This window comes from Rhinichthys klamathensis, unplaced genomic scaffold, assembly GCF_029890125.1.
Source record: "Rhinichthys klamathensis goyatoka isolate OS25496 unplaced genomic scaffold, OSU_Roscu_1.1 h1tg000242l_1, whole genome shotgun sequence".
NCBI classification, from domain to species: Eukaryota; Metazoa; Chordata; class Actinopteri; order Cypriniformes; family Leuciscidae; genus Rhinichthys; species Rhinichthys klamathensis.
Window position 1 is genome coordinate 3,781,326 of NW_026606764.1, and position 72,089 is coordinate 3,853,414.

The 72,089-nt window shown below is 42.7% G+C and overlaps 1 protein-coding gene across 1 annotated transcript; it reads left to right on the forward strand.

The window, feature by feature from the left end:
- The first annotated feature begins 5,263 nt into the window (after positions 1–5,263).
- LOC130100466 (extracellular calcium-sensing receptor) lies at positions 5,264–59,479 on the forward strand. Its single transcript, XM_056265942.1, has 11 exons — positions 5,264–5,505; positions 6,140–6,339; positions 6,989–7,159; positions 7,629–8,101; positions 8,306–8,822; positions 52,427–52,619; positions 53,724–54,000; positions 54,126–54,956; positions 55,597–55,806; positions 58,357–58,480; positions 58,578–59,479. The coding sequence occupies exons 1-11, from the start codon at positions 5,264–5,266 to the stop codon at positions 59,477–59,479; spliced, it is 4,140 nt and encodes a 1,379-aa protein (XP_056121917.1).
- Positions 59,480–72,089: the final 12,610 nt, after the last annotated feature.

Below are 72,089 nucleotides of genomic sequence, written 5' to 3' on the forward strand. Positions count from 1 at the left end.
AAAATAGTCACAGAGTGGATGAGGATGGAGACTCATATATTAGGCCTACCTGTTGTCTCCATACATTCAGAAAATCATAAAAATAAAAGTCCTAATTTCCACAGACCAATTCCACCTCAGATGGAGAGGACACCTTCTCAAGGTGTCCCCTGCAATGTTTCAGGACATTCTGATGTTGTTTTACAAAATAAGAGCCCCCAAAACTCATATATTAGGCCTACCTGTTGTCTCCATACATTCAGAAAATCATAAAAATAAAAGTCCTAATTTCCACAGACCAATTCCACCTCAGATGGAGAGGACACCTTCTCAAGGTGTCCCCTGCAAAGTTTCAGGACATTCTGATGTTGTTTTACAAAATAAGAGCCCCCCAAACTCATATATTAGGCCTACCTGTTGTCTCCATACATTCAGAAAATCATAAAAATAAAAGTCCTAATTTCCACAGACCAATTCCACCTCAGATGGAGAGGACACCTTCTCAACGTGTCCCCTGCAAAGTTTCAGGACATTCTGATGTTGTTTTACAAAATAAGAGCCCCCCAAACTCATATATTAGGCCTACCTGTTGTCTCCATACATTCAGAAAATCATAAAAATAAAAGTCCTAATTTCCACAGACCAATTCCACCTCAGATGGAGAGGACACCTTCTCAACGTGTCCCCTGCAAAGTTTCAGGACATTCTGATGTTGTTTTACAAAATAAGAGCCCCCAAAACTCATATATTAGGCCTACCTATTGTCTCCATACTTTCAGAAAATCATAAAAATAAAAGTCCTAATTTCCACAGACCAATTCCACCTCAGATGGAGAGGACACCTTCTCAACGTGTCCCCTGCAAAGTTTCAGGACATTCTGATGTTGTTTTACAAAATAAGAGCCCCCAAAACTCATATATCACCTGTTGTATGCATACATTCAGAAAATCATAAAAATAAAAGTCCTAATTTCCACAGACCAATTCCACCTCAGATGGAGAGGACACCTTCTCAACGTGTCCCCTGCAAAGTTTCAGGACATTCTGATGTTGTTTAAAAAAATAAGAGCCCCCAAAACTCATATATTAGGCCTACCTGTTGTCTCCATACATTCAGAAAATCATAAAAATAAAAGTCCTAATTTGCACAGACCAATTCCACCTCAGATGGAGAGGACACCTTCTCACCGTGCCCCCTGCAAAGTTTCAGGACATTCTGATGTTGTTTTACAAAATAAGAGCCCCCAAAACTCATATATCACCTGTTGTCTGCATACATTCAGAAAATCATAAAAATAAAAGTCCTAATTTGCACAGACCAATTCCACCTCAGATGGAGAGGACACCTTCTCACCGTGCCCCCTGCAAAGTTTCAGGACATTCTGATGTTGTTTTACAAAATAAGAGCCCCCAAAACTCATATATCACCTGTTGTCTGCATACATTCAGAAAATCATAAAAATAAAAGTCCTAATTTGCACAGACCAATTCCACCTCAGATGGAGAGGACACCTTCTCACCGTGCCCCCTGCAAAGTTTCAGGACATTCTGATGTTGTTTTACAAAATAAGAGCCCCCAAAACTCATATGTTAGGCCTACCTGTTGTCTGCATACATTCAGAAAATCATAAAAATAAAAGTCCTAATTTCCACAGACCAATTCCACCTCAGATGGAGAGGACACCTTCTCAAGGTGTCCCCTGCAAAGTTTCAGGACATTCTGATGTTGTTTTACAAAATAAGAGCCCCCAAAAATCATATATTAGGCCTACCTGTTGTCTCCATACATTCAGAAAATCATAAAAATAAAAGTCCTAATTTCCACAGACCAATTCCACCTCAGATGGAGAGGACACCTTCTCAAGGTGTCCCCTGCAAAGTTTCAGGACATTCTGATGTTGTTTTACAAAATAAGAGCCCCCCAAACTCATATATTAGGCCTACCTGTTGTCTCCATACATTCAGAAAATCATAAAAATAAAAGTCCTAATTTCCACAGACCAATTCCACCTCAGATGGAGAGGACACCTTCTCAACGTGTCCCCTGCAAAGTTTCAGGACATTCTGATGTTGTTTAACAAAATAAGAGCCCCCAAAACTCATATATTAGGCCTACCTGTTGTCTCCATACATTCAGAAAATCATAAAAATAAAAGTCGTAATTTCCACAGACCAATTCCACCTCAGATGGAGAGGACACCTTCTCAACGTGTCCCCTGCAAAGTTTCAGGACATTCTGATGTTGTTTTACAAAATAAGAGCCCCCAAAACTCATATATCACCTGTTGTCTCCATACATTCAGAAAATCATAAAAATAAAAGTCCTAATTTCCACAGACCAATTCCACCTCAGATGGAGAGGACACCTTCTCAAGGTGTCCCCTGCAATGTTTCAGGACATTCTGATGTTGTTTTACAAAATAAGAGCCCCCCAAACTCATATATTAGGCCTACCTGTTGTCTCCATACATTCAGAAAATCATAAAAATAAAAGTCCTAATTTCCACAGACCAATTCCACCTCAGATGGAGAGGACACCTTCTCAACGTGTCCCCTGCAAAGTTTCAGGACATTCTGATGTTTTTTTACAAAATAAGAGCCCCCAAAACTCATATATTAGGCCTACCTATTGTCTCCATACATTCAGAAAATCATAAAAATAAAAGTCCTAATTTCCACAGACCAATTCCACCTCAGATGGAGAGGACACCTTCTCAACGTGTCCCCTGCAAAGTTTCAGGACATTCTGATGTTGTTTTACAAAATAAGAGCCCCCAAAACTCATATATTAGGCCTACCTGTTGTCTCCATACATTCAGAAAATCATAAAAATAAAAGTCCTAATTTCCACAGACCAATTCCACCTCAGATGGAGAGGACACCTTCTCAAGGTGTCCCCTGCAATGTTTCAGGACATTCTGATGTTGTTTTACAAAATAAGAGCCCCACAAAACTCATATATTACCTGTTTTGTCCATACATTCAGAAAATCATAAAAATAAAAGTCCTAGCTTCCACAGACAAGTTTCACCTCTGCTGGAAAATACACCTTCTCAAGGTGTCAACTTTAGTGTTTCAGGACATTCTGATGTTGTTTTACAAAATAAGAGCCCCCCAAAACTCATATATTACCTGTTTTGTCCATACATTCAGAAAATTATAAAAATAAAAGTCCTAGCTTCCACAGACCAATTCCACCTCATCTGGAGAGTACACCTTCTCAAGGTGTCAACTACAATGTTTCAGGACATTCTGATGTTGTTTTCCATAATAAGAGCCCCACAAAACTCTTATTTACACTGTTTTGTCCATACATTCAGAAAATCATAAAAATAAAAGTCCTAGCTTCCACAGACCAATTCCACCTCAGCTGGAGAGTACACCTTCTCAAGGTGTCAACTACAATGTTTCAGGACATTCTGATGTTGTTTTACAAAATAAGAGCCCATCAAAACTCAAATGTATGCTGTTTTGTCCATACATTCAGAAAATCATAAAAATAAAAGTCCTAGCTTACACAGACCAATTTCATCTCAGATGGAGAGGACACCTTCTCACAGTGTCAACTACAATGTTTCAGGACATTCTGATGTTGTTTTACAAAATAAGAGCCCCCCCAAAACACATATATGTGCTGTTTTGTCAACACATTCAGAAAATCCTAAAAATAAAAGTCCTAGCTTACACAGACCAATTTCACCTCAGATGGAGAGGACTCCTTCTCACGGTGTCAACTAAAATGTTTCAGGACATTCTCATGTTGTTTTACAAAATAAATGGCCTTTAAAAACTTCTGTTTTCTTACGAGAGGTTCTCTCGTATTGCGTAAGTTGCTTACACTACGGGTAAAGTAATCTTTTCTCGAGATCTGAAGCCAAAAATTATCCTTAATTTTCTATTTATTGTCAACGCAATGCGGCAGACAGCAGAACATAGCAGGCTGTATAAGCGTGCTCATTGGCTGTCCTGGGGCAACTGCAGCAGCCTACCGGTGAGCCCTACGCGCCCTCCATGCGTCACAGCCTGCCAGAATGGGTGTGGCTAGCGTATATAAAAGAAGGGCTCAACAGGCTGAACTCTGATTTTCATCTCTTCAGCGAAGCTGCCGCCGTCTAAACAAGCGACCAGCAATCCTAGGAAAGCGTCTGAGGAAGCCGGCCGTCTTCGCCGCCTTCAGCCATCCATGCCTGCTGCGCTATGCGGCGATTATATCCTTTTCTGCTGTATGTGTGTCCACACAATTTTCTCTTGTAAAAGAGCGCGAGGCGTTTTTCTCAAAATCCGCCATCTCATCTGTGATCTCTGTCTGGGCCGTGAGCACGCCGTCGCCGTGCTCTCTTCGGGCGGCTGCCCTGAGTGCGAGGAGCTTTCAATGTCGACCCTGCGGGCTCGACTTGAAGCTTTCAAAGACGAAGCTGTCACTCTGCCTGTCTCTGCTGGGCCGCGCAGAAAGAAGCGCCGCTCCCTATAGGCCACCGGAGACCGATGTGGTGCCTAAAAGCTCGCCGGAAGCCTTACCTCAAGCTTTTTTATCTCCTTCTCCACGCCGGCTCCCGCCCGCGCCTCCTCAGGGGATGAAGCGGTCGAAGTGGATGAGGACGCCGCCGCTGACAGCTGCTCTATCCTGGCTTCTGACAGCGAGGGATGGTCCGGTTCACACCACTCTGCCTCCTCATCAGTCCAGGAGTCCGGTCTTACTCGGGCCGGCGTGGATGAGCAACTCCTGCGCCTCCTCACCAAGGCCGTTGACCAACTTGGCCTCGAGTGGTCAGCGCCTGATGAGCCCGCGCTGAACAGACTCGATGGCTGTTTCCTTCATCGCCGCCGCCAAGCACCCGCATCCAGGACTGCACCCTTCCTGCCAGAGCTCCACGCTGAGCTTTCCAAATCGTGGAATGCTCCGTTCTCCACGAGAGTCCACTCTCATGTCTCCTCGGCGCTCTCACAGGTTGACGGCGACACCAAGAAAGGGTATAGCTCCATCCCCCCAGTGGAAGAAGCGGTTGCAGCGCACCTTTGCCTGCCTTCTGGATGGCGTTCAAAGACTTCCCTCCCATCCAAGACCTACAGGACTACATCAGCCCTTGTCGGCCGCGCTTTCGCCGCCACCAGACAGGCTGCCTCAGCCTTGCACTCCATGGCAGTCCTACAAATCCTCCAAGCCGATCTCCTCCGTTAGCTGGATGAGAAAGGCCCGGATCCTGCCTCCATCACGGATTTGCGCAGCGCGACGGACCTCTCCCTTCGCGCTACTAAATCCGCTGCCCAGGCTCTTGGAAGGTGCATGTCCTCGCTGACCGTCACAGAGCGGCACCTCTGGTTGACGCTCGCCGACATAAGGGAGTCCGAGTGGGCTGTTTTCCTCAACGCCCCGTTCTCCGCCACCGGCCTCTTTGGCCCATCGGTTAGCGGGATCGTAGGCCGCTTCTCGGAGGTACAAAAGACCACGCAGGCTATGAACCTTTTTCCGCTCGAGCTCACCCGCACGCCGCCCTCGGGACCAGCCTGCTCGAAGCCTCACTCAGCGTCCGGCTCAACCTCCGTTTTCGCAGCGTCGACAGGGCGGGGACTCCAGCCTAAGATCGCGCTGAAACCTGAGCCTGCGAAGTCCTCCTAGCAGCTTGAAGGAGGAAAAGACGGTTAAGCCCCGCCGCGGCCGGTCCACCGTCAAAGTTTTCCGCTCTGCCAGTCTGCCGTAGTTAAGGCTACTGCAGATGTGTTTTACGCAGCCAACGAGCCGGTGACACAACCCACTCGCCTGTATACAACCGCCGTTGTCACGGCGACCCAAAGAAATGTCAAAAAGAGCATAATGTCTGGTTGTCCGGCTCACGCCGCATGTGTTTTAAGTGTAGAAAATAATAATAATAATAATAATTCATTACATTTATATAGCGCTTTTCTAGGCACTCAAAGCGCTTTACATGGAAGGGGGAATCTCCTCAACCACCACCAATGTGCAGCATCCACTTGGAAAATGTGCCCACGTCTCAATGTTCACCCCTACACACAAGCCCTGTGTCTCTCACAGAGCCCACTCTCATAAAGCTGGCAAAAGCCGCTCGAGTGTTAGATGTAGGACATGTGCCTGCGACCCCGTGCCCACACCTACTCACTACCCATTCTGTTTCACGGCCACTCCCTGCCTGTCACATTACAGATGTAAGTCCTGTGCCTGCTCACGAGCGCTCACACTTACTGACAAGCATCTTACCCCCGGTGCGCCCCGTTCCTCGCACAATATGCTCCCCATCCAAAGCCACCGGGACATCGTGTATAAAACGGCCAGCCATCGCTGTCTGCGAGCCGCCATATTCGAGTACCGAGAGCGTGCGCACTGCACCCACACCTCCGAATCAGGTACTCGAGCCCGCAGAATGCGGCAATCGGAACCCGGAGACCTAGCCCTGCATGCAAAAGCATGGGAAGCTATTCCAGGCGCGTCAGAATGGGTGCTGAGCACAGTAAAGCAGGGCTATTCATTGCAGTTTGCTCGCCGTCCCCCGCGCTTTCGAGCGCGAACCGAGACGAGAGTGAATGGGGAAGTAGCACACCTACTTCATGCAGAAATAGTGAAACTACTGTGCAAGGGAGTCATAGAACCGGTACCTCCTTCTCTGAGCGAGTCAGGCTTTTACAGCCGTTACTTCCCCGTGCCCAAGAAGGACGGAGCTCTCAGACCGATATTAGATATTAGATATTTGATCAGAGCTTTTATGAGACGACCGTTCAAAATGCTCTCAACCAGACAGATCCTCGCACAAATTCGCCCGGGGGACAGGTTTATTTCCCTCCATCTGAAAGACGCTTACTTTCAGATTCAGATAGTACCTCGTCACAGACCATTCTTGAGATTCGCCTTCGACGGCAGGTACATCAATACACTGTCCTGCCGTTCGGCCTATCTTTAGCAACCCGTACTTTCACGAAGTGCATGGACACGGCCTCGCTCCCCTGAGAAGTCAGGGCATGCGGATTTTGAACTATTTGGACGATTGGCTGATTCTAGCACAGTCAGAGAAAGAACTTATTTCTCACAGAACGGTGCTTCTCAGTCACCTGGAAAGCCTGGGTCCCACGGTCAACTGGACCAAGAGCTCATTACTGTCCAGTCAGTCAGCCTCTTTTCTGGGTATAGACCTGGACTCTGTGGCAATGACGGCCCGGCTGTCAACACAGCGTGCGTCGTGTTCAACGCCTGGCCGCATCTTTCCAGAAAGACAGAGTTGCACCTCTAAAAACATTTCAGAGGATGCTGGGTTGTATGGCATCAGCTGCAGCAGTGCTTCAGCTGGGTCTACTGCGTATGCGCCTGCTGCAACTCTGGTTGAACGCTCGAGTGCCTCACCGAGCCTGGGCGTCCGGCGGCATACGAATCAGGGTGACTCAGAGCTGCGTTTTAGCACTGAGACCCTGGTTAGCGGCCGACTGGTACTAGCGGGGAGTGACAATGGGAGCTGTCTCACACCGGAAGGTTATCTCGATAGACGCCTCCAACTTAGGTTGGGGTGCTCTTTTCGAGGGCAGAACGGTCTTTGGCATGTGGTCAGACCAAGAGAGATGCCTTCATATAAACTGTCTGGAGATGGTAGCGGTCGAGAACGCGCTGAAGCGCTTCCTCCCACACATACGGGGCCACCATGTTCTAGTCCGCTCAGACAACTTGTCTGTGGTGTCCTACGTGAACCACCAAGGCGGTGTCAGATCCAGGAATCTCTGCAAACTGATGGAACGCCTTCTCGTGTGGGCCCATCACTCGTTGCGCCTGCTGAGAGCCGCGCATGTACCGGGCCTCGAGAATGTCAGCCCAGACAGACTGTCCAGGGACAACATTCCCCCGGGAGAATGGTCCCTACACCCTCAGACAGTCCAGTCACTATGGCGCCTTTTCGGCAAAGCGGAAGTCGACCTTTTTGCGTTAAAAGACAACGCTCATTGCCTGAGATTCTTCTCGAAGAGCGAGGATGCGCTGGCCCAAACCTGGCCCAGCTGCCCGCTGTACGCTTTTCCTCCGATCTTGCTGTTACCACAGGAAATCAAGAGGATCAGGGAAACGCGCCGCTCAGTGCTCCTCATAGCCCCGCGATGGGAGAACCAAACTTGGGTTCAACTTCCGATCCCGGTGAGGAAAGATCTCTCTCAAGCCGGTGGATCAATTTGGCATCCCCACCCAAGAGCGCTGGTCTCTGCATGCGTGGATGATCAACGGATACCCGTTGCTTTGCCAGAAGGGGTCGTGAACATGATCACACAGTCTAGAGCTCCTTCTACGAGAAAGCTCTATGCGCCCTAATGGTCGGTGTTCTCCGAATGGTGCGTTACAAAGAGCCTGGACCCACGCACATGTGGGGTTTCGTGGGTGCTTTCCTTCCTTCAAGAGCTGTTGGAAATAGCCAGGTCCCCTTCCACGCTTAAAGTGTACGTTGCGGCCATTGCAGCGTTCACGGAGTTGGCGCGCGGCAAAGCGATAGGAAGGAACGAGCTCATCATCCGCTTCCTCAAAGGAGCAAGGAGGATGAATCCCCCGCAGCTCCCTTCGGTTCCTATTTGGGATCTTTCTTTGGTTTTAGAGGCCCTGAAAGTGTTTCCCTTTGAACCGTTAGAATCCGTGGACCTAAAATACCTCTCGCTCAAGACCGTTTTTCTGATAGCTCTGTCATCAGTAAAACGTGTGGGGGATCTACACGCGCTATCTGTTAGCCCCGCGTGTCTCGAGTTCGGACCAAACGACTCTAAAGTTATCCTCAAACCGAGACATGGTTATGTCCCCAAGGCGATTGGCACGCCTTTTAGAGCACAGGTCATCTCCCTATCGGCTCTGCCAGCATCCGATAGCGAAGACAGTGATAACCTCCTATGCCCCGTCAGGGCGCTGAGAGTTTCATCACGCGCTCCGCCACCTTCAGGCGTTCTGAGCAGCTATTTGTTTTGTTTGGAGGGCGCACCAAGGGTCTCGCTGCCTCGAAACATAGCCTGTCCAGATGGATAGTGGACACTATCGCAGCAGCTTATGCGTCCAAACACCTGCAGTGCCCTATGGGCATCAGGGCCCATTCCACTAGAGGCATGGCTTCGTCGTGGGCTTGGTCCAGCGGGATTTCTATTCACGATATTCTTTTTTATTTTTTATTTTTTATTTAACAGTCAAACATACAAACCAACATAGTGCAGCAGTGAGCAATCTTGTAAATCCATAATTCCAGAAGTGACATAAAAGTGATTTAAGTGTTTGATCTAAGTGTGTATGTGAGCGGGTGTGAGTGTGGGTATGTGTATGTGTATGTGTGTGTATGCGTAAACAAAGTAACCATTTATTATCTATTACCATTGTCATTACAATCACCACCCTACTCCTCACTACCACCACACTGCCAATATTGTGTTGGTCGATTTTTATTTCCATCCTACCTCCTATGTAACAATTGCCATTGTCAATCCTGCACAAAATAAAAGATGATATAAGATATAAGATAACCTTCCCCCACATCTCATCAGTCCCTATCTTTTCCTAATTTTTTTTTATTTTTTTTTATTATTTTTTTATGTGCAATGTCTAAGGTGCATTAAAAGAGGGAGTACAGTGCGAGAGTGTCTCAAATTGGGACAGAGATGCTGTCCCGTTGAAACCACTTCTCGCCTGTCTTGCCTGCCTTGGTGTTTGTTAGGTTTTCCATACATATTCCTTTTTTTTTTCTTTTTTTTTTTTCTATGTTGTGTTGCATTAAAAGCCCATGAAGAGATAAGGGGGGAGTTATTGCAGTAGTGATGACAATGACACTTAATTCCAATACAGCATTGACAATGGCAAGATTAATGATAATAATTATGATAATAATAATATTAATAATAAATGACAATGATGATGGCAGTGGCGACCGCAATGGTATTCACGATATTTGTATGGCGGCAGGCTGGGCCTACCCCTCTACATTTGTAAGGTTTTATAACCTGGAAGTTCCCGCCTTGCAGGCTAATCTTTTATCAGTCTAGCGATGTGTATGTTCTGCCCAGCGGTGCATGTGCCGGTTACTCTCATGTCACTACTCTCATGTCTTCTGGTTGAGCTGCACAAAAGGGTGAGACTCTCTATACATCGACCGGCGGAGCGGCTCTATGTTTTTCCTATTATGTGCTTATGTACTGGTGTTGGCCCGCGTTGCCGGCCGCCTTTACTCCATGCGTTTATACGTAGACCGGCGGAGCCGCTCTGTATTCCTATCAAGTGCTTATTACATGTGCTGGCCCGCGTTGCTGCCGCCTGTTCCCCCATGTTATGCTCCCCGGGTTTCCCCCGGTACTCATGCAGTGAATGCTCGGCGCGCATGGCGTTGACAAGGGGTTCCCGTGGCGTAAGCAACTTACGCAATACGAGAGAACCTCTCATTAGAGAACATACTCGGTTACCTAACTAAACCTTGGTTCTCTCTAGAAGAGGGAATGTGTATTGTGTAACCTGCCGTGATCGCGCCACGAGCTTATTCGCTTCAGTCTATGAAAACCAGAGTTCAGCCTGTTGAGCCCTTCTTTTATATATGCTAGCCACACCCATTCTGGCGGGCTGTGACGCGTGGAGGGCGCGTAGGGCTCACCGGAAGGCTGCTGCAGTTTAAGCAGGACAGCTAATGAGCACGCTTACACAGCCTTTTATGTTCTGCTGTCTGCCGCACTGCGTTGACAATAAATTCAAAATTAAGGATAATTTTTGGCTTCAGATCTCAAGAAAAGATTACTTTACCCGTAGCGTAAGCAACTTACGCAATACGAGAGAACCTCTCGTAGGAGAATAGAAGTCTTTAAAGGCCATTTATTTTGGAAAAAAACATCAGAATGTCCTGAAACATTGTAGTTGACACCGTGAGAAGGTGTCCTCTCCAGATGAGGTGGAATTGGTCTGTGGAAGCTAGGACTTTTAGTTTAATGATTTTCTGAATGTATGGACAAAACAGGTAATATATGAGTTTTGATGGGCTCTTATTTTGTAAAACAACATCAGAATGTCCTGAAACACTGCAGTTGACACCTTGAGAAGGTGTACTCTCCCGCTGAGGTGGAATTGGTCTGTGGAAGCTAGGACTTTTATTTTTTATAATTTTCTGAATGTATGGACAAAACAGCGTATATATGAGTTTTGGGGGGCTCTTATTTTGTAAAACAACATCAGAATGTCCTGAAACACTGCATTTGACACCTTGAGAAGGTGTACTCTCCAGCAGAGGTGGAATTTGTCTGTGGAAGCTAGGACTTTTATTTTTATGATTTTCTGAATGTATGGACAAAACAGGTAATATATGAGTTTTGTGGGGCTCTTATTTTGTACAACAACATCAGAATGTCCTGAAACATTGTAGTTGACACCTTGAGAAGGTGTACTCTCCAGATGAGGTGGAATTGGTCTGTGGAAGCTAGGACTTTTATTTTTATGATTTTCTGAATGTATGGACAAAACAGCATACATATGAGTTTTGATGGGCTCTTATTTTGTAAAACAACATCAGAATGTCCTGAAACATTGCAGGGGACACCTTGAGAAGGTGTCCTCTCCATCTGAGGTGGAATTGGTCTGTGGAAATTAGGACTTTTATTTTTATGATTTTCTGAATGTATGGAGACAACAGGTAGGCCTAATATATGAGTTTTGATGGGCTCTTATTTTGTAAAACAACATCAGAATGTCCTGAAACTTTGCAGGGGACACGGTGAGAAGGTGTCCTCTCCATCTGAGGTGGAATTGGTCTGTGGAAATTAGGACTTTTATTTTTATGATTTTCTGAATGTATGGAGACCATAGGTAGGCCTAATATATGAGTTTGGGGGGCTCTTATTTTGTAAAACAACATCAGAATGTCCTGAAACATTGCAGGGGACACCTTGAGAAGGTGTCCTCTCCATCTGAGGTGGAATTGGTCTGTGGAAATTAGGACTTTTATTTTTATGATTTTCTGAATGTATGGAGACAACAGGTAGGCCTAATATATGAGTTTTGGGGGCTCTTATTTTGTAAAACAACATCAGAATGTCCTGAAACATTGCAGGGGACACCTTGAGAAGGTGTCCTCTCCATCTGAGGTGGAATTGGTCTGTGGAAATTAGGACTTTTATTTTTAAGATTTTCTGAAAGTATGGAGACAACAGGTAGGCCTAATATATGAGTTTGGGGGGCTCTTAATTTGTAAAACAACATCAGAATGTCCTGAAACTTTGCAGGGGACACGTTGAGAAGGTGTCCTCTCCATCTGAGGTGGAATTGGTCTGTGGAAATTAGGACTTTTATTTTTATGATTTTCTGAATGTATGGAGACAACAGGTAGGCCTAATATATGAGTTTGGGGGGCTCTTATTTTGTAAAACAACATCAGAATGTCCTGAAACTTTGCAGGGGACACGGTGAGAAGGTGTCCTCTCCATCTGAGGTGGAATTGGTCTGTGGAAATTAGGACTTTTATTTTTATGATTTTCTGAATGTATGGAGACAACAGGTAGGCCTAATATATGAGTTTGGGGGGCTCTTAATTTGTAAAACAACATCAGAATGTCCTGAAACTTTGCAGGGGACACGTTGAGAAGGTGTCCTCTCCATCTGAGGTGGAATTGGTCTGTGGAAATTAGGACTTTTATTTTTATGATTTTCTGAATGTATGGAGACAACAGGTAGGCCTAATATATGAGTTTGGGGGGCTCTTATTTTGTAAAACAACATCAGAATGTCCTGAAACTTTGCAGGGGACACCTCTCCATCTGAGCTGGAATTGGTCTGTGGAAATTAGGACTTTTATTTTTATGATTTTCTGAAAGTATGGAGACAACAGGTAGGCCTAATATATGAGTTTGGGGGGCTCTTAATTTGTAAAACAACATCAGAATGTCCTGAAACATTGCAGGGGACACCTTGAGAAGGTGTCCTCTCCATCTGAGGTGGAATTGGTCTGTGGAAATTAGGACTTTTATTTTTATGATTTTCTGAAAGTATGGAGACAACAGGTAGGCCTAATATATGAGTTTGGGGGGCTCTTAATTTGTAAAACAACATCAGAATGTCCTGAAACTTTGCAGGGGACACGTTGAGAAGGTGTCCTCTCCATCTGAGGTGGAATTGGTCTGTGGAAATTAGGACTTTTATTTTTATGATTTTCTGAATGTATGGAGACAACAGGTAGGCCTAATATATGAGTTTGGGGGGCTCTTATTCTGTAAAACAACATCAGAATGTCCTGAAACTTTGAAGGGGACACGGTGAGAAGGTGTCCTCTCCATCTGAGGTGGAATTGGTCTGTGGAAATTAGGACTTTTATTTTTATGATTTTCTGAATGTATGGAGACAACAGGTAGGCCTAATATATGAGTTTGGGGGGCTCTTATTTTGTAAAACAACATCAGAATGTCCTGAAACTTTGCAGGGGACACCTTGAGAAGGTGTCCTCTCCATCTGAGGTGGAATTGGTCTGTGGAAATTAGGACTTTTATTTTTATGATTTTCTGAATGTATGGAGACAACAGGTAGGCCTAATATATGAGTTTGGGGGGCTCTTATTTTGTTAAACAACATCATAATGTCCTGAAACTTTGCAGGGGACACGTTGAGAAGGTGTCCTCTCCATCTGAGGTGGAATTGGTCTGTGGAAATTAAGACTTTTATTTTTATGATTTTCTGAATGTATGCAGACAACAGGTAATATATGAGTTTTGGGGGCTCTTATTCTGTAAAACAACATCAGAATGTCCTGAAACTTTGCAGGGGACACGTTGAGAAGGTGTCCTCTCCATCTGAGGTGGAATTGGTCTGTGGAAATTAGGACTTTTATTTTTATGATTTTCTGAATGTATGCAGACAACAGGTGATATATGAGTTTTGGGGGCTCTTATTTTGTAAAACAACATCAGAATGTCCTGAAACTTTGCAGGGGACACGTTGAGAAGGTGTCCTCTCCATCTGAGGTGGAATTGGTCTGTGGAAATTAGGACTTTTATTTTTATGATTTTCTGAATGTATGGAGACAACAGGTAGGCCTAATATGAGTTTTGGGGGCTCTTATTTTGTAAAACAACACCAGAATGTCCTGAAACTTTGCAGGGGACACCTTGAGAAGGTGTCCTCTCCATCTGAGGTGGAATTGGTCTGTGGAAATTAGGACTTTTATTTTTATGATTTTCTGAATGTATGGAGACAACAGGTAGGCCTAATATATGAGTTTTGGGGGCTCTTATTTTGTAGAACAACATCAGAATGTCCTGAAACTTTGCAGGGGACACGGTGAGAAGGTGTCCTCTCCATCTGAGGTGGAATTGGTCTGTGGAAATTAGGACTTTTATTTTTATGATTTTCTGAATGTATGGAGACAACAGGTAGGCCTAATATATGAGTTTTGGGGGCTCTTATTTTGTAAAAACAACATCAGAATGTCCTGAAACTTTGCAGGGGACACGGTGAGAAGGTGTCCTCTCCATCTGAGGTGGAATTGGTCTGTGGAAATTAGGACTTTTATTTTTATGATTTTCTGAATGTATGGAGACAACAGGTAGGCCTAATATATGAGTTTGGGGGGCTCTTATTTTGTAAAACAACATCAGAATGTCCTGAAACTTTGCAGGGGACACGTTGAGAAGGTGTCCTCTCCATCTGAGGTGGAATTGGTCTGTGGAAATTAAGACTTTTATTTTTATGATTTTCTGAATGTATGGACAAAACAGAGTATATGTGAGTTTTGGGGGCTCTTATTTTGTAAAACAACATCAGATAGATAGATAGATAGATAGATAGATAGATAGATAGATAGATAGATAGATAGATAGATAGATAGATAGATAGATAGATAGATAGATAGATAGATAGATAGATAGATAGATAGATAGATAGATAGATAGATAGATAGATAGATAGATAGATAGATAGATAGATAGATAGATAGATAGATGGATGGATGGACGGACGGACGGACTAACTGAAATAGCCTTCGCTGGAAGAATGGTTGACGGTCTTACCGTAATACCTAGTGTATAAGCGCATAGAGAAATATAGGGGCGGCTAGTTTGACCGCTCATTTCGAGGTGGAGGCTGGCTTGACTGCAGTGAATATTGGGAGGTGCGTAAACGGCGTTTACGTGCGTTTAGCCTCCACTACATCCCTGCTGTTGACAGATCCTGTGATAAGCATTTTCAATTTATTTTACGCAAGAGCTCAAGAGAGAGCCATCTGACCGGTGCGATCAGGGGATCTCTGGATAATCCGTAATTCGTTTGTAATTACAAAACGAAAATACCGTTTTTCTGTTTTTTGTTTCAAAACGAAAAACCAAATAACCGTTTTTGGTGTCAGAATCAAAAAATGAAAAACCAATTAAAAACGGCCCGTTTTTCGTTTTTTGGCGATCATTTTATCGTTATTCCTTTTTGAACAAAGAATGAAGAGAGTCTTTAAACTTCAGTCAATTCGTTTTTCGTTTATAAACCAAAAACGGAAGTCACGTGGTCTATTCCTTATTTGGAAACGAAAGTAACCGGAAACACTTTCAAAATAAAAGTTGGCTAACTATAGTTAGCGAGGTGATTGTAGACTAAAACTAAACTAATATAACGTTTTTTAGTACAACTAAAGTAGCACTGGGTGTGCAAAAAAAAACACTTTAGTTTACTGAAATAAAAATTAAAAATAATAAAATAATAACTCTGGCTGTTAGGGAGAATTAAACATTTGTAAGACCATTCGTGACCTGTAACTTCAGATTAAGACAAGTGAACTCATTTTATATGTATCTTAGGATAGCAGGTAGCCTATTTATTTATAAGTTTCTATAATTTAATTCACATTTTAGTTTTGTAACATATTTATAGCCCTTCTTGCTATGTGGAAGCTCAACCAGCAGAGGTCCCTCTCCCCCTTCTCTACCCCCCTTCAAGCACCGCTACCAACAGAAGCTAATCACTGAGTTTGAAGGGTGTGCAGAACTTCACCTGCCTTCCAGCTCCTCTTTCTATGGCACTATATCTGCTAAACACTCTCAGCTTCCACCATCTACTGTTACCCCTTCTGTGTCAAAACAAAACTCTTCCAAAACAAATCTATAAAGTTGTATACTTTTTATTTTCCTTTGCATTTTTCTCCAGTGTAATTTAGCCTACTTATTATGTTAGTTAAGTAGATGATTTTTTTTTTATGCAGCTTGTATTTCTCATTAGTTATGTAGACCTACTTGTGTGTGAAACCTAGCATTACTCAGTCAAAAAATGATCTCTAGCTCTGGGACTTTCAGATCTTTTATTGCTTTTTTTGGGTTTAATTCTGTTTGATGAACCACCAGGGAAGGCAGTGCTCTGTACTCTTGGTACTTGTGTAAAGTAAAATAAAAGTGAAGTTAAATCATTTAGTTTTTCTCCCTGGTACTCATCTCAGGACCTTCCAGATTTTACCCAATACCTAGAGGCTGTGAGCCTGTGCACTGTGTGCAGGGTTTAAGGACTGAAGATAGTAGCAAGACTGGCCCCAGTCACCTACCATCACTCTCTCTTCAAATAAATGCTGGACTGGCAGGACAAAGCAGCACACCACTCCTTCCTCCGGCACCATAAAAGGGCCTTGTTGTCCCTTTCAGATATTTACATCATGGTTTATGGTAAGCCACATCTTTGAATTGTGGCACTACTTTTGTGGAATTGGATATTGAAATAAGTGTGTACTGTGTACTAAGACTAATTGTGACTTTGGTGCTAAAAGTGCGGCACCCAGTGTCACTAGTAATGCTTCTGTTGGAAATAGTGGGACACAAGTGCCACTAAATGGAGTGTAATGGAAACTGTTAAAAAGAGTGACCAGGGTACAAATAGTGGTTGATTTTCCTTTATCACCAGCCCAACAAACAATACTACTATTATGTTTATGGTTAAAATTGAACATTCACCCAAACAAATTTAGTTTTTTTTTGTTGTTGTCACAGGTAGAACTATTCTTTATGCTTTTCATTAAGTTGTTTATTTAAATGTATTGTTGTTATTCTAGTTCTCATGGCTGTGCTGTGTTTATTTAATTATTTAATTTGCTTGACTGTTTCTTCTTTTGATTCTCCCTCAGTTGTTTTCTTACGTTAGCTGTTTATTGCTGTTATTTGGCTGGTTGTCTCTTGGTTTTGTGGGTTTTTTTGTGTCTTTTCTCTGCCTCATCCCCATTTTCTTACTGGTGTTGTCCTTTTTCTGTGGTGTCTGTTGTGTGGTTTTTGTGGCCCCCATCCCCAAATCAATTTATAATTAAATAAATAATAAAACAAAGGAGTATAGTAGGCCTAATACTCTTGTTAAATGTAAAATGTGTCTGGCGCAACATGGTATCCAGCTCCTCAGGCTGTGGTGCAGCACTAACCATATGGCTGATGGACAGAGAAGGTAATTTTGTACCATGGTTTTGACTCGTAAGGGTTTATTATGTTCAAGACTAGTGAGATCAAATGTTCAATTATTTAAGGTTATGTCCAAATTTGTAGAGGAAACAGATGTCAGATAGATCCCTAACAGCCAGAGTTATTATTTTATTAGTTTTACTTTTTATTTCAGATAACAAGTCTTTTTTCACACCCAGTGCTACTTTAGTTGTACTAAAAAAACGTTATATTAGTTTAGTTTTAGTCTACAATCACCTAACTGTAGTTATTTTTATTTTGAATGTGTTACCGGTTACTCTCGCTTCCAAATAAGGAATAGACCACGTGACTTCCGTTTTTCGTTTATAAACGAAAAACGAATTGACTGAAATTCAAAGACTCTCTTCATTCTTTGTTCAAAAAGGAATAACGATAAAATTATCGCCAAAAACGAAAAACGGGCCGGTTTTAATTGGTTTTTCGTTTTTTGATTCTGACACCAAAAACGGTTATTTAGAAAAATAACATTAACAAATTAGACAACTTACAAAAAGATCCAAATACAAATGAGCAAATAAAATATAACAAATACAATATAAAAGATAAAAAAATATGGAAAACAACAACTTAAGATAATAAAAATATAAAATAATTAAATAAAAGTAAAATAAAATACCCTTTTATTATATAAAACAAAAATTAATTGTTGTCTTTATTCCCATAACCCCCCCCCCCCCCCCCCCCCCCCCCCCCCGCTCTTCCTGGTGCTTGTTTAAAATGCCGGGAAATTGCATTTCTTATTTCAAATTCTGTTGCCGCTGGAAAATTGGTCATCACGACATCTGCCAAATGAGAGAAATAAAAAAATAATTGCACAAGAAAAGCATTGTTGACAATAATTTTTAACTAATTACAGTAATTGTTAGTCATTCTCTTTTGCCTGGATGCACACTAGAGCTGGGCAATATAGAGTTAAGATACATGTATCTCGTTTCCAAAGGAAAATAAATTGACTATATAATTGATATCAACAATATAGACAATAATTGATTTCAATATTAATTATTATATTAATAATTGACCATTTTTACCTGCATAATGGTGACGCACTCATTTATATATATATATATATATATATATATATATATATATATATATATATATATATATATATATATATATATATATATATCAATATTATGTAGCCAAAAAACTGAGATAAGCTCTCTGGTCAATGTGTACCCTCATGCACACAGACACACATACCTCTAATGATTGAGAACAATGCAGTGTTTTCAAAAGCCTCCTTCTGCAGTGGACCACCTCCCTTCATGTTGAATTTTGACATGAGGGAATTTTTGAATACACTAAAACATAATACAAATTAAGGTGATTAACAATTGCAATTAAAGACTGACATTTCAAAATGAACATTAAAAAAAGTATTTTTTTAAATCTCTGATTTGCGTTGTGGCCACATGAAAGACTTATTCAGTATTGGCACCAGAATGTTGGATTAATCATGTTGCACATTTTGTAGGCTTTACCTGTCCAGCATTCTTCTGGCACTGTCTTTGAGGTTTTTTCCTCCTATTTTGCACAATTTTGCCACCTGAACAACACATGCCAATGTCAGTACTTGGCAGGTAGCATTACAGTATATGCTTCAGTTTACAAGTATTTACCAACCTTAAAGGTTGATGCCCATTGACCTGCACGTTTTCCATCACTAACCCTATAAAACTCTCTATTTCAGCAGATTAAATTAATTATTTTAATACTGACAGTTACTTTTTATAATTGTTCATTTAAAATTTTTTTTTTTTTTATTGCCATTTTAAATCTTGTTTTTTTAACGTTTTATTACAAAAAAAATTTTTTTTTGGAATGTTTCAAACTCAATCTTAATGCACTTAATGTACAATGACAAAGATATATTATATATCAATATTATAGTTCAAATATATTATAAACTTGTCAAAGATGAGCGTTTTAGTGAGGAGAAGTTGCTTTGGAGGGTTTTTTGTTTTGTTTTTTTACCATAGCTGCCCGGGTATTCTCACTTTCCAACTGCCTTTCTAGGATTTGGAACTCCTCCTCAGTGGCCAAGGTAGACAGGTGGAACACAGTGTCTGGTTCCACATTTTTACCAATTCTTCTCAGTTCTTCTTTTATCTCTATAAGCTGCGTCAACAATTTTCTTTGGAATCCTACATGCAACAAAGGCATTGTGTTAATTTCAAATACCATACAAAATAACATCCCAATACTGAGGTATGACGACTCCAATACATCCATAACAAAACATTTGCATGAGAATTTGAACAAATCTCTGCCTCCTCATATATATGGGAAAAACAAGGAGAAGAACTGTGGCCAGCTATCAACCAAGGTAAAGGATAAAGTAGAGAATCTTTATTTACGATTAAGGAAAATTTAGCAAAATATTCTAGTAACAATCAATTGATACTTACTTTTGTCTGTCATTGGGAACTTGTCTTGCTTGTCTGTAAAAAAAGGAAGCAAACACATGTAATCGATATGCAATAAAAAAAAAAAAATCATGATTCTCCTAATTAAATGGTAGAAAGTAGTCACGCTACCCTCTACATTTTCAAACATCGACACATTAAAAGTAATATGTTAATTACGTTATTTTAACTGATGCTCCTTGTCTGAGCTTGACGGACATAAAGTCAGCTAATAAGTATGTCCATACTAACCTTGGGTATTTCTGCCTTGAGGAGTCTTGGGAGTCCTGGCTGATTGGCGCTCAGTCCTGGTAACTGTAATAAAGTATCCATATATTATTATTTGGAATATTCACAACAGTATTTGACAACTTTGGCAAAACATGTCCATACTCACCTTGGGTATTTCTGCCTTGAGGAGTCCTTGGAGTCCTGGCTGATTGGCGCTCAGTCCTGGTAACTGTAATAAAGTATCCATATATTATTATTTGGAATATTCACAACAGTATTTGACAACTTTGGCAAAACATGTCCATACTAACCTTGGGTATTTCTGCCTTGAGGAGTCTTGGGAGTCCTGGCTGATTGGCGCTCAGTCCTGGTAACTGTAATAAAGTATCCATATATTATTATTTGGAATATTCACAACAGTATTTGACAACTTTGGCAAAACATGTCCATACTAACCTTGGGTATTTCTGCCTTGAGGAGTCCTTGGAGTCCTGGCTGATTGGCGCTCAGTCCTGGTAACTGTAATAAAGTATCCATATATTATTATTTGGAATATTCCCAACAGTATTTGACACCTTTGGCAAAACATGTCCATACTAACCTTGGGTATTTCTGCCTTGAGGAGTCCTTGGAGTCCTGGCTGATTGGCGCTCAGTCCTGGTAACTGTAATAAAGTATCCATATATTATTATTTGGAATATTCCCAACAGTATTTGACAACTTTGGCAAAACATGTCCATACTAACCTTGGGTATTTCTGCCTTGAGGAGTCTTGGGAGTCCTGGCTGATTGGCGCTCAGTCCTGGAAGCTGTAATGACATTAAAAAAATATTACTACTGTACTATTTCACCATCCAAAAAACAAAAATCTCTGTCATGCTTTATCCTGACTCATCTGTTTTGTTTTTTTCCATTACCTGGGGTTGAGGTGCATTTAGGTAATTCTAAAAAACGACCCCTGAATGCCTGCTTTGTCCCTGATGAAAGCATAGTTGGATTAGAAATGCATAAAGATCAGTAACGTCTGTTATCTTATTGCATTCACCTAAGAAAAAATAAATCACCTATGTTTTTGTGAATTAAAGAGTAGAGAAGTCATTAATTCAAAAATACAGAGATCTATTTTTTTTAAGAAATGAATTCTTATTAATTTCTCAAGTAAATGCAATTTTTCTCTGCAGGATTTTTAGAGTCAACAAATAACAATAATCAAATCACATCTTACTTTTGGGCGTATCAATTCTTGTGGAGTCCAGAGACCATGGAGTGCCTTTATAGTCATGGAAAGCAACGTATTAAAATTAAAAACAGCAATGAATGAAATATAAGTATGCAACTTAGGGCTATTCTGAAGGTGTCTGATGTCTTGAACTGGTATTCAGTTATCTTGTTTGTACACTACAATCATAACTACTTATACTTCCTTGAAATGATTGAAGTATCATTATTAAATTGGAATATTGTTTTTACTTTGTTCAAGAATTGGAGATAGGAGTTGTGGTGTTTGAGAACCTAAAAAAAAATAAAAAAAATAAAAGAAAAGTTATTCAAATAAATGGCTTCATTGAATTGTTTTACTCCTAACGGAGAACATTTGACTTCATATACAGTGCTCTGTCACCTTCTATTAATTTCTCCATTCATCCAATCGAGTGTAAATTATCTCCACGGTTAATTTAAAAACGGTATTGCTAATACATTTTTTTCAGAACATGTATGTCTTGGGTTTATTGTAAGAAACAGAGTCAGAAGTTATTGGTGAGTGGTCAATGCTTGTTTTGAAATATAATTAAGACTTCATATTTGATTATTTAAGAAATTTGTAGAAGGCAGCTGAATGCAGCATACAAAGTTAAATGTGCACTGATAATACAGCACAACATCATATAATAAACTGAATTTACAGTTAGGTCTACAATACATATCCTACTTGTTTGTGTAGACATTTCGGGGTCATCCAATGGACTTATCTGATTACCTAGTGAAAGATTTCAATAAATAATTGTTTTCACTACTACACTATGTACACAAGGTTACACTTTGAATAATATGCAAGCAAGTGAAAATGTGAAAACATTATGTATTTATATTTGCAACAAGTATACTTACAAGGCATTGCGGTAGGTGGTGTTGCAAAAAGGTCCTCAGAAAAGTTTTCTACCGGAACTAGCAAAATAAATAAGAAAATCATCATAAAAGTTTTTAAAGCAAAGTGCTTTACACAGAATGCCTGTCATTCACCCACTCGCTATAAGAGGAGTTACGTTTTTGGTTTGTATTGCTCAAGGACACACACATTTTACCATTAGAAGGCAAGTGTTTGAAGCAGCAATGCGGTGTGCTTTTATTATTGCAAAAACAAATTAATGAAATGGCCAATATACATAACGACTTCGATTACAATTATGATTAATGACCTCACCCATTTTTGAATGGACCCTCTTCATCAGCTTGCTCCCATTGTTATTTTTTTTTTCTAAAAAGAATAGTATTGGCATCAATAATTATTTTTAACTTTCAAAAGTATATAACCAATTTTGAAAAACAAGTTAATTAAAAATAACTAATGTGGACATGGCCAAAATAATTATTATACTATAATGTTGTGTTGCGTACCTGAGGCAGTGTCAGCTTTGGAGGCCGTACCATATTTTTTGGGTGGCACAGGGAAAGTACAAACTATAACATTAAAGGAATATATTAAAATAATGTAAATGTGATGTAAACACTGATGTTATTATCCAAAATACAGCATTTCCTAAAGCAATCATATACTAAGCAAAAGCATTCAATGTAAGAGCCACAGCAGTCTGACTGACAGCACAGAACATGGACTGTTACTGCTCCTGAAATGTTCACATGCCACCCGATGATCTTTAATATAACAAATGAGGTGATTGAAATAGCATATAAAGGCATACTATGTTGTTATACATTACATATTTAATCATCTGAAAAGTATTTAAAAAAAATAATAATTAAAACCACAACTACCTCTGCGGTTCTGTGGTGGTGATGATGGCATCAAGGACTCCGATAAGCTAATTTCTAAACAAAATTTCAACATGACCATGGTATTATCAAATCAATTCTGAGATTTTGACCTGCATCAACAAAGTTGTAGTAGAAACTGAAAGGTGAAAATGGCACTTACCTTGGATGTAGTCTGTATAACTTTTTTTTTTGGTGCACGCCTCAGTCCTTGAGACATAATGGCCTGTGAATTGAAAAAATGTAAAGATTTGTTACTAACCTTAATCAAATACAAGAATGATGAAACTAGATATTTTAGATTAATCGGGCATACGAGTCGGTATATTAATTGACGGCGGCCATATTTTCACCCAGAAAAGTTAACTGACAAGACGGTTCAGTTCATCTTAAAGACATGCAGGAGAGGGAATATGGCAAATCCCTGTGCATGTGGTAAACACACGGCCTTCTTATGCAGATCCTTTGCCTCCAAAAGCTTCCTCTTTGCTCTGCTAAGGTCATTGTCCATCACATATATGATGTTAATCAGCTTTGACTCACAAGGTAGATCAAACAGCTGCTTTGTGACCTTTGGGTCGATAACATCCACAAATTGAGCGTCAGCGTCAGTTCTGGCAGGCCAGGTAGTCAAGCCGCTGCTTATGCTATTTGCTATCAACACTGTCCCGTCAGCTGATCTGCTCCAGCTGAGCTGCATTAGCTGGTTAACTCCCCTCGCTGCTCAATGGCCAAAGCTCAAACAAGGCGCCCTATTTAAAGCTCATTCACCTTGCTCATACATGCTCGCTGCTCGCTTCTGCTGGCTCGCTGCAATATTGACACAGGACTCGACGTGATTCATTCTCCATTCATCTCTGAAAATCTTCACGAAGCTAAGTTCCTTTTTAATATTCATTGCTAAAAGCTATCAGTGTGTTGGCAACATGCTTCTTGTTAATGCTATCCGTGTGTGGCATTTGGGCTTATCTAACTAGTCGCTTTCATAAAAATGCTTATGCGATCATATTGGCTACGTGCATTATCAGTTGTCATTGGCAACTGATCGCGTTGCTCACGCTGGCTTTTACCACTATAACAGCTTGCTGTGATAGGAATTAACTTCTGCGGACTGCCTCCGGACCGTATACAGCTCATTCTTACGCATGGTGCAACAACTACGGCGGCGACACTCGCTCCGGTTTAACCCTTTAAGCTATGGGGCGGTGGTTTCTGCTGCTTACGAACGATACCTCCGTCCCGATGTTCGGGATATTCTTGACGACCAGAAGCCATGAGCTCAAGTCTCTGATTTGTTTCGTTAATAAAACACATTTGATCATTATTTTGCTCGCGCTCTGCTCAGTTAACGCCCCTGAATGCGCTATCAGCTGTTAATTTATTCATCTAGCTCGTTCTCAGAGGTGGATTAGTCATCTATCCATAGAGCTTACACTGTAGACTGTCAAACAGTTTAAATACAGATAATCTAGGTAACAGCATGTTTTAGCTATTGCGGTCTTGATTAGTCATTTCAGTAATTAATTAATATTTTTACTATTATAAATCGCTAAATTAGGGCGGCTCAGTCGACACCGTTCGAGACACTCAATTTTGTTTTGGGGGGAATAGCTCATGTGGTCAAATAAATCATCCTCTGTATCACAGAGGATTGCCAGGTGTGGTTTTGTTTGGGGGGATATTTTAGCTCTCACAGTCTAAAACTGTGTGAGCGTTCCCTAATGCTGCTGCTGCTGTCCTCTGACTCTCTGCTATTTCATGGTGCTCATGAAAGGTCAGAGGACTCCCTGAACAGAGCCATACCGCCAAATTTCAATTCAGGAACATCAACCTGTTTGCAATCTATTCAAATTAATTCTTAATTATTTTGTCTGTGTGTTCTTGACTTAATGGACCTGACAGAAATTGAGCGTCAGCGTCAGTTCTGGCAGGCCAGGTAGTCAAGCCGCTGCTTATGCTATTTGCTATCAACACTGTCCCGTCAGCTGATCTGCTCCAGCTGAGCTGCATTAGCTGGTTAACTCCCCTCGCTGCTCAATGGCCAAAGCTCAAACAAGGCGCCCTATTTAAAGCTCATTCACCTTGCTCATACATGCTCGCTGCTCGCTTCTGCTGGCTCGCTGCTCGCTTCTGCTGCCCGCCACCTCCCCAGCTCCTCCTTATGCATACGTGGCATTTGCTATGTCATGTTGCCTGCTCTGTTCACAGGGGGATATTTTAGCTCTCACAGTCTAAAACTGTGTGAGCGTTCCCTAATGCTGCTGCTGCTGTCCTCTGACTCTCTGCTATTTCATGGTGCTCATGAAAGGTCAGAGGACTCCCTGAACAGAGCCATACCGCCAAATTTCAATTCAGGAACATCAACCTGTTTGCAATCTATTCAAATTAATTCTTAATTATTTTGTCTGTGTGTTCTTGACTTAATGGACCTGACAGAACCAATGTTCCATCTTGACGCTTTTCCCTCACAAAAACAATTTCCTCAGTCTTCAACAGGAAGCAGTGATTTGGTGCCCTGGCCGATATGGAGTACGGTTTGCGCCTTGAATGCTTCATGTGTTCCTGTGTATTTGCCTTTTCAGCCAATCTTTTAAAGACCTGGGCGACTGGATTTTTGCTATTTCTAACCATTTTTATTATGGACTGCAGGTGGTTCTCAAACGGAAAGCAGGACAACTCATTCAATGAGCACTTGTAGTTAAAAACATCATCAGCAATGTGTTTGATGGAGTGGATGTTGTATGTTGGGAAAGTTTCCCCATAGAGTTCAGAACAGGTATTCACAAAGTGTTCCAGCAGGTTTTGGGCATATCCCAGGTAGTGTCCTCTTCTGGCATCATCATCATCCAAGAGAATAGACATACCAATTGTCAATGACAGGAAGTGATGATAATGGTCCTGAGACAGAACATCCTGCAACATAAGTGGTCCTGTGTACAGCAGAAATTGCCGTAGTTCAGTTGCTTTCCAGCGATCAAGTTCGGTCAGAGATCTTGGCTGCCTGGCAAACTCTGCAGGCATTGCACCTTTCAGTTGTACCAACTTATTGCTGATTTTTTCAATTTGTCCTTTTTGCAACCTGCAAATAACTGGTCCTCGCAACAAAAAGGTAAGTAATCTTTTCACAGCTCCTAGAAAAATGAGGTGCATGTGGTCAAGAGGAAATTGTGTGACACATTTGATTCCCATTTGTGCTAGAGGAGTAAGTTCCTTCTGATGGTTTGGATACTGCAACTGACTGAATTTGTCATCAGTGAGTTTCTCACAAGACACTGTATTTAAGTGGACAACCCTTCCCTCAACTGATGTGGCCACTGACAGACAACGCTCGCATCCATGCAAGGCATTATGGCTTTTGATGCACTTTAGAAATGCTCTTGCTGGAGCATCACATACGAATGCTCGCAGAGTTACTTTGTGCACTGTGGTTTTGTGTGGGACACCATTTTGCATAAGCACCTGCAATTCTGCTATTAAATCACGAAGATAGTCATGAACAGGCTCGGGCTTGCTATTGCCATAATAAAGAGCAACCAGAAATGGCTCAAAATTAGAACATTTTGCTAGAATAGGCCAAAAATGTGTTTTACTGGACTTGAATATTGGCAGACCATCTATATTGATAGTAAGGTCTACAGTGCCTGTAAACCATGTGTTTTGGGAAAGGAACTGGAGAATACCCGGCTCTAAGCCATGGTATGTGTACTGTCCACCACATACATTCTTAATTTCAATTCCAGAAGGGGTTTGTAGCAGTGTTCTGCTGTCTTTTGGAAGTGTATGTCCATGTCTTCTCAAGATTCCAAGCAGTTTATTTAGCGCAGCATGTGTCTGACTTGTTGTTGTTGCCCATTCAGCCAAATCGTTGTGTAATGATGGTGTGTCATCGGAATCAGAATAATCAAGCTCTGTATTAGAGTCACTGGAATCGGCAGTTTCCTTGTATCCATAGTCTAAATTTGATAGACCCTCTTCAGCATCTACAATCAAAGACAAATGTCCTTGTGTGGATGTACCCTCCCCAGATACATCTCCTTGCATTGATGTACCCTCCCCAGATACATCTCCTTGTAAATTTACATCCAAATCTAGATATTCATCCAAGCTGCTACTTGATGCAGCGCGAGCATTAACTCGTTCTCTCAATCGACGCCATTCTCTTTGGTATTTGGGATCCATAACTGTTGAATATGACAATAAAAGTAACATTATAATTGACTATGTAACAGTGTCATCCAAAGACATGTCTGACTACTATCATAATATGATTTGAAACTGAAATATACATTATATTTATAATTATCATTCTAATGAAGGTGAAAACAGATGTTAAATTAATCTAAAACCTAGGCTACTTTTAACCTAGGCTACTTTTAATTCTTCCCTCAATTTTAAATCCTCCTTTATCACTTACCCATATATCTCTAATGAACATATAAATATACTTAAAGGGGTAAAAAAAAAAAAATCATGTAATCATTTACTCACTTTCACGTGTTTCCAAACCTGTACGGGTTTATTTGTTCTGTTGAACCAAAAAAAAAAAAAATTTTTTAAGAATGTTGGTAACAAGACATTTGATGTTAGTCACTGACAAGACTGTTCTGTTCTGTATATTTATTGCTGTGCTTTGTTGACTGATTGACTGCTATATACTACTATTGTTTTTGAAAGCATTGAATGGTTTCAGGCTAAAGTAAATTTACAATCTTCTGATGCATTATGGACGATCCAGAGCAGACCTCTCAGGTCATTTGGGACAGTAGTCAGCTACTTTACTGTCTACGGAGTCAAAACTAAACATGGAGAATCAGCATTCAGTTTTTATGCACCATATATCTGGAACAAATTCTCAGAATACTGAATGTATGCTGCATCTCTTAACTCTTTTAAATCAAGTTTAAAGACTTTACTGTTTGCCGCTGCCTTTTATTCATTGGAAAGGAATAAAGATTATTTATATTGTCTTTTTATATTGCCCTATGTTGCTGTTAAGTTTTATGTGAAGCACTTTGAAAACTCGCCTTAAATCAAAAACTCATATTTCATATCTTGATCTAAAAACTAAAATATATTTAAATCGTTTATAATAAGTAAAAATTAATAAGTTTCATAGTTTCATGCCACCTTGAATTTAGATAAATTATAGTTTAAGGGCACACAGTTGCAGTACACGTGTAGGTAACGTGTTCGAGAGAAGAAAAAAAAACTCTGCTATGCCTATGTTAACGCTAAAAAGTCAAGACAAGGTTGCTACACATTATAACAAATACGCCTATTTAAATAATGAACATGTCAAAACGAACACGCATACTTACAAGATCGAAGTAGAAATGTTAAGGTTTTCTGAGAGTCGCTCGCAGTTTGCTCTCCGACTGATGCAAGTTGAAAATGGCGGAAATGTTTGTTGCAAGTAGTCCCAGTCATGTCTCGGTAGGGCTTCGCTTGTGCCATCTAGCGGTTGAGAATTGAAATTGAATTTTTATTGAACTTAAAGGGATACTCCACTTTTTTTGGAAATAGGCTCATTTTACAACTCCCCCAGAGTTAAACTGTTGAGTTTTACCGTTTTTGAATCCATTCAGCCGATGTCCGGTTCTGGCGGTACCACTTTTAGCATAGCTTAGCATACATAATTGAAGTGGACAAGACCATTAGCAGTTCTCAAACAAAAATCACCAAAGGGTTTCGATATTTTTCCTATTTAAGACTTGACTCTTCTGTAGTTACATCGTGCACTAAGACCGACGGAAAATGTGAAGTTGCGATTTTCTAGGCTGATATGGCTAGGAACTATACTCTCATTCCTGCGTAATAATCAAGAAACTTCACTGCCGTACCATGAGAGCAGCAGGCGAATTGATATGACGCAGCGCTTGAAAATAGTTCCGTTGTGTTGACGGAAGGTGGCCTATTTTCAAGCGCTGCGTCATATCATTACGCCTGCTGCTCTCATGGTACGGCAGTGAAGTTTCTTGATTATTACGCAGGAATGAGAGTATAGTTCCTAGCCATATCAGCCTAGAAAATCGCAACTTTACATTTTCCGTCGGTCTTAGTGCACGATGTAACTACAGAAGAGTCAAGTTTTAAATAGGAAAAATATCGAAACTCTTTGGTGATTTTTGTTTGAGAACTGCTAATGGTCTTGTCCACTTCAATGATGTATGCTAAGCTATGCTAAAAGTGGTACCGCCAGAACCGGAGATCGGCTGAATGGATTCAAAAACGGTAAAACTCAACAGTTTAACTCTGGGGGAGTTGTAAAATGAGCCTATTTCCAAAAAAAGTGGAGTATCCCTTTAAAATGAAAGATAGTCCAATAATGTCGTCGAATGTGTATGACTATGAATGTTATGTGACAGCAAAGATAATGCTAATTAAAGTGTTTACAAAGTGTGGGCTAAAAGCAGACTATACATAGCCCATCCAATTCAGAGCTAAATCGTGGCTAAAAAAGACCATGTCATGAAATGTTATCTTGTTGCGAACATGATGGGATAACAAACTTCTTATGTGTTACCTCGCCTAAAATTAAAATGAATCATTTTTGACTTTTGATTCAAAGTGGGCTACAAATAGTCGGTCTGACTAGGAGCTAAATCGTGACTACGCACAGCCTACACATAGAACGTGAAAGAAATTAAACCAAACACCTTGTATTCACTGTTGACTTTGCCTACATGATGGAATATCATACATCAAGTAAGTTATTTTGGCCAAAATGACATTTAACCAGATTTAATGTTATTTAGGCTAGAAGTGGGTTACACATAGCCGGACTATATCGGGTAAAACAGAGACGGTGAAATGACGGCTATTGCTTGCGGGGAAATAGCCCGTCTTACTACGAGCTAAATCATGGCTACACACAGCCTACACATAGAACATGGCAAATAAATTAAGCGAAATCATTTGTAATTACAGTTGACTTTGCTAACATGATGGAATATCTTACATCTCGCAAGTTTTTTGTAAAAAATGGCATGTAACCAGATTTAATTTTATTTAGGCTAGAATTGGGTTACACATAGCCGGACTATATTGGGTCTATATTTAACCGAGACGTTGAAATGACGGCTATTGCTTGCTGGGTCTGCTCTCTCATACATTTGTAATCCTTCTTTTGATTTTCCTTGTGTCAACCCTATCAACTACTAGTTATGTCTCTGCAATCATACAGTACGATCGGGCTGCTTTGCTCCGCATTAAGGCACATATGCAAGACTTTTGTATTACCCGAGAAAGATTTTCGGAGCTTTTCCCTCCAAAGCTGGAGTGCCACGCGTCATCGCCTGAATACCTGTTGTGTATCCGGCGCTGCGGTAGGAGAAGGAAGCAAGGATCCAGGGCAGGGATCCAAGTCTGGAGGAGAAAGTGGCGATCCCGTGGATTTACATCTGGGGCGAATGGATCCAGAGCTCCCAGGAGTGAGCGGTGCCTGAGGCCGGTTCCGGTCTGCAAGTCAGATCGGGACGCGGTCTGTGTGTCATCACCTGTGTGGAGCACCACCGACCGGATCTTTCCCACCCGGCCTGTTTGCTGTCGTCCGCCCCGCCAGCGTGTTCTGTGCCTGGATATCTGTCGGACGGATCATGTCATCCAGCCTGTCCCAGGACAGTCACACGCACGCGCTACCAGGATTGCACTTCTCAATGCGCGCTCCATTGCAAGCAAGGCTTTTACCCTGAACGACCATTTCACTAAGGAGAATTTGGATTTTCTATTCATTACGGAGACATGGCAGCGTGAGAACGAACACCTTCATCTTAAAGAATTATGCCCCCCGGACTGCTCCGTGTTTGGGACCCCTCGGCTTGCACGTCGTGGAGGCGGACTTGCGTTGGTCTTTCGGGATTCTTTCTGCTGCAGTTTGATGGACACCGCTTCGTCCGACTCCTTTGAGCTGCAGATGTGTAAGGTTGGGAAAATACACCCCTTTTATTGTGTTTTAGTTTACCGACCTCCTGGTTCTGCACATACATTTCTTGATGATTTTTCTGAGTTTTTAACGTCTATCATCAAACTAGATCACGTTTTAGTCCTCGGGACTTTAATTTACATATTGACGATCCCTCTTGTTCAAATGCAGTTGAACTGTCGACAATTATGGATTCTTTCAACTTTGTACAGCATGTTTCTGGCCCCACGCATAAAAAAGGCCACACGTTGGACTTGGTTTTTTCTTGTGGCCTAAACATTGATAAACTGAGTGTTGAAGATTTTCAGATTAGTGACCATTGTTGTGTTTCTTTTAATTTGACACTTACCACGATGCCTGCTGTCTGTAATGTTGTAACACAAAAACGCATCATTAGTGAGACAACACCTAGTAATTTCTCTGCCTCTTTTGAATCTCGCTCCTTTATTTAATGTGATGATGTTGATTCACTTGTGCAAAGTTTTAACAACCACTGTTTGTCGGTCTTGGATATGGTTGCACCTGTTAAAAAGATTTCAGGATCACAGAAGGCGGCCCATCCATGGATAAATGATAATATTTGTAGTTTTAGGAGAAAATGTCGGAAGACAGAGCGTCTGTGGAAAGCCACTAAATTAGAGGTACACAGACTACACTTAAAAGACATGATGCTTGGTCTTAATGAATTGATAAAGCAGGCTCGCTCAGCTTATTTTTCTAATCTTGTGTCAGGAAATAAGAAAAATCCAAAAGTCTTATTTGACACTGTAGTGGCAATTTTAATGATATTCATTGATCTTTAGTAAAATATAGATGATTCAAAGAATGTCACATGTGTGTCTCACTTGTAGTGAGAGAAGATTCTGTTTATGTACCTGGGGAGGCAGAAGAGGGAGACACTCCAGAGAACAGACGAACAAGGACCTCTGACCTAGATGTCAGAAGGCCATTTTGGTGCAGGGGGGCTTATTGGGCCAACTAGTGACGTCTATGGAAAACTACTGGGAGGAAGGCTCTGGGGGGAAGAAGGCCTTGAAACTAAGATAAAAGCTAGTTCAGTCTGTCTGGGGGTGTGTCACTCTTCTGCACAGGGTAACAACTGTGTATTAGACTGCTCCTATTCTTGCAAGAATAAATACTTCTATTTTATATAATTTGACTCTGACTGTCTCTTACGCAGTGATGTTTGCTTGAGATGAATTTTTGCCACAACAGTTTTGGTGTCAGAAGTGATATTCCTTGGACGTGCCTCCTGGACCTGAGATCGGACGGTGTTTGGCCACCTGGACTAAGTAAGTTCCAGCTCTACCTCGTAAACTTGAGAGAGAGGGGCCGACCGATATCAGGGCCGGGAGAATCGACCACTGGAATCTAAAGAACCCGCAGGTGGCAACAGAAGCATCTCTGGTAAGAGACAGTTCAATTTATTTTCTTTTGGGTAAGTTAATTAAATTCAGTTTAATTGGGGAGAAGAGTGAAATTGAACCATATTGGCTGAAGGCTGTTTCTGTGGTACGTAATCTGAGATTAATTGAGATCTATATAGATCAAGAAATTTCAAACAGATACGAGGGAAATATCTGAGATTAATTGAGGTCTGTAACAGAACAAGAAATTTCAAGCAGATAAATAATCTGGGATTAAGTGAGAACTGTAACAGATCAAGAGATTTCAAACAGATAGGTACCCTGAAAATTAGTTGTTCCACGACGGAGCAAATTGTTTTTGGGTACTGAGGCTAATTAGGGGGAACCAGAATTTTTTGGTAAACCATAATTAGGAGGGCACTAATAGTGCAACCCGACCGATTTGGGTTAAAAGAAAAGAATCGGATTTGTTTAGGGACGCCTAACAGATTAAAGAAAACGCGCGTTGAAGAGAAATCCACAGGGAACAGAAAACAGCCAGTATGGGGATGTCTCAAAAGCAAGCTTGCGAAATTTGATACACCAGTTTTCTGTAGAACTAGGAAAGTATGGGGGGAAAATGTATGTTTTAGATATTGAAAAAACTGGGAAAATACCATGATCATGAGCTACCATGAGCACAAATAGACTAAGAGTGTGCGAGAATCAGTGGAACAGGGCAGCGGGACAAAAGGTTGTTGTGGCTGCGTTCAATATGTGTGTAAAAAATGTGAACAGATAATGGATTGTTCAGTTGAAGATAAAATGTCGAACTGCTAGGAGAAATAATGTTTTTTTACTTCTTCATCCAGTAAATGGATGCATGACATTAGATGTCTATAGAACTCAAATTTATATGACAAGGATTGAAGTAGCAAGAAGCAATAAGGCTGTCTGTGTGGAATAGAGGGAACTGTAAGTGAGATATGTGTGTGTGGGGATTGTTCAAACAATCATGTACTGGTTAGATAATGAAGGAACTGGCATGTTTGAGAAAAGAAAGGAGAGGATAATGAAGGAACTGGCATGTAGGGAAAAGGAAGGAGGAATATAGTAGAAAACTATATGTGATGAAAATAGACATGGTCTGACAGAATTTATGGAAGTCAAATTAACTGTTCAAATGATATGAAAAGTTTTAGAATAAAATAAGGCATTGTATGATTGACAGGGATTAACATGATATGAAGAATGTTTTAAGCAGAATGGGGAACAATTCTAGATTATGATAAAATAATGATTGAAATGATGATATGTCTGCCTTATTTTATTAATGTTAAGAAAATAAGGGTATTGAAGCAAGTAGCTATAATGGTTGTCTGTGTAATTTACGGACTGAGTAATATAATCTGTTTTGGAGAAACAGTAGAGATAAGACTGAGACAATAATGTGATGGAAGGGAAAAAGGCTTCAAACCAGTTGTAATGAAAATAATGATGTACAAATTGTTACACTTTATGAAGAGTAACTGAACAGTCCGGGAAAATAAATAAATAGATAAATAAATAGTGAGACAGAAGAGAGCAAATGCTGTAAACAGCTCTGCTCTGAAGATCTCACTTTGAAGAGATTTGCAGATGATGTTTTGTAAAAGATAAGCTGGGATAACAGCAACAGTGCTTGCTTATTCGCCCGGTTTCCGGATGTTACATGTACTTGTAATTAGTGTTGTTGATGATAATACCAAATTAGTAAGGTAAAGACAGAAAACAAATTCGAATATTTTGAGCATTTTCTGTGCTGCTCATGAAATTATGTTCTGCCAATAATAATGATGAAGAGTATGATTTGGCTATTGTGATTGAATCCGCCATTGGTGGATGGTCAAAGGAATACAGAGAACTGCTTATCAGTGGGTCTGTTTACATTCCTGAATGGGACACACACTGCTTCAAGTGCAGTTAGTTGGAGCCCTTTGGAAGCTCACAGTGATCAAACTGCAAGGTGTCTGATGCTGTAGTTGAGGCTGACACACGAACCAACCAGATGACAAGAGATTGTCTTGACTGTGGTCAACAGGACCATTTAACACGTGACACATTTCTGATAATAGTGTGGGTTTGAAAGTAGATCAGTGTTTAAATGACGACAGTGACAATTTTTGGTCTGAGAAATAAGAGATAAAAAACAAGGTCAAAAGATTGAAGTCTTAAAGTGAATCCTTTTGTGACTCCAACAAATGTGAGTTGCAAAATATGTAAAGGTAATATAGAGAGACAGATCTCAAAGATGATTTATAATAACTGCAAAAGATGCAGAGTAGCCTTGTCAAAGTTAGTGTGAATCCTGATTGGAGACTGATAAACTCCTAGAAGAGAAAACTTTGAAGTCAGAGATTAAGCTATGGTAATTGAGATTGAGAAATGTGAAATGTTATTGAGAACTAGAATAATTACCATTATGTAAGAACAAATAAGCAGAAGCAGTAGGCTACTGAATTAACAGTTGCTAAATGTAAAATGTGTTGAAAGGCATCTGATTAAACAAACAGCTTGAAAAGTTGACCATGAAAGAACTAGAAGCTGATGTTTTGCTTTCAAAAGATAAGTTTGTTATGGGCTGTAATGAAACAGTTCGCTTATCTAAAATCTGATGTGTGCTGTGCCTGAAACTGCCAGTGCGACAGAGACTCAATCTGAGTGGAAATTTGTAATGTCTAAATTCCCTGAGGTGGGCAAAAGACAAATATAAATAATATGTTTATTTGAAACCGTATGTAATTTCTGGCAAAGATGCCTTAAGCTGGGATAGAGTTAAAAGATAATAGATAAATGTTTGATGTTAGAAGTATATGAGAGAGCAGTGTACCATCCAATAGAGTCTCAGAGTCTCTCTCATTCAATGAGTCAGCTAAAAGCTGGTATCTGTGATAATAAGTAAAGCACAGTGTTTCAGTTGAAGATCATAGACACAGAGATGTTTTAAAAATAAAACTGAATGACTTTAAAGAAGTATTTAAAATAATAATACAGATAGAGATGACATTTTGATTAGCTTAGTTTAGGACCAGTAACTTCTTTGTCTCATTTAGTCTCCACCATTCAGGACCGATGGCTCCGGCTACAGATGAAGTACACTGAATGTACGGTTGTGATCTAAATTCACTAAGTATAATCCAAGTAGCTAGGTTGCTGCTTTTAAGATGATTAATGGATTTAAGTGATTAAATACTGTTGTTATTTAACTGTCTCCCCATGTGAACACTATTAGGCAATCCGAATGGCCCTGGTGACTCTTGAACGTGCCTTTCCTAAGCTCCAGAAAACAGCTGAGTTCTGTTGAAGAAAACTGATTGTGTGATGGGAAAGAGCGGTCACCAGTGTGTACGTGTGTACGAGTGGCTACTCAATGACGGGTTTGATCTTCCTGGCCAGGGGACAGCCTAACGCAGGGGGTCACGAACATTGGGCACCTCCGGATGGAGGTGTTATTTGTGAGAAAGGTATGAGAGTTGAGCGCTGATTACTGGAGGCCACCGGGTTCAGCAGAGCATTGAGAGGTGAGATGCGCTGTGAAGAGTCACGGCGGTCTGACCCAGAAAATGTGAGTTTCCTCTACATACCACTCGCCAGAAGAAACCGCATTCATTGTATGGCTTGTTTTTCATTGTGACAAGTCTGCAAATATGCCAGGGGAAAACACCCTGATGGAGATTATAGATAAAGGGCTAACAGGAGTGGGCTTTCAAGAGCCAGCTGAGGCCATGAAGTGATTCCCATTAGTTGTTGTGGAGACAGTAGCAAAAACAATTTTTATGTACTGGTTGCCTTATGGGCAAGGAAAATCATAGTGTTGATTTTGAACTAATAGGTCTATGACATAATTTTAACTCTTGAAGGTCGTTAGACATGGTGGTGGCTAAAGATGAAGACAGCTCTTGATTTAAGGAAAGTCTGGATGACAAAGGTGAATGGTCAAAGGTTATTGTAATGAATACAAATTTTGACTAAGTTACAGCCTTAGGAGGCTGGTGGAAAATTATTTGTTTATAGTGAGAGAGACTGCTTGAGCGGAGGAAGGGATGGTAACTGTGTCTGTCTTTCTGTTATCTGCCTGCTAGAGCAAGCTGAAGCAAAATAATGATAATGAAACAAAACAACCCAGCTGACTTGTCTAAAAATCAAATGAATAATGAACAGACGTGCTTTGAAAGTGTTTAAGATACCATGTAAAATTAGGTAGATGCTACAGGAAAATGGAAAGGTTAAAATCTTATTTAAAATTTAAATCTTTTAGCAATAATATAAAGAAAAGTGAACATTGAGAATGAGCAGTTAACATATGTCTAGTATGAGTGTGTGTGATGGTGACAGCACTTTATGTCTTGTATGTATTAGTTTGGGGCACTAATATTCCGCCTGAATGGTGTATATATTGCGTCATTAACCTCTGGAATGAGTTTATCATTACAGATGGGTTAAGGCAAATGACACATTTTAAAGAAGCTGATAATTCTGATGAAAAGACAATACAGAACATGGGACAAGCTTTAAGTTGATTGGCCATCAAGCTCTGTCTGGTAGTAGATTTGAAGATCAGTTTAAGTAAATTGGAATTGTGTAGTTGTAGATCACCATCTGGCATGGGCTGAGATAAATGAAAATGTTGTAGATTTGAGGGAAACAACAAAGTGACATATTGGCTAAGTCAACATGAAATTATCAAGAGAGCCTCTCACATTTATGATTATTGTGAACAAAGGGGGAGAAATGATTGACTGACATTGACCAAGTCTGTACAGCACGACTTGACCTGATAAGGAAAATTGATGACTTTGGAAATGTTTGTAGATGACTGACTTGAGAGACCAAACAACAGGCCTGAAAAGCAAGATTCGCTGTGAGACTGAGGGCCGTTGCCTTTCAAATACTTCGATAAGAAGATGAGATTGTGGCTTTAAGTGAAGAATGTTATGTTAAATTGATGCTCGAGTTGTGTCGTGCATCAAGAGGGAGATGGTATAACAATTGCCAAATATGGTTTATTAAGGGGTTCACATTTGCTGAATAAATGTTGGGAGAACACTAGGGGTATTTGGATAAAAGCCCTGAAAGAAGCCATTTTTCTGCCTAACAAAATTTATGTCTGTGAGTGTGCTGCACACACCAATAACAAAGATTGTTTCAACAGGAAACGCCAGGGCATCGAAGGCCACGGGAGAACAGTAGACAAAAGAAACTACGTACTTTACTATCTGACAATAACCTCGAAATTTGTTTCTCTTTACAGAGAGCATGCAGGATTGGGAGACAGGGCAAAATGTGCCAATAAAATAATAGTTATGGATGAATTTGGCTAACTGTCCTGGCCTGGGTTATTATTGTGGCAGAAAGGTGCTACACCTGCGCAGCACATAACTTAAAATTTTCCTTTTACAGAATGTCAGGATGGATTGGATCAAACAGAACTAATTCTGTTCCAAATGTATAAATATTGTGTGGACATGAGCAAAGTGGGTTGAGTGTTTTTCAGGGTAAAAGGACCCCGAGTGCTATTAAGTGAGCAAGAAATTATCCGGAGATAATGTTTCAGGTTGTTGATTCCACAGGTCACACCAAAGGGGAGGAGCTGCTAGACAAGCGGTCACTAACAAAATACTTAAGGTCTCCATTCACAGGTGACAGTTCACTCCAGTGGGGGTGCGGTCGTGATATAAGGGAAAACCTTATAAGGATCAGAAAATGGTTGGAGAGTGTGACACCTGGGTCCAAGCCTCTCACCTACACCGACAGGCCACAACCATCCCATAGTCCATGGGGCGAACGAGATGATCAACACGCCTGGAGGAGGATGTGAACCGACTAATAGTTTAAGAATGTGGTTTTGTGATTATTTTGAGGATTTTATTTGATTAAATCAAAATAGGGCTTAGTATTGATATACAGTAGATCAAAAGTAATGGAAATATTAGAGATTTGATTGGTTACTTATTCATTAGGAAATATTTAAGGAAAATGTTTTTGGGAAGAGAAGATCTATTAATTAATGTAAATTGTAGGGATAATTGTTGAAGCTTATTAAGTAGAACCACAGCATGTTTGAATTAAAAGTTAAAGGTAAAAGAACACGGAACGTCCATGGGGCGAACGAGATGATCAACACAACTGATGGTTTAAGTTTAACAGAAGAATCTGTTTTTGTGATGATTTTGTTTGATTGAATCAAACTAGGTATTGATTTGATTGTAAATGTAGAAATATATTGATTGTGTCCGTTAATATTGAACAACTGCATTGGTTAGAAGAATGGATAAAATTATAGATTTGGTTAGATTTTGTTAAATATGGCATTAAATAGAGCTTACTAAATTGAATTGGAAGTGAACAAAATATGGTTAGGAAAACCGAGGTGAAACATGCTGTCTGTTCAATTGGTGAAAATGACAGTCTATCCCAAGGATGAACAAAATTATGTGACGATACAGGTAGCGGGAGCTACAGTGAGATGTGTTAAATGTATGTTCTGTTTGTTTTTCTTCTATTTGTTTATTTTCTGAGAAAGATTAAGGGCAAAAGATTTAAAGAAGGTTACAAGCAGCGGTCATCCGTGTTACGAGATGGCGTACAAAGATAGGGTTTGAAACTAAGTGATTTTTATTATACTTTTATCTGTTTGTTTCCTTACTATGTTATAACTACCTTTTTCCTTACTGGCGTGACTGAGGGTCTGTTTACAGGAGCGCAGGAACAGTGATTTCTCGCTTAGCCCGGCGTCGTAAAAATGTTTACTTGCTAGCTAAAATATTACGGGGCCTTTCCCCCACAAAAACAGCCTTATGCTTCTTCATTCTAAACTTTTCTTCACAGGTTCAAGGAGAGTGATCATTTATGCAAAAATCAGAGATAAAGAGTATAAGTGTGATGATATGACTTAAAATTTGTTTTATTGTTTATTATTGTGATTATGGGTAATCAGAATGATAAAAAGTGAGGAGTTGTAGTGGCAATTTTAATGATATTCATTGATCTTTAGTAAAATATAGATGATTCAAAGAATGTCACATGTGTGTCTCACTTGTAGTGAGAGAAGATTCTGTTTATGTACCTGGGGAGGCAGAAGAGGGAGACACTCCAGAGAACAGACGAACAAGGACCTCTGACCTAGATGTCAGAAGGCCATTTTGGTGCAGGGGGGCTTATTGGGCCAACTAGTGACGTCTATGGAAAACTACTGGGAGGAAGGCTCTGGGGGGAAGAAGGCCTTGAAACTAAGATAAAAGCTAGTTCAGTCTGTCTGGGGGTGTGTCACTCTTCTGCACAGGGTAACAACTGTGTATTAGACTGCTCCTATTCTTGCAAGAATAAATACTTCTATTTTATATAATTTGACTCTGACTGTCTCTTACGCAGTGATGTTTGCTTGAGATGAATTTTTGCCACAACAACACCATTGAAAATCTTACTGCGCCTCCTGCTCCTCTTGTGCCTGTGTACACACATGAGGACTGTAACAAATTTTTGACCTTTTTTTTGAACAAAGTACATGACATTAGGGCCAGTGTAAATCCTCCACTCATTCGTGGTTGTTCTATTGAGTTCTCTTACGAGAGGTTCTCTCGTGTTGCGTAAGCTAGCTTACGCTACGGGAAAGATTCATCTTTCCTGAGAATTTGAAGCCAAAAAATTATCCTATAATTTTGTATCCATTGTCAACGCAGTTCAGCTGCAGCAGACCATGAGCGGGCTAGCTAGCAGCTCATTGGTTCGCTCACAGAGAACTGCTTAAGCCTATGAGGAGACGCGAATGAACACTCGGCCAATGAGAGTCTGACCTGCTCTCATTGCGTCAGAACCCGCCGAAACGGGCGTGGTCAGAGAGTATAAATTAGCGTCCCAGGCTGTAAACTCTGATTTTCATCTCTTCAGCGAGGCTACACGCATCTGCTGATCCTGAGAGAAGCCGCCGTCGTCGAAAAGGCAACTCTAGCGAGCATCTGGGAGACTGAGGAAGCCGGCCGTCTTCGCCACCTTCAGCCGTCCTGCGAGCTAGCGCCATCCGACGGATTTGTATCCTTTTTACAAAAAAGCTTCCTATACTTATTTGTATCTAAAAGAGCCGAGCGTCTTTTTAAAGATGTCTCGTAAATCCTCCTGCGGTTCTTGCCGCGCTCCCCTCGAGACTGGAGACCGCCACGTCATCTGCGCTCTCTGCCTCGGATTGGAGCACGGCGAGCTCGCCCTCGCCGATGGCGGCTGCGATCTCTGCGAGGACATGCCGTTGTCGACCCTGCGGGCTCGACTTCAGGCCACTAAAGCTGCTTCCGCGCCGCCTCTGACTTCGCCGCGGAAGAAGAAACGCCACTCTCAGAGGCCGCCGGAACCCCAGCTAGAAGCGTTCATCCCGCCGGAGACTGTCGCCTCCCGCTCTCCTTCTCCGCCGCTTCCGGACATACAGTTGCCGCCGAGTGGCCGCTCTGTCGCCTCCGATGATGCCGCGGACATCAAGGAAACCTGTTCGCTTCTCGCTTCAGACAGTGAGGAATGGTCCGGTTCTCACGCCTCCTCGGCCCGAGAATCCTCTGGGACCCGTGCTGGAATCGAGGAGGAATTAGTACGCCTCCTCTCACAGGCCGTCGAACGCCTCGGGCTCGATTGGTCCCCTCCCCCCGAGCAGACCATCAACCGTATGGACGGCAGCTACTTCCGCCAGCGCTCGACTCCCGTCACTAAACGGGCCGCGCCCTTCCTGCCTGAACTGCACGCGGAACTCACGAAGTCCTGGAATGCCCCGCTCTCTGCTAGAACTCGCTCTGACTCTTCCGCCCCGCTTCGCGTTGTGGACGGAGCCGCAGAAAAGGGCTATCTCTCCATTCCCCCTGTAGAGGACCTGGTCGCCGCACATTTATGCCCGCCTTCCACGAGATGGCGCTCATCACCTGTGCTTCCCTCTAAAGCCTGCAGAGCGACTTCAAGCTTTCACGCCCGCGCTTACTCAGCAGCCGGCCAAGCAGCCTCTGCACTTCACTCCATGTCCGTCCTTCAGATACTACAGGGTGATTTACTTCGTGAATGGGACGAGAGCGAAAAAAATCCCCCCACAGTCGCGGATTTGAGGAGCGCCACGGACATTGCCCTTCGCACTACAAAATCTGCTGATCAAGCCCTGGGGAAATGCATGGCCGCCATTTGTGTGTCTGAAAGACATTTGTGGCTCACACTCGCCGACATGGGAGATTCTGAGCGCGCCGCCTTTCTCAACGCCCCGCTCTCCATCCGGCCTCTTCGGATCTGCTGTCACGGGTATCGTTGACCGTTTCTCCGAAGTGCAGAAAGCCTCCCAGGCCATGAATCTTTTTCTGCCTCGTCGCGCTAGCTCCTCTGCAGGCCGCTCACGTGACCAGCCTCCTGCACGAGCCCCACTCCAGCGCCCAGCTCAGCACAGTCAGACTTCTCAGTGAGGCCAGGGCGGCCGCCCTCGTTCTCGCTCTGACAGCCGCCACAGACCACTGCCTCCTCGGGGGCCTCGGCCTAGGATCACGCTGAAACCTGATCACTCGAAGTCTGCCTAGCACAGCTGAGGAAAAGATGGCGCTCTCCCGCCACGGCCGGACCGCCGTCAAAGTTTCGCCCTCTGTTAGTCCCCGCTCACGCGGCTACTACAGCAGTGTACCCCGCCATTACCAAGCCGGTCCCCTTTCCCGCTTGCATGAGCACAAACGCCGTTTTCACGGCGACCCAGAGAAATCTCAAAAAGAGCATAAAAGCCTCCTGTGTAGAAAATGTGCCCACAACACTGTGTTCACTCATACACAAAAGCATTTCAGTTCCCGTGTTTCTCACAGAGCCCACTCTCATAAAGCGGTTCCAACCCGCTCGAGTTTCACAGTGCATAAGCGCGCCCACAAGACCGTGTGCGCGTCCCACCTCTGCTCACTCTGTTACACGGCCCTTAAACTCCTCTCTGAGTGTAAGTCCCGCTGTCATAAACACTATGAGCGCGCTCGCGCAGCCCGCTATGTGCAGCAACGGGGACCATGTAGCCATTCACCCCTTAGCGTTACGCTTCAAAGCGTGGGAAGCTATTCCGGGAATTTCCCAGTGGGTGCTAAACACAATAAGGCTAGGCTATCGCTTACAGTTTCACCGCCGCCCCCCACGTTTTCGAGCACGGCTAGAAACTATTGTGAACCCAGAAGCAGTGACACTGCTCCGTTCAGAGATAGCAAAACTATTGTGCAAAAGGGCTATAGAGAGAGTTCCTTTTCCGGCCGTTATTTTCTGGTTCCAAAGAAAGACGGCGGCCTCAGACCAATCTTAGACCTCAGATTTCTGAACAAAGTTCTCATGAAGAGACCGTTCAAAATGCTCACTATCAGAAAACTCCTCGCGCATGTGCGCCAGGGGGACTGGTTCATTTCGCTAGATCTGAAAGATGCTTACTTTCAGATTCAGATAAATCCCCTTCACAGGCCATTCTTACGTTTCGCCTTCGAAGGCCAGGTTTATCAATACACCGTCCTTCCGTTCGGCCTATCCCTAGCACCCCGTTCACGAAGTGCATGGATGCAGCGCTCGCCCCCCTGCGGAGTCAGGGGCTGTGAATACTGAACTATTTGGACGACTGGCTGATTTTGGCACAATCACAGAGAGAGCTACTGTCTCATCGTACAGTTCTCCTCGACCATCTGAAAGCTTTGGGCCTCTCTGTCAACTGGACAAAGAGCGCACTACAACCCAGTCAGACTATCTCCTTCTTGGGTATAGAGCTAGACTCGGTCAGGATGACGGCTCGTCTGTCAACACAGCGCGTGCGCCGTGTTCAGCGTCTCGCCGCATCTTTTCAGATGAACAGAGTCACACCTCTGAAAACTTTTCAGAAGGCGTTGGGTTACATGGCCTCAGCCTCCGCGGTGCTCCAGCTGGGGTTACTGCACATGCGCCCGCTTCAGCTCTGGTTGAAGAGCCGTGTGTCTCACCGTGCGTGGACCATGGGCCGCCAGCTGATAAAAGTAACGCAGACCTGTATCACAGCTCTGCAGCCATGGACTGTGGCAGAATGGTTTCAGCGGGGCGTTTCCATGGGGACCCTTTCTCGCCGAAAAGTCGTCTCGACAGACGCATCCAACACGGGTTGGGGTGCGGTCTGCGAGGGCTCACCGGCCTTCGGCCCCTGGTCAGCTCAGGAGAGCCTCCTCCACATAAACTGTTTGGAGATGTTGGCGGTCGAGAACGCGCTCACACGCTTTCTTCCGCGCATTCACGGTCACCACGTGCTGATCCGTTCGGACAATATAGCCGTGGTCTTCTATCTAAACCGTCAGGGCGGAGTCGGATCCAGGAATCTCTTCCGGCTGACAGAACGCATCTTAGTTTGGTCTCAGTGTCACCTGCTCTCGCTCAGAGCGACGCACGTGCCGGGTCATCTGAGCGACGGTCCAGACAGTCTGTCCAGGAACCCCATTCCCCCCGGGGAATGGTCCCTGCACACTCTTACAGTCCAAAAGCTGTGGCGAATATTCGGCAGAGCAGAGGTGGACCTCTTCGCCTCAGAAGAGAACACCCACTGCCCAATATTTTTCTCAAAGAGCGAGGACGCGCTAGCCCAGACCTGGCCCAGCCGCCCGTTTTATGCATTCCCTCCGGTTTCTCTGCTACCACAGGTGCTTCAGAGAATCAGGGAAACACGCCACTCGGTGCTCCTCATAGCCCCGCGTTGGGAGGGTCAGACTTGGTTTCCGGAGCTCACTCAGCTGTCACAGACAGCCCCGTGGCCCATTCCAATCAGAGCAGATCTCCTCTCCCAAGCTCGCGGCACGATCTGGCATCCCCACCCAGAGCGCTAGGCGCTACATGCGTGGGTGATCAACAACTACCCGTTGCTTTGCCAGAGGGAGTGTTAAACACGATCATGCAGGCTAGAGCGGCTTCTACTAGAAGGCTCTATGCGTCTAAATGGTCTGTGTTCTCTAAATGGTGCACCGACAGAAACTTGGACCCAAGGTTATGCGAGGTTCCTTCCTTGCTAGTTTTTCTCCAAGAGATGTTGGACAAGGGCAGGTCCCCGTCCACTCTCAAGGTGTATGTGGCAGCCGTCGCAGCGTTCGTTGAACCCCGGCACGGCCAGTCACTGGGCAAAGATGGCTTGGTCATCCGCTTCCTCAGAGGAGCTAGAAGGATGAACCCCCCACGCCCCCCTTCGGTGCCGATTTGGGACCTTTCCATAGTTCTCGAAGCTATGAAAGCCCCTCCATTCGAACCGCTAAACACCGTGGACCTCAAATACCTTTCGCTCAAAACAGTTTTTCTGCTCGCGCTCGCGTCAGTAAAACGTGTGGGAGACATTCACGCGCTGTCCATTAGCGCTTCCTGTCTCGAGTTTGGGCCCAATGACTCCTTAGTCGTTCTCAAACCTAGACATGGTTATGTCCCAAAAGCGATTGGTACCCCGTTCAGGGCACAAGTTATTTCCCTATCGGCTCTGCCTGCATCCGATAGCGAATCTGACTCTAATCTCCTGTGTCCGGTCAGGGCCCTGAGATTATACATTACTCGCACTGCTCCGGGGTGGCCGCCTCGAAACAGACTCTATCCAGATGGATAGTTGATGCCATTGCAGCCGCATACACATCAAAAGACCTGCCATGCCCTCTGGGCATCAGGGCTCATTCCACTAGAGGCATGGCCTCATCGTGGGCATGGTCCAGCGGAATTTCCATTCATGACATTTGTGTGGCAGCGGGATGGGCTTCCCCCTCCACCTGTGTCAGATTTTACAATCTGGAAGTTCCCGCCTTGCAGGCTAAACTACTAGCAGTCTAGTATGTTACAGCTCTTCTGGTTGAGCTGCACTATAGGGAGTCATTCACACAGACCGGTTTTCGCTCTGTCCCTCTCTATCATGTGCTTATGTACTACACAATCTCCGGCCCGCTCTGCTGGCCTTTTTCACAGGTACATATAATTATTCCCACTCATAAGGGTTCCCCGGCGTCTCCCCTGGGACTCATAGTGGATGCTTAGCACGCACGGCGTTGACCAGGTGTTCCCGTAGCGTAAGCTAGCTTACGCAATACGAGAGAACCTCTCGTAAGAGAACGAATCGGTTACCTAACGTAACCTCGGTTCTCTCTAGATGAGGGAACGAGTATTGCGTTCCTGGCCGTGCTTGTGCTCCTAGCATTCTCGCTTCATTCTATGAAAACCAGAGTTTACAGCCTGGGACGCTAATTTATACTCTCTGACCACGCCCGTTTCGGCGGGCTCTGACGCAATGAGAGCAGGTCAGACTCTCATTGGCCGAGAGTTCATTCGCGTCTCCTCATAGGCTTAAGCAGTTCTCTGTGAGCGAACCAATGAGCTGCTAGCTAGCCCGCTCATGGTCTGCTGCAGCTGAACTGCGTTGACAATGGATACAAAATTATAGGATAATTTTTTGGCTTCAAATTCTCGGGAAAGATTCATCTTTCAAGCTAGCTTACGCAATACTCGTTCCCTCATCTAGAGAGAACCGAGGTTACGTTAGGTAACCGATTCGTTTTCATAGGTGCCGTCTTGGTCGTCCTTCACTCCTGTCAGCCTACAGGATGTGAAGACCATAACAGGAAATATGAAACCGTCTTCGAGCCCCGCTGACATTGTCCCAACAAATCTATTTTTGAAAATATTTGATATTGTCGGCCCTTGTGTGGTAAAAATAATTAATCTGTCACTTAGATCTGGCTCAGTCCCTAACTACTTCAAACAAGCTGTGGTAAATCCGATCCTTAAAAAACCCAATCTTGACCCTTCAGAACCTAAAAACTATAGGCCCATATCGAAACTTCCATTTATCTCCAAAATTTTGGAAAAAGTAGTGGCATGCCAGCTGACCTCCTTTATGGAGCAGCACAATCTGTTTGATACTTTTCAATCTGGCTTTCGAAAATTACATTCCACTGAAACAGCCCTTATTAAAGTCTCTAGTGATGTGATGATGGCAGCAGACTCTGGCCGCTACACTGTACTTGTACTTCTTGATTTGACTGCTGCTTTTGACACTGTGGATCACGGTATACTGATAAATCGGCTTCAAAATGAGATGGGACTATCAGGATCTGTCCTTCAGTGGTTCTCTTCCTATATTCATGACAGAACCTTTAATGTTGCTGTAAACAATGTACAGTCTGATGTGACCAATTTGTCCTGTGGAGTGGCACAGGGTTCAATTTTGGGTCCTATTTCGTTTTTACTGTACATTTTGCCACTTGGTCAAATTATTGGTTGTTTCAAGGATGTATCATACCATTTCTATGCTGATGATGTCCAGTTGTATTGTTCTTTTAACGAGTCTGAGTTTCATCGTTTGACTCTGTTTCTAGAGTGTGTGTCCTCCATCAAAGACTGGCTAGCCACAAACTATTTGCAGATAAATTCAAACAAGACTGAAACGCTGATTTTTGCCCCAGACCATAAGATCCCGCTAATCAAACAGCACCTTGGTTATCTGGGCCTCTCTGTCAAATCCAGCCTCAGAAACCTGGGGGTTGTGTTTGACCAGGCCATGTCTTTGGAGACACACTCTAAACAGCTCGTCCGAAATTGCTTTTATCATCTTAGGAACATCTCTAAAATTCGCAAAATGTTGTCAAAGAAGGATCTGGAAATGATAATTCATGCTTTCATATCCACAAGACTTGACTACTGCAATTATGTTTTTATCTGTATGAATAAGTCTGCTTTGAACAAATTGCAAATTGTTCAAAATTCTGCTGCTAGACTTTTAACAGGTGCCCCTCGAAGGTCTCATATCACACCAGTCTTATTAGATCTCCATTGGCTCCCTGTAAAATTCAGGATTGATTTTAAGATTTTAGTGCTGACTTTCAGAGCCTTAAATGGTCAGGCCCCACATTACATCCTGGACCTTTTGAAGCCGTATTCCTCTGACCGCACTCTCCGGTCCTCTGGCCAGAACTTGCTTACAGTCCCTAGGACTCGTTTTAAGACCCGAGTGGACATGTCATTTCAGTCTGTTGCTCCCAAACTGTGGAACGCACTACCCCTGTCCATACGTCTGGCAGACACTGTTGTCTCTTTTAAAAAGGCTGTGAAAACATGTTTATTTAGGAAGGCTTTTGGTTGATGGGTTTTTCACTAGTGTCACTTTAATTTTACATATGTACATACATTTTTGTTTGTTTTAATTATCCACTTTGTGATTTTATCTGTGAAAAGCGCTTTATAAATAAACTTTACTTACTTACTAATATCAATAATTTTACAAACATTGAGATGTTCATTCCATGACAATTTACAAACATCAGTTACACACGTACAAAGACATAATATATTTCCTATTCAGACAACAGTTCAAAAATGTTTTGATATTCGTACACACTGTTGAGTTGTGGTTGACAGATATGTGTTTACCCTAGCTATTATTCCAATCGTTCGATATTTTCCACACCGTGCGCATTTGAATTATTAATCTCGCTAGACGTATCATCAGTCGTCATGATGGCTTTTCGTTGTACGATTATCATCAATAATCCTGTACAACGGTTTGAGACAGTCTGTCTGTCTGTCACGGTGTGGGTTTTGTGTTTTGTTCCTTGTTTTTGTCTGTCATGTGTTTCCCTGTCTTTTCATGTTCAGCTGTTCCCTGTTTTGTTGATTAGTCTCCCCATGTGTTTCTGATTAGCCACGCCCCCTTGTTATCTTGTTTAGCTTGTTTGCCTGTGTATTTATACCCTTGTTCTTCAGTTGGTGTTTGTCGGTCGTTGTTTGATGTGAGATGTTCTCAGTTCCTTGTTCTGTGTCCTGTGTGCCTTGTTCAGAGTTTTCCCTGGATTACTTGTCTTTAGTGATGGCGAGATGAAGCTTCATAAAGCATTGAAGCGTTTCATCCAATTGGTTCACTCATGTGCCGAAGCTTCATGGTGCTTCATTTGCTCTATTGTGCCATCAAGTGGACAATAAATGTAAAACGTGCAGTGTGATTATAATGACACTATGGCTTTGGTGTCTGAAGCATTGAATGAAGAAAAAGAAGCTTGAATAGATCGCTAACAAACTCGCAAAGTCCCAAGTCCACAAAATGTGAGGGGGAATCCATTGCATTTTGCTGGCCCTTATATTTCAAATAGACCGCCAAACCGCGAACCACTTCCTGAAGCAGTCACGTGGCACAGGCGGCTCGCGAGGCTTCAAACGTCACCACATACGTCACCGACACAAGCCTCGATACGCGCTTCACAGAAATCATCCCGGATTACTCGACACACGCTTCGAAGCCTCGATACGGGAGGACACATCACTACTTGTCTGTTAGATGCTTAAAGTGCTTGCGATTGGATTCACTCTCTGCTTCATCCTTGCTGCATCGTAACACTGTCAGGGCGGATGTTTAATGTTTGTAGTATGTAGGTGGTGCTACATGAACGCCTCTCCTAGTGGGCGTGGCCCATTCAGGGTTGAACAATCTCACTTTGATATTCTTGTATCTCTCAAAAGCATCGACCCATGAAAAGAGTTGATAGATTTTAGAAAAAATATCTTCCAATAACGGTAAATCCTTCCATTGGAACATGAATTTCAAATCGTAATATCTGAAATGTTCGTCCTCGGAAATCGGCCACGAATGTTCCGGCGCATTTCGGCCGAAATCACTACAAAGGATGTAAACGTAGTCATCTGCGTGCTTGTTAACATGATCCGCCAGAAGACTGTACCTAGTCTCCATGCTTAATCCAGACCACTTTGCAATGAAAAGCGGTTCACCATCTTTCAAATCTCTCCACACACATGTATAAAATAAAATCCAATCCCTTTCCGTAAAAACCAGATCGGGATCCTCTGTTGTATTCGATGTGAACGGTTCATCATTATCCATATTAAAAAGTCTGACTTCACGTAAATCCTTGTCAAAATCATATGTACACGCACGTTCTCCGGACAAGTCAAACGTATATTTTACGTGATCCGTCGGCTCGTGGAGAAATTGCGTTAAACAGGGTCCATATTTTTTCCTCGGCGCTAAAGTCAAATTCATCATAGCGCCATCAATGCTTCTTTCAGGAGTCTTGGGAGGTACAGAGGCCATTTCTAGTTGAATAAAGGCAAGGCAAGGCAAGTTTATTTATATAGCACATTTCATACACAATGGCAATTCAAAGTGCTTTACATAGAAGAAATTAAAATAATCAAAACAAATAAGAATAATTAAAACAGTATCTAAAGATCACGAGTATCTTGTCTCGTTTTTGACCTCCTTTTTAAACCGACCTCCGTACCCTGCCACCCTATGGGAGGGTTTGCGTGCGTGCGTGCGTGCGTGACGCGTGGGAACTATTTGTCGTTTTCTCCCACGCCTCAACACCTGTTGTGGGAGGGGTCGAGGTGTGGGAGTGGTCTAGGGGTGGAGCCTACGTCTGGCTACTGTGCAGACCTCAGAGATGCCATTCTAACTTTTTGGATGTAAGAGTGCTGACGTGTTTCGTTGAGCTCCCAGGAAATTACATTTGCACAGCTTTGAACTGGATTACTTTTGGAATTAAAATCTCTAAAGCTTTGGAGGTGCTGGTTCTTTTTCAGCAAACGGATTTGTAAAAACATAAGGCTATTTTATTTTTGATACTGTGATTTTTAACATGCTGTAGTTTTAATATCATGACGTGTTTTATGTAAAATATAACACCTTCACGAATAATGTGTGAAAGTTAAATGTATCTTTTTGTAATGAAAAAACTCTTAACTTGTTTTACTTTTCTGTAAATGACTGAACGTTGATCTTTTAACGTTTTAACATTTTTAAAATGTTTTTTTTTTAGATGTTTTAATACTAAAACATTTTGATAACTTTAAGAAAACTTTTTCATTAATGTTTTAACATTTTACAAATGTGTAAAAACACTAAGACGTGTATTTTAAACTTTATACAATATTTTTATACACCTTTAAACACTTGAAAGTACAGCTTTTCTTCAAATATATGTTAGAAAATAGAATTATTCGCTTGATATAATTTTAATACATGTTGTTTTAGATGTTTTAATACTAGAACATTTTAGCAATTCATACAAAATAATGTGTAAAGGTAAAGACGTGTACTGTGTCTTAATGATATAAACGGACTTAATGGTTTTAAGACCTACGTGTTATGTGAAAAGTATGAGTTTTTTAAATGTATGATGAAAAATAGAACTATTTGTTTGACGTTTTAATTTAGAAAATGCAATTTTACAGTTTACAAATGTGTGAAAACACTAAAGATGTGTGTATTTTAACTTTATACAACGTTTTAATATCTTTAAACACTATGTTATTAACTTTTCTTAAAATGTAAACGAAAACCCTTTTTTAATAAAAAACATGATCTCATCTCTGTTTTCTGTCATCCTTCTTAAAAAAGCTTGAAAATATATTGTGTTTGAATGTTTCTCCACACTATTTTGTACATTTACACATTGAACAAACAATAACACCCATGATACACCTATGTTACCTTTTTAGAAATACTTGAACATAAGGATTTTCCCACGGTCACATGACCTCTCCAAAAGTGAGGGTGGTGGGGGTGGAAAGAGGAGGGGAGACCGTGGGAAAATTCCCACGGCCCAGGTGGTCAGACCGGAAGTGGGTGGGAGGGGTAGAAAGGGGCGGGGCTAGGCGTGGGATCCATTTTATTGGGGGCAATAAAACTGTCAGTTTGATGGATGCCGCCCTATACTCTCTCTGCCGGTGAAGCTGGCGGGCGAACCGGCGAGCTTTCACAAGCTGGAGAAGGCTCGGGGACCCGCTGAGTATGGCGCTTTTATGGCGCGGCACTGTAGCGGGTGGAAGTGCAGTCTCGCTGAAGTATGCCAGGCGAGTCCTCAGAGTCACCATAGGCAATAGTTCGCAGTGAGGGCAGCCGCCGTCGGCGAGCGCGAGACCTGCACGATCCTCTCCCAGGCAGGAAACGCATATCACATGGCGGTCCCCGTCGCTGAGTGGGGCTCGGCACGAGCCACAGGAGGATGGCATCTTTAAAAGACGCGGCTCTTTTAGATGGTAGACGTGTGAGTCGCGGGGCGAACACACACACACACACACAGAGCAGAGTAAAGGATATATAGTACGCCAGATAGCGTAGCAGGAACGGCGGCTGAAGGCGGCGAGGTGAAGGCCAGCGACTTCAGTTGCAGAGGCTCGTCCCGCAAAAAGCAGTTTGCGGTGCGGTGCGGCTTCTCACTCTGGATCCAGCGGTGCGAACGCTTCGCTTAAGAGATGAAAATCAGATTATATCAGCCCATCGAGACGTATTTATAAGGCTAGGCCACGCCTGCTTCGGTGGGAGCGTGACGCAATGGGCGCGAAGCGCCCTCATTGGACTGTCACTGAATGGCCTCTCTCGATAGGCTGCTGCAATTGCCACAGGCCAGCCAATAGGCACGCTAAGCCGCCTTGCCTATGTCTGCTTGCTGTTGCAATGCGTTTTGCATTAATACAAAATTAAGGATAATTTTTTGGCTTCAATATCTCGAGGAAAAGAGGTTTTCCCCTAGCGTAAGATATTACGCAGTACGAGAGAACCTCTCGTAAGAGAACAGCTGGTCTACTCACAGTCAACCCCGCAAGACCTATTTATATTCTGACCATGATGGCAGTAACCAACACTATATCAGCACTAACCAGCACTAGCCAACATAAACCAGCCTGGTCCGGCATGGAATTCATGCTAGTTTATGCTGGATTTTTTAGCAGGGAAAAACAGTCTCATGCTGATGTTACACAGGACTGTTTTTTTTTTTTTTTTTGTCAGGAAAACTCTGGTGAGAGTTTGCAATTAAAAGTCAGTTTGTCAGATGCTTTCTTGCAGATGGGGCTTTGTTGTTTCAAGTCTGAAGATAACAGTGTCTCAGATCTCTATCTTACCATGAACTCATCAAAAATTATTGTGTAATTGTCTTTAATTATATGACTCAGAGGAGGTGCAATTTGGCCTCATGTTGTTTTTTCTGGCCCTTGTTTTCCTACTGCTCTCTTGGGACAGTGGTCAAAACAAATACCCCTTCTTGGCTTGCACTGACGCACACGGGTACAGAAAGACTGCCAGAGAAGTAACACCAAACTGTGCCCAATGTCTGTACATGTCCTATTATGGCTTCCACTTCTACTGTGGGTAGTATGTGGGGCTTCTCTGGTAGAAGGGACTCTGCAGGAAAAGTGTGTGAACTTGGATGCTTCTCAGAACTTAGATGTTAACGGTTTCTATCAGGATGGTGATGTGATTATCGGTACTCTCATTAATGTACACAACCTGGCTGCAACCCCTGACCTGAGCTTCACCAGAAAAGCTGAATTAGGGCCGTGCTTAAAGTAAGTTATATGCCATTTCTAATTATCTTTCCTATCACTCCTCACACCTGTGTATTGATGTGTTCTGTAGAACGATATTTTATATACTAAATTTGTTCTGTAAGATTTTCCCCTTAGGTGGATTTTCAACAAAGAAAATCTGATTTTTTATTTTGATTTGTTTTATTTGCACAATGTCTTTTCTTTGGTGTATTTTTTGTACATGCACAAACATATAATATAATTTAAACACAGAATCATGTTTTATATGGTTTTGGGTAACACTTTATTTTAATGCTCCCTTTTAACATTCTGTTGGCTATAAGTAACTTTGCAACATGTCAACTAACTCTAGGACTAACTCTTATTAGAGTATTAGTAGACTGTCTGCTTAATATCTGCTAACTCTTTATTGTGATGGTACCCCAACAGACATTCTACTGACTATTAGAAACTTTGCAACTACATGTTAACTTATTCTAACCTTAACCCAGTCTACTATTACTCTACTAACACTCTAATGACAGTTAGTTGACATGTAAGTGCAACTGTACTTCTAGTCAACAGAAAGTGTTAAAGGGACCATCAAAATGAAACCTGTTTTTGTTAGTTATTAGTTTTATTTGATTATCTGTTATTATTAATATTATTTCTAAACAGCAGCATGTTTTAGGTTAAAGGGATTTTTGAATGTGATACATGGAATATTTATTCCATATTCTGTATACAGTATACAGAATGCTTGCACAGAAAGTGTATTCAATTATTTACACACATGTATTTTATCAAGTGAATATCATTTTACAATATCTTGATCTTGCAATCACTTTTTTATAAAAAAAAAGTTTTGTTTTCATAACCTTTTTAATCATAAAAAATGCTAATGAGGTGAAATATAGGTGAACATAGCAATAGGGTTAGTATATTGAATGATAATTCTGTAGACTAAATCTACTAACTTTTAGTGCTGACATTGATAAGTTTGATTCTTGCTCACCAATGAAAAAAAAACATATTATTTTATTTTTATGAAAAATGTTACACATATTCAATATTGTATAGCTATGCTTTGTGGCACCCAAGAGAAAAAATGTATAATACTGGAAATTGTTTATCTGTGGTTAGTTTTCAGGAACGTTCTGTTCACTGGCTTCAGGCGGTTGTGTTTGCAGTTGAAGAAATTAACCAGAGCCCCACTCTGTTGCCGGGGGTCCGACTGGGTTATCACATAATGGATAGCTGTGCCCGATACCCCAACGGTCTGATGGCAGCTATCTCAATGATCAGTGGAGGAAATGAAACTTGTGGTACCATTAGACCAGCCAAGCTCCTCATTGGAGATTCTTCTTCTACTCAGACCATTCTTCTATCCAGGACCCTGAGTCCCCTGCAAATCGCAGTGGTGAGGTTATATCATGCACCGAATAAGAAAGTCAAATTGTGATTGAATGTTTGTCCATTTGTAAATATGCAATATGACATTTAAATGCAAGCTCTATGCAAATATTGTTTTAAATGTGCTTCCAGATCAGTTACCTGGCTAGCTGCCAATGTCTCAGTGACAGACAAAAATACCCTAATTTCTTCCGCACTGTCCCCAGTGATGCCTTTCAGGCACGCACCATGGCACAGATGGCCAAACGCTTTGGTTGGACCTGGGTTGGAGCTGTGGTTGGCGATAATGACTATGGACGCGGGGCTGTGCAAATATTTGAAGAGGAAATCAAGGGCTCGGGGATCTGCTTAGCCTTTTTTCACACACTCTACAGGGAGCAATTAACAAAGGATGTGGCCCGTGCTGCCACAACAGTCCAAGCCTCTTCTGCCCGTGTGATCTTGGTGTTTGCTTGGTATGCAGATGTTGAGGTTTTTCTCTTGGAATTGATCCGAAGGAATGTGACAGACAGACTGTTCCTGGCAAGTGAGATCTGGAGCACCAGTGATCTCTTGGCCAATCCCAAGCTCTACACCATCTCTAAGGGAACACTAGGTGTGGCATTAAGAAGCGTGCCTATACCTGGTTTTGATGCACATCTCCGGCAGCTACATCCTGCCCGTTACCCTGATGATGAATTCTTGAGGATCTTGTGGGAAAATACATTTGGCTGTAGCCCTACGGATAGCTCTTCTATGTTAATTAAGAAAGCCTTGCCTCCATGCAGTGGCAGAGAGAGTCTGGAAGGGGTTCACAGTCAATTTACTGATACTTCTCATCTGACAGTGGCATATAATGTTTACTTGGCAGTATATGCTGCTGCTCATGCACTTCATTCTTTGCTGGCGTGCACCCCGCAAAAAAACTCTGATCCTAAAATAAAACCAAAGTGCTCTTCTCCAGACAACATCACTCCAGCACAGGTATGCATCTCATGTGGAATTTTAAATGTTTATTTATACAGTGGTCCAAAAAAGGACACATTTCAAAATGTATGAATGTCATTGGATTTAGATAACAAAATATTAATCCAGCTACCCAACTCATTCATTTTTTAAAGAAAGCACTTTTCAAACAAGACATTTCACAATAAGAAGTGTTTAATTTGTTGTGTAGGATGTTTTACACATTCAAATATTTACTTTATTTTATTTTAATCAATTGAAAATTATACTCTTTCAATGAAATTTTATTTACATAATTTATGATCTCCTACTGTTTGAGCTTATTCAGATTTGATTTAAAATAGCATATGTCTAAGGTTAATAGGGTTGTTAATAAATGACCTGTAACTCAGAAAAATTGCATGCATATATTCATTCTAAAACTTAATCAAATGAACACAATTTGAATATGTCTGATTTATATTTCAAAGTAAGCTAACTTTTCAAGTAAGGCATCTTTAAACCTTTTTTAAACAATGTATATAATGTAAATATTAAGTATTTAATAATTTTAAGAATCTGCAATGAAATGTTTCATTTTAAGTATGGGTTAAATGTCACATCAACTTTGTGGTTGTTCCAAACATTTAAATTGTCTCTCTTTTCCTGACTTGTTCAGCTTTTACAGCACGTTAGACAAGTTAATTTCACCACTCTGTTAGGAGAGGAGTTTTATTTCCAGGATGGCAGCATTCCACCTGTCTATGACCTAGTGAACTGGCAGAGAGCTCCTGATGGTTCACTCCACTATGTTTCCATTGGGCGAGTAGAGGGAAACCAGCTCATTATTAATGAGTCAGCCATTACATGGCCTGGAGACTCTGGGAAGGTGAGAGGGGCTTCTAATATATATATATATATATATATATATATATATATATGTTTTTTTTTATTATTATTATTTAGTGCTGGGCAAGTTAACGCGTTATTATCGCGTTAACGCATTTATTAATTAATGCCGACAATGTTTTTTATCGCGCGTTAACGCAGTTTTTTTTTATTATTATTATTTTGAAAGTCCGTTGCTCACTGGCTCTGAATACACATAGGCCTACAGTCAAACCATGATCACAGGAGGGTGGGATGTTGGTCAGCCAGCAAATAACCCACCCAAACAAACAGTGGAGGGGCTGTGGCAGGTTCTCTCAGGTGAACAGAAAGGGAGACAGCGCTCCGCGAGTGAATGACAGGCGCTCTATGGATAGTAACCATGGCAACGGCTTCTGTGCGCTATGCAGCTGTAGCCTTTTTAACTTAAATTAAAATTATACATAACTTTACCTGATAGGGCTGCGTTTAGTTTAGCGGGGATGCTCTGCCATGTGAATTCCCTCCTGTTGATGTCCTGATAACTATTTAGATTCTGGAAACTCACAAACAGCGAGCCGAGGATCAGTCTCTCTTCCAATGATTTGTGCTGCGCGTCGTGCTGGAAGTAGCTATCAGAGGATGGGTAGCTGCTACATGGTGGCCATAAAGGGATGGACATGGTCAGAAACAATGCTCAGGTAGGCCGTGGCTCAACTTCGGCAACGCGCGGGCGCGTGCGTGAGGCGAGCATGACCGCAACAGTTTCACAGGAACGCACCCGCTTGTCGCTGCACCTGTGCTCGACCACTTCACCTCACTCTAGGCTGATTTATACTTCTGCGTCGGACCTACGCCGGAGCCTCTACGCTATAGACTACGCGTTGGTTTTCATTTATATATCTGCGTCGTTGTCCGCGTTGACGCGCAATTACACATGCAGAGGGAGAGTGTGAAACCCGGGGAGCGGTTCTAGCAATCACAGCGCTTGCGGTGCGCGTAGAATTGACGTTACATTTTTGGAGAGATGCACGTCAGGGTACGCGCGCTACACAGCTACACAGAGTTCGATGCAGAAGTATAAATTGGGCTTTACCTCTGTTTAATCTAATCTTACGTGGGAAACCATGGCATGCCATGACCAAACCTAAGCTGCTATCAGAGAAGTAACGTTGGTCGACTTATATCTGTAGTAGTGATCATGACCCTTTGACTACATAGACTGTTTCTGCTGCTCCCTGATACAAGATACCTGTTCAGAAAAAAAGAAAAAAAAGAAAACTGGACTCGTTTTAACTAGCTAGATAAAAGGTAATGCCCTGGCAGTGGCAAATAGCTTTGATTAAATATTTGATTTGATTACATTAATGTTTAAGTTGAGATTTACAAGAAATATTTTATTGATACTGTGTAAAGGGAATACTGCTGGTATAAAAGCACCTTATTTGTTTAAAGTTTTTGCAAACCACATGTTATTGCACTTTTGTAGCAGTACATTTAAATCAAAAGTGCGCAATACACTAGTTTAGAATTCATTATTCAATTTTGCGCGTAACAATGCGATTAATCGCGATTGATCGCAAGAAAATCATGCGATTAATCGCGATAAAAATTTTTAATCGTTGCCCAGCACTATTATTATTATTATTTTAATAAGCCTAGTGTTTGTATGTTTACAAACTATGGGTCTTGCAAAATGCCAGACATACAATGTATGTAAGTTGTGTTAATAATCATTGTCTATTTCCCTTAAAGAGTTAGTTCACCCAAAAATGAAAATTCTGTCAGTAATTACTCACCCTCATGTTGTTCCAACCCCGTAAGACTTTCGTTCATCTTCGGAACACAAATTAAGATATTTTTGATTAAATCTGAGAGCTGGATCACTCCTCCATAGGCTTCTTAAGGGATCGAAACTGACCGGCCCAAAAGTTATGAAAGACATTGTTAAAATAGTCCGAGTGACTACAGTGGCTCAATCTTAAGTTTATCAAGCGACGAGAATACTTTTTGTGCGCAAAAAACAAACAAAAGTAACGTCTTTATTCAACTATTCATTTCCTTCTCTGTACGGCCGTGATATTTCACGTAGTGAAACTACGGAAAGCTTCTAGGTTGTACGTCACGCATCACACACATGACCCGCGTCGGCCAATAGTGAGCCTACGTGTGATGTGCAACCTAGAAGCTTTGCGCAATATCACTACGTGAAATATCACGGCCCACGGAGAAGGAAATGAATAGTTAAATAAAGTTGTTATTTTTGTTTGTTTTTTTGCGCACAAAAAGTATTCTCGTCGCTTGATAAACTTAAGATTGAGCCACTGTAGTCACTTGGACTATTTTAACGATGTCTTTCATAACTTTTGGGCCGGTCAGTTTCGATCCCTTAAGAAGCCTATAGAGGAGTGATCCAGCTCTCAGATTTAATCAAAAATATCTTAATTTGTGTTCCGAAGATGAACGAAAGTCTTACGGGGTTGGAACAACATGAGGGTGAGTAATTACTGACAGAATTTTCATTTTTGGGTGAACTAACCCTTTAAATGCCTTTCTTATGTTATGTTACCAGATGCCTGTATCCAAGTGCACTTCTGAGTGTCCCCCTGGGACACGTAAAGCTATTAAGAAGGGTCTTCCAGTGTGCTGTTTTGACTGCCTGCCTTGTACAGAGGGGGAAATCAGCAATAGTACAGGTCATTAATGTTCTCTAACACTATATTTTATACTAATTTATTAAGTCACTAAACACCATAGAGCTTTAATGTTCCTCTTTTGATTTTTTCCCCCTAGGCTCAATAAAATGTTATCGCTGTCCCCAAGAGTTCTGGTCAAATAGTTTCAGAAATGAATGTGTGCCCCGTGAGACTGAGTTTCTCTCTGTTAGAGAAACAATGGGCATTACGCTGATGGGTGTTGCTGTTTCGGGTGCTGTCATTACAGCTACAGTGGCTGTTATTTTCCTGTACCATAGAAACACTCCAATAGTTAAAGCTAACAACTCAGAGCTCAGCTTCCTGCTCCTGCTGTCTCTCAAACTCTGCTTCTTGTGTTCGCTAGTATTTGTAGGCCAGCCATCACTCTGGTCATGTAGGATTCAACAGGCTGTGTTTGGGATCAGTTTTGTCATGTGCATCTCCTGTATTCTGGTCAAGACTATTGTGGTTCTAGCTGCATTCCACTCCACTAGACCTGGATCCTCAGCTCTTATCAAATGGTTTGGACCGGGCCAGCAGAGAAGAAGCGTTCTGGTCTTTACCTGCATTCAGGTGGTTATCTGTGCCATTTGGCTCTCTGTCAGTCCGCCTTCACCTCGCCGTAACTTTGGAGTCCAGGGTTCAAAGGTCATCCTTGAGTGCACAGTTGGGTCAGTTGTGGGATTTGCCTGTGTACTGGGCTACATTAGCTTTCTGGCTGCTGTCTGCATCCTGTTGGCCTTCTTTGCCCGCAAACTTCCAGATAATTTTAATGAGGCGAAATTCATTACGTTCAGCATGTTGATCTTTTGTGCTGTGTGGATTACTTTTGTGCCAGCATATGTGAGCTCACCAGGGAAGTACAGCGTAGCTGTGGAAATTTTTGCCATCTTGGCCTCTAGTTTCGGACTCTTGTTTTGTATCTTTGTCCCAAAATGTTACATTATTTTACTGAAGCCAGAAAACAACACTAAAAGTTTTCTTATGGGAAAAGCATAATTATATATTTGAAAAACTCTTTCTGTTTTGTGATTCTGTGTTTCCCTATAATAAAGTTGTTCTGAGTCATAGCCATGTTTGCTTCTGTCATTCATTCAGTGCTTCTCAAATCTGTCGAGGAGATTTTGTTTCACAAGTAAATTTTTAAAACGCACAAAAGTGATCATATATGTGTGACGGGATTAGGTGATTAGGTGACAGCAATATTGGCCTATCAGCAAACGGTACTTTCCATTTAAAGTCTGATTGGTTGTCACCTGGGATGCGTCACGTCCGTTTTCCCCGTTTGTTTGCTCGTGTCCATGGTGGCTGTAGGTAAGCGTGCTATGCTGTAATAGTTGATGGTTTCTGGGGATTGTTGTGGTGTGTATAACGTTGAATCGTCTCTGTTAATCATAGTGCAGCTTTATGTGTTGGTGCTGTTGCCCATTCGCGCTGTCTGGTGGATGTGCTTATTGATCGCCTTGCAGGTATGTTTATTGTTAAGCGCTCGTTATATAGTGCTGGTGTGGCTGTGTGGGTTTAACACTCTTTTTGCGCACTAAATAGGCGTGATTCCCTGTATCCCATTGTGATATCGATGGGGCATGACTGTGACCAATCCGTGGCTATAAAGTGTGCTATCTGACGTGATATCCTGATGGTAAGTGTTTAAACGCAACCATGACTGGGACTGTGATAGTACGATGATTGGTAACACCTTTTTTATGTCATTTTAGGATTCTCCCTCTCGTTCTCTGCCGAGATTTGTAGTTGCTGCTCTCACGCTGTTAAAGCATTGTGGTTGATACAGCCGCGCCGACGCGATCATCACTATAACAAATGGGACTGATCGTTCTCTGCCGAGATTTGTAGTTGCTGCTCTCACGCTGTTAAAGCGCTGTGGTTGATACAGCCGCGCCGATGCGATCATCACTAACAAGGGGACTGCTCGTTTGATTTTCTTACTGTGTCGTTTTAGTGCCCTGCTTCATATTTTCTTGTTTTGTTCCTTTGATTGAACTTCTTTTCCTTCCCTTTGCTTTAATTAAAACAACTAACGAAGTGGTTATCTGGATGCATGTGATTTTGAGACCATTAATGTCATCTCATTTGTGTGTGTGAACATCTAACGTTACTGAGTTGAAATTGCTTTGTAATAATCTCCAGACTAGCTCTTTGATCTTTTTAGGTTATTGGTTTTCTTTTTCTTATTTTTTGTTTTATTGGTAATGTCTTTATTGCTATTTCTATGTTCATTTGTATAGTTTCTTTGTTTTTATTTTCTACTGCAGGAGCTGGGGTCCCACGGCCGGAGTGCTCTTCTTTTTTTGTGGTGGTGTTTCTTCTTTATCGTGTGCAGTGTACACTTGAGTGCGATAGTGCAATTAGACCGCACGGGTGTGTGTGCGTGTGAACGTGTGCCCCGTAAAACCGACAGTGATTCCTCTTCGTTGGGAGCCCCAGCCCTGCTGTTATAATTTAGGTATTTTGCTTTGCAGATATACATTGTTATATTGGTGTGTGTTTGTTTCTTTAATCTGAAGTGGGGTTGTTAGTGTTTGATGTGGGTCTTAGTGTCCAACATTTTTAATCATTCTTGTATTAATAAATATTTGTATTTTTGTATTGTACTCACATCTCTTGTCTAACTTTATGAGGGAACCGAACCTGTGTGCTTTACTCAATGTTTAGTATTTTTCCCTGGGGTTAACTCCTAGGGTGGCGTAGTCGGAGTTCTATAGTAATAAATCAACTTGAGCTTGTGTCTCAACCGCACCCACTCGCCACATTCTGGCGCAGTCGGCAGGATCCCTCTTGTATAGTACAGAGACGTGGGTTTTTGTTTTTTTTTCTTTTTCTTTCTTTGTGTTTTTGTAGGAACCAAACGAGCAGACCGTGGCAGTCCATTTTTGTGGTTGATCGGCACAAGTCAATCTTGCGTTATATTTGCGGTAAGTGCTTGGGCAGTTGCAAAAATGGAGGATGAATTGCGTGAGTTAAGAGATTTAGTAGCTCAACTTAAAGCTGATAATGAAAGGCTGCGGCAAGAGCCAGTGTCCGTTGCACAGCCGGGTCCATCTAATGTTGCTATTCCTGTGGCTGCAGATCCCCCACGTATTGGTGCTGATGCATCGGCCCCAGAGCGGTTTGTTTTTGTTCCCCGGGATCGTAAGTGCCCAAAGTTTAGTGGCCGGTCGGGCATTGGCATCAATGAGTGGGTGGAGGAGGCCCAGGCTTGTATGCGGCTTCGCCATCTGTCTACAGCGGATCAGGCATTTTTTTTGTTTGATCATCTGGAGGGAGAAGCGAGGGAGGAGATTCGCTATCGGTCTAGGGATGAGAGGGAGGATCCGGATCAAATTATTCAGGTATTGCGTGATTTGTATGGTTGCACAACGTCTTATGTAGCGCTCCAGGAGTCGTTCTTTTCCAGAAGACAGCAGGAGGGGGAGACATTGGTGGAATTCTCCTTGGCCCTGATGAGTCTTCTGGAAAAAGTTAAAAGTCAGTCGCCTCATGGTATGCCTAATAGTGAAATTTTGCTAAGAGACCAGTTCGTTGAATATGTTAATGATTGCGCTCTTCGACGTGAACTTAAGCAACTAGTGCGTCGTCAACCCACTGCTACCTTGTTCGATATTCGCAGCGAAGCTCTTCGTTGGGAAAGAGAAGGTATGCCTGGTGGGGTGCGCGGTCGAAGTCAGTCTGTCCCATCCGCTTATGGCATTCAATATGGGGTGCAGGGACATCAGCATCGTAATAGCAGTGGTTCAGCGGTGTCAGAAATAAGTGAACTACGGGATATGCTTAGAAAGCAACAGCAACAATTGAACCAGTTAACTCAAGGTATGGCTCAGCTGCAAAATCCCCCGTTACGGTCGCGACCATTTAAGGCTAATTTAATTTGTAGAAGGTGTCAGCAACCTGGTCATTTTGCCAGGGATTGCGAGGGGGAGCGGATATTGGTTCCGCCATCAGCCCGTGTGAATTCTGCTTTAATGAGAGGTGGACAGTCATCGTCTATGCAGCCGTCGGAAAACTAGTTCCCACCGAGTCTCAGGGCCGCAACTTGGTTGGGAAAAAGATAGGCTCCGAAAATGTATCTGGTTCCGATTTTATGTCACGCTTTATGTCTACTTGCCCACAGCTCATAGTATTGATGGGTGGGGTTAAGGTACCTTGCCTGGTGGACACCGGATCCATGGTGTCCACCCTTACTGAAAGTTGGTTTGTGGCTAATTTTGGGTTATGGGGTCAGGAACGGCTTAGGTCGTGTCATTGGTTACAGCTTCGAGCCGCCAACGGCCTTTCAATTCCTTATATTGGTTATCTGGAATTGGATGTGGAGCTTTGTGGCCGAGTGGTTTTGGGTTGCGGTGTGCTGGTGGTCCGAGATCCTCCTGGTGGTGTGTGTGCAGCTGTTCCTGGGGTGTTGGGTATGAACATCCTGAGCCGCTGCTACCAGGAGCTCTTTGGCCAGCATGGCACAGCGCTTTTCAAACTACCCGTGGTGTCACGGGCCCCTAATTCTGTTCTTCAGGCTTTACAATATTGCCATCAGGTTGACGTTCAGTCGGTTTCGGATTGTGGGGGGCGAGTTAAGGTGCGGGGACGTCGGGCGTGTCGCATCTCGGGTGGCACCATGAAATTTGTTGCGGCAACCTGTTCGATGACATATTCGAGCGTTACAGTACTGTTCGAACCACCAGCTTCTGGTTTACCTGCAGGTTTGCTGGCGTCTCCTTCTCTTTTAAGGGTGGATGGTGGTACGGTCTATGTGCCCGTAGTTAATGTTGGTACAATAGATGTAGTGCTGTACGCTAGCACTGTTATTGGTACGGTGAATAAGGTGGATGTGATAAGTTTGCCCCCAGAGGTTACTGAAGTTAAGCCTGTTACAGCCAAAGTGAGTACACAGGTGGTGCAGGTTTCCCCCACTGTACAGGAACAGATAGCTCAGTTCGACTTATCAGTGCTGGCAGAAGAAGAACAGGGTAAGGTCAGGGCACTACTGGAGAAGTATGTGCCTGTGTTCTCTATGAACGATGGGGATCTGGGTTGCACTAATTTGATATCCCATGAGATCCCCTTGTTGGATGACATACCTGTTAGGCAGCGTTTCCGGCGTATTCCTCCATCCGAGTACGAGGTGGTGAAGGCACATATCAATCAATTGTTGGAAACTCAGGTAATTAGAGAGAGCTGTAGTCCTTATGCTTCGCCCATCGTTCTGGTCAAAAAGAAGGATGGTAGTCTGCGCATGTGTGTGGACTACCGTCGCTTAAATTCAAAGACTAGGAAGGATGCGTTCCCTCTACCACGTATTGAGGAGACTTTGGACTCGCTGGCTGGGGCCCGTTGGTTTTCTACCATGGACCTGGCCAGCGGGTACAACCAGGTACCTGTAGCTGAGAGGGACAAATCTAAAACTGCTTTTTGCACTCCTTTTGGCCTATTTGAGTGGAATAGGATGCCATTTGGGTTGTGCAATGCCCCAAGCACCTTCCAGCGATTGATGGAGCGGTTGTTTGGTGACCATCAGTGCCAGTCCCTTCTTTTATATCTTGATGATATTGTTGTCTTTTCCTCCTCGGTGGATCAACATCTTGCTCGGATGGAGGTTGTCCTGAGCCGCTTGCAGGCGGAAGGATTGAAGGCCAAACTATCCAAGTGTGCCTTTTTCAAAAAAGAAGTACATTATTTGGGGCATGTCATCTCTTCCGAAGGAGTATCTACTGATCCCGGGAAGGTAGAGGTAGTTGCTCAATGGGCTTGTCCCACCAGTGTTGCAGAGTTACGCTCATTTTTGGGATTTGCTAGCTATTATCGACGGTTTGTGGAGGGGTTCGCCAAGTTGGCTGCCCCCCTCCACAGGCTGGTGGCTCAGCTGGCAAGCCCGAAGCACCCGAAGCGGGGTGTTCAGGAGTTTGCTGAATCTTGGTCTGCGGAATGTCAGTGTGGCTTTGAGGGGTTGAAAGGTAAGTTAACCACAGCCCCAGTGCTCGCCTATGCCGACTTTTCACTGCCTTTCATTTTGGAGGTAGATGCCAGTCATGGAGGCCTAGGGGCAGTCCTTTCACAGGAGCAACAGGGCAAAGTACGCCCTATAGCTTATGGCAGTCGCAGTCTTAGGCCCACTGAGCGCAATACATCTAACTACAGCTCAATGAAACTGGAGTTTTTGGCGCTCAAGTGGGCCATGACTGAAAAGTTTAGGGAGTACTTGCTGGGCCAGAAATGCACGGTATTTACTGATAACAACCCCCTTAGCTACCTGACTTCTGCGAAATTGGGTGCCATGGAACAGCGTTGGGCTGCCCAATTAGCATCCTTTGATTTTGAGATCAAGTATAGATCAGGGAGAAGCAATCGCAATGCTGACGCATTATCGCGCCAAAACTTTCCGGATTCGGGAGATGTGCAACAGCGGTGTTCAGGTATGGCTGTTCCAGTGGCCTTGCAGCAAGCTGCCCAAGGTGGATTGGTGACCTTGGTTAATCAGGTTACCTCCTTTCCTTGCACTTCCAACAGTGACATGGGTGCTCAGCAGGTAGCAGACCCAGTGATAGGAGAGTTGTTGGTGTTCTGGAGGCGCAAGTTGCCCCCGACTCCGGACGAGCGCAAGAAGCTCTCCAGGTTGGCAATTATTCTGCTCCGGCAATGGGACCGCCTGGTGGAGACTGATGGAGTGCTCTACCGGCATGTGTTTCGCTCAGATGGGGGAGAGGAAATCTTCCAGGTGTTATTGCCGGCAGTTATGAAACACGATGTCTTGACCCAGCTTCACCAACAGCATGGGCACCAGGGGGTAGAGCGTACATTCCAGCTAGTGCGTCAGCGATGCTACTGGCCTGGTATGTCGGCAGATATTGCGCGCTGGTGCCAGGAGTGTGAGCGGTGCCAGTGTGCTAAAGGTGTTCCTTCTGCTCCTGGTAGTTTTATGGGACACTTGTTGGCTGCTCGGCCTAACGACATTGTGGCCTTAGATTTTACAGTGTTGGAGCCCTCGAGGTCTGGCCTTGAGAATGTATTGGTCATGACCGATATTTTCACAAAATATACCTTGGCAGTACCTACTAGAGACCAACGGGCAGAGACTGTCGCCCAGGTTCTAGTAGTAGAGTGGTTTTGTAAATTCGGAGTGCCAGGTCGCATCCACTCTGACCAAGGTCGGAATTTTGAATCCGTCCTCATTCAACAGCTTTGTTGTCTCTATGGAGTTGAGAAATCGCGTACCTCTCCATATCACCCGGCTGGAAACGGGCAGTGCGAACGTTTCAACAGAACATTACATGATCTGTTGCGCACTTTGCCGCCCTCCAAAAAGGGTGATTGGCCGTTTTGTCTTCCTCAGGTCCTCTTTGCATACAATACTACTCCTCATCAGGCAACCGGGGAGTCTCCATTCCTTTTAATGTTTGGACAGGAACCCAGACTCCCTGTTGATTTCTTACTGGGCAGAGTCCAAGAGCCATTGGCTGGCGGTGTTAATAGGTGGATTCTGGAGCAGCAGGATCGGTTGCAAGTGGCATTTAAGGGTGCTGGTGAACGGTTGGGTGCTGCAGCCGGTCGGCGAAAGGCCCGGCATGACATGCAGGTGAAGGAAGTACCACTGAAGGAGGGTCAGCTGGTATACCTCCGCAATCACAGTGTGAGGGGTAGATGTAAAATCCAGGACCTGTGGAGCTCAGTGGTCTACCAGGTAATGAAGGCACCTAAAGCAGGTGGCGCAGTATATACCATTGCTCCCATTACAGATCTGGGAAAAGTCAAGAATGTGCACCGATCATTGCTAAAGGCTCAGATCTGCCAGGACATGCCGATTGGGTTGTCTGATAGTCCGGATAGTCCAGTGGCAGAGTCTGTGCAGTCCCTGGAAGAGGGGTGTGATGAGGATTTGTTTGTCTTGGTGACCGAGACACCACAAGTTAGAGGTAGGGCGAGGTTACAGGACATTGTTCCTCCTCCCCCTCAGTCATCTGGTGCTCTGCAAGTTGTGGAGACCTGCGGGGTAACAGAGGGTACTATGGTTGAGATGGGTTTATCATCATTGGTAGTGCCTTCTAACTCACTAGAGGATGGTGAAGTTATGGTGAGAAGGACTGGGCGGAGAACTGCAGGTCAGCACTCTAATAGGCATCACCTTCCTCGAACAGTGGGTACTGGTTCAGTGTCCCGAATAGTGAGTAGTACAGATGGTACCCTGTTTCGGCCTTGGAACTGAGTGTCCCTGGTTGGGAGTTTGTCTGGTTCACCGTCGGGGCGACGTTGCAGAAACTGGTGGTGGAATGTGACGGGATTAGGTGATTGACAGCAATATTGGCCTATCAGCAAACGGTACTTTCCATTTAAAGTCTGATTGGTTGTCACCTGGGATGCGTCACGTCCGTTTTCCCCGTTTGTTTGCTCGTGTCCATGGTGGCTGTAGGTAAGCGTGCTATGCTGTAATAGTTGATGGTTTCTGGGGATTGTTGTGGTGTGTATAACGTTGAATCGTCTCTGTTAATCATAGTGCAGCTTTATGTGTTGGTGCTGTTGCCCATTCGCGCTGTCTGGTGGATGTGCTTATTGATCGCCTTGCAGGTATGTTTATTGTTAAGCGCTCGTTATATAGTGCTGGTGTGGCTGTGTGGGTTTAACACTCTTTTTGCGCACTAAATAGGCGTGATTCCCTGTATCCCATTGTGATATCGATGGGGCATGACTGTGACCAATCCGTGGCTATAAAGTGTGCTATCTGACGTGATATCCTGATGGTAAGTGTTTAAACGCAACCATGACTGGGACTGTGATAGTACGATGATTGGTAACACCTTTTTTATGTCATTTTAGGATTCTCCCTCTCGTTCTCTGCCGAGATTTGTAGTTGCTGCTCTCACGCTGTTAAAGCATTGTGGTTGATACAGCCGCGCCGACGCGATCATCACTATAACAAATGGGACTGATCGTTCTCTGCCGAGATTTGTAGTTGCTGCTCTCACGCTGTTAAAGCGCTGTGGTTGATACAGCCGCGCCGATGCGATCATCACTAACAAGGGGACTGCTCGTTTGATTTTCTTACTGTGTCGTTTTAGTGCCCTGCTTCATATTTTCTTGTTTTGTTCCTTTGATTGAACTTCTTTTCCTTCCCTTTGCTTTAATTAAAACAACTAACGAAGTGGTTATCTGGATGCATGTGATTTTGAGACCATTAATGTCATCTCATTTGTGTGTGTGAACATCTAACGTTACTGAGTTGAAATTGCTTTGTAATAATCTCCAGACTAGCTCTTTGATCTTTTTAGGTTATTGGTTTTCTTTTTCTTATTTTTTGTTTTATTGGTAATGTCTTTATTGCTATTTCTATGTTCATTTGTATAGTTTCTTTGTTTTTATTTTCTACTGCAGGAGCTGGGGTCCCACGGCCGGAGTGCTCTTCTTTTTTTGTGGTGGTGGTTCTTCTTTATCGTGTGCAGTGTACACTTGAGTGCGATAGTGCAATTAGACCGCACGGGTGTGTGTGCGTGTGAACGTGTGCCCCGTAAAACCGACAGTGATTCCTCTTCGTTGGGAGCCCCAGCCCTGCTGTTATAATTTAGGTATTTTGCTTTGCAGATATACATTGTTATATTGGTGTGTGTTTGTTTCTTTAATCTGAAGTGGGGTTGTTAGTGTTTGATGTGGGTCTTAGTGTCCAACATTTTTAATCATTCTTGTATTAATAAATATTTGTATTTTTGTATTGTACTCACGTCTCTTGTCTAACTTTATGAGGGAACCGAACCTGTGTGCTTTACTCAATGTTTAGTATTTTTCCCTGGGGTTAACTCCTAGGGTGGCGTAGTCGGAGTTCTATAGTAATAAATCAACTTGAGCTTGTGTCTCAACCGCACCCACTCGCCACATATGTATAAAAATAAAACAGCTTATTCAAAACCTGCTATGAATATATGTTGGTATGTTTCCTTTAGCACAACCTGAGAATTTGGTCTAATAAATTGTGATTCTGTTTTTATCAAAATGTAACATTATGATCTTCCATTTAGTCATTTTAATAACCTTTTAATTCATGAGCAAACCATCTAAAATATGTTTCAAAGCATTACAAGTTACAGTATTATAATCTACACTTATCACATACACCTACATTACTAGACCGAACTGACATTAAAATATAAAACGCTTGAGTATACTGCAAATACTGCAAAAATACAATGGGAACTGTACGCTAATGTGTGCATTTACTGCATTCTACTGTACTGTAAGAAGCCCTCTGTACTGGAGAGCAAAGAGACACCAGCCTCCACTGAAACCCCTGCCCTGAAGGAGCATCAGGAAATGAGGGGAAGAAAAAAGAAGAAAGAAATCCAAAACAAAGGAGCTACAAAATAAAAAAGAAAGGAGGACAGCAGGGAGGAGATAAGAAATAATTGAACGATTTGATAAAACTGTGTGATATGCCTACTTACAGAAGTGATTTTGTGGAGTTGCTGTCTAATTCATTCATTCATTTTAATTTAAATTGTGGCAATGATGTAAAGGGGTCCTTGATTATGATTTCACTTTTTTAATCTTTGTTAGTGTGTAATGTTGCTGTTTGAGCATAAACAGCATCTGCAAAGTTACGAAGCTAAAAGTTCAATGCAAAGGGAGATATTTTCTTTTACAGAAATGCTTTTTAAGGACTACAACAAATGGCTCGTAGGGATTTCCATTACACGAGAGTAGATGTTAAAACTTCATGCTGATTTGTACTCGGCTTTCGCCAAGATAAGCAAAACTAAGACGTAGCTTTACAGTAAACTATGCTTCTCCATCCATTTACGCTTCTTTCCATAAGGTAGTGTGACTCCCCTTCTGTCCGGCGTTAACGGCAGCAGTGTACTTGGCGCGTTGGCGCACGCGACGGCTGCAACTACAGGACCAGCACGACAACCGTCTGGATTGAACCGAGTAGGGGACATCTCTAGGGTCTTCAAGTGGGCACCTTCCGTCCTCAGTGTTTCGTCGACTAGCCCACGACACCTCAAGAGGGCTCGACAGTGACTCTGGCGTCCCAGAGTCACCCCCCTCCGTCCCCCACTCAACTCAGCCCAGCTTACTGACCTCTACATCCCTCCTGCTGCTGAGACCTAACCACAATATCACAATCTCTCCGCGACCCAACCATACGCGCCAACCCGTTGACTAAGGCTGTCGAGCCCCACTGGTGCGTTAATATGCAGTTTCAGTGGACAACGGTTCCGTATGGCATACCACCTACCGCAAAACACAATATCTACCCAACCACCCGTCATTCACGCAATATCCACAGGAACGTATACAAACAAACCAACAGACTCTTCAAGTTTTCAAGAACTCTACGAAACCGTAGCGTGGCGGCCTGTACACAGCCAGCTAGAATCTTTCCGTCTCAACCACAGCCAGTTGCTGCTCCTTTCTGCTGCTTCAGATAAGTTCTTTACTGTGCGACGCAACTCTTGGCCACTGAATCCGACGTCTCTGAGGAACCGGGTTGTAGAGTGTGCCACAAAACCTCGACAACCCACTTCCACTGGATAAACCTGGACTCTCCATCCTCGCTGTTCTGCTTCAGTGGCCTGATGAGCATACCGCAGTTTCTTCCTCTCATATGCCTCATCTACCGCATCCTCCCATGGCACTGTTAACTCTATCAGTTGAACAATGCGTGCTGATCCAGACCACAAAACAATATCTGGTCGTAGGTTAGTGGTGGCAATCTCAGGTGGAAAAATAAGCCGTTGGTCAAGATCAGCCAGCATCTTCCAGTCACTTGCAGCTTCCAGTTGTCCTGGACGAGAATTGGTGTTAACACCTTTTCTTGGTGGTTGCTCGCCTGGGCGGAGGAATATTGTCTTCTGCGTGTAATGTTTTGCTAGAACAGGTGGCAACTTATTGGTCATGTTACGCTTGCCTTCTAATGCTAAAGCCAAACATCGTAGTACTTGGTCATGGCGCCAAGTAAACCGACCTTGGCTAAGAGCCACCTTACATCCTGTCAAAATGTGCCTTAATGTGGCAGGTGATGAACACAAAGGACAAGAGGGATCCTCTCCTACCCAGAGGTTTAGGTTCTGCGGTGATGGGAGAACATCATATGTTGACCTAATAAGGAAACTGAGCCTACTCTCTTCCATTGACCAAAGGTCTTGCCAGCCCATCTTACGTTGTTCCACACTCTCCCATCTCATCCACTCTCCCTGCTTGGCCTGTGAAATGGCCTTTATACACCTCATCCTCTCCTCCTGCTGTCGCACCTCGTTGACTACCAGCTTCCTCCTTTGAGCTGGGCCTGCCTTGTGCCATTTAGGAGGAGCTAAACTGAGCCCAAAACCCCCTCTTCCATGCTGTACCTGTCCCACGATATCCCTAATTTGAAGGGCAGCCTTTGCCTCTACTACATATTTCTTTGCTGACCACTTTCTACCAGTTTTTAACACAGGGGCTGCCTCCCTTACACATTTGTCGCGTGACTCTACTAAGGTCATTTCCAGTCTGACCTTGGCACACTTGAACGTCTAACTTCTCCCACCCGAACTGTGTCCTTTAGATCCCCATCGTACCATCTCCCAAGACTCTTCACTGGCTTCTCAGAAACTGTTGGTATTGCCTCACCATTAATGAAGAATGTTTTATCTACTACCTTTCCTTTAACTATCGAGATGCTCCTTGATTTAGAGGGCTTAAATTTCATTCGTGCCCATTCAATATTATCTGTTAACTTCCCCAATAACCGATTAGTGCAGGCTACTGTTGTAGTCATGGTTGTCATGTCATCCATGTATGCTCTGATTGGTGGTAGTCGCATCCCAGAAGCCAAGCGCTCTCCTCCTACTACCCATCTTGATGCCCTCATGATTACTTCCATCGCCATGGTAAAAGCCAGTGGAGAAATGGTGCATCCTGCCATTATTCCAACCTCTAGGCATTGCCATGCAGTGCTGAATTTTGGAGTTGAGAAACTGAATTGCAAATCTCCAAAATAGGCTTTCACTAAATTTGTTATTGACATTGGTACTCTGAAAAAATCAAATGCTGCCCAAAGAAGCTCATGTGGCACTGAACCATATGCATTAGCCAAATCCAGGAATGTCACATGGAGCTCCTTCCTTTCCTTTTTAGCTGACTGAATTCGTTGCCAGATAACATTGATGTGTTCTAAGCATCCTGAGAACCCTGGAATACCCGCTTTTTGAACTGAGGTGTCAATGAAGCCATTCTTTAACAGGTAGGTGGACAATCTCTGGGCAATAATGCTGAAGAAAATCTTACCCTCAACGTTTAATAGTGAAATAGGACGAAACTAACTGATGCTTGTAGCATCTTTTTCTTTAGGTATAAAGACTCCACCTGCTCTGCGCCATGCTCTAGGTACAACCTGTTTTTCCCATGCCACTTTTATCAATTTCCACAGAATTCGCAGAACTCCTGAAGCACTCTTGTACACTCTGTAGGGAACTCCATTAGGCCCTGGAGATGATGAAGCCCTTGCCTTTCTCACAGCCTGCTCTACCTCTTTCCACTTAGGTGCACAGACCTCCATTTGGTATTCTGGTGGGTTGATAGGTGGTATGTCTGATGGAATTGACATAGGCTCATGCCTTTTTGCATCTGTATGCGTGTCCTC

Coding starts and splice junctions, on each gene's coding strand:
- LOC130100466 (XM_056265942.1), top strand. CDS start 5,264: ATGTCCTCGCTGACCGTCACAGAGCGGCACCTCTGGTTGACGCTCGCC. Junction 6,340..6,988: donor CACCCACACCTCCGAATCAG/GTACTCGAGCCC, acceptor GGCTGATTCTAG/CACAGTCAGAGAAAGAACTT. Junction 52,620..53,723: donor GAATTAGGGCCGTGCTTAAA/GTAAGTTATATG, acceptor ATCTGTGGTTAG/TTTTCAGGAACGTTCTGTTC.